Source organism: Lepisosteus oculatus, chromosome 14, assembly GCF_040954835.1.
Source record: "Lepisosteus oculatus isolate fLepOcu1 chromosome 14, fLepOcu1.hap2, whole genome shotgun sequence".
Lineage (NCBI taxonomy): Eukaryota > Metazoa > Chordata > Actinopteri > Semionotiformes > Lepisosteidae > Lepisosteus > Lepisosteus oculatus.
This window is the reverse complement of record NC_090709.1, coordinates 41,113,041-41,182,513: the sequence shown is the minus strand read 5'-3', so window position 1 is coordinate 41,182,513 and position 69,473 is coordinate 41,113,041. Positions and strand designations below refer to the sequence as shown.

Here is a 69,473-nt window from a genome sequence, read left to right as displayed (position 1 = left end):
CCCTTCTAATCCAGTAGAAAACACTGCTCTCCGCCTCCAGACGGGTTTATCCACAAGCACTACTTGTTAACTCTGCGTGCATCACGTTGGAACATCTCTGTGGTGAAATATCTGCTGCACAACCTCTACTTACCTGCTTGTCCACCCCAGGACATTAGTCATCACAGGGACTAGTGAGCAGGAAGGGCCGCCTCACCTCGCAGGTCATGGAATCGAACTGTGACTAACAGCATGGCGACTTACAGTCCTTTTACACGGTTCACGATTTTGTGCTCAATTCAAAATTTATAAAAACTTTACATTCAGTAAAAATGAATTTATTTTCTTACCAAGGTTTGATAACTGAGAAAATGGGATCGCGGTCCCCCATAAGTTTAATTTCTTAAAAAATATATTAAAAACTTTGGGACTGATAATTAAATTTAAATATAAACTTAAATAGTATTTCCTATACTATTTGTTTCTAATTCAGGAGAAACAATACGTAGATAATAAATAATCATTTTGTCATTGAACTTTTATCAGAAATTAAAGAGCTTTGCATCTTGATTGTGTTGTCTTTTCATTTCCTGAAACAAATGAAAGTTCACTGTTGGTTTGCAACACAAGTTATTTTAGTGTAGCCACAGACCAGCACAGCGAGTAGATCCCAGTGCAGTCACAGACCAGCACAGCAAGTAGATCCCAGAGTAATCACAGACCACCACGGTGAACAGATCACAGTGCAGTCACAGACCAGCACAGCGAGTAGATCAGTGCAGTCACAGACCAGCACAGCGAGTAGATCCCAGAGCAGTCACAGACCAGCACAGCGAGTAGATCCCAGAGCAGTCACAGACCAGCACAGCGAGTAGATCCCAGAGCAGTCACAGACCAGCACAGCGAGTAGATCCCAGAGCAGTCACAGACCAGCACAGCGAGTAGATCCCAGAGCAGTCAGACCAGCACAGCGAGTAGATCCCAGAGCAGTCAGACCAGCACAGTGAGTAGATCCCAGAGCAGTCACTGAACATCACCGTGAATAGATCCCAGCGTCATCACAAACATGCACAGCAAATAGATCACAGTGCAGTCACAGACCAGCCCAGTGAGTAGATCACAGTGCAGTCACAGACCAGCCCAGTGAGTAGATCACAGTGCAGTCACAGACCTGCACAGCAAGTAGATCCCAGCGTAATCACAGACATGCACAGCAAATTGATCGTAGTATAGCCACAGATCAGCACAGCAAAAAGAGATCACAGTGCAGTCACAGACAAGCACAGTGAATAGATCGCAGTGCAGTCACAGACCAGCACAGTGAGTAGATCCCAGTACAGTCACAGACCAACAGAGTAAATAGATCCCAGTGCAGTCACAGACCAAGACAGTGAGTAGATCCCAGAGTAGTCACAGACCAGGACAGCCAATAGATTCCAGTGTGGTCACAGATCAGCACAGCGAGTAGATCCCAGAGTAGTCACAGACCAGCACAGCGAGTAGATCCCAGTGCACTAACAGACCAGCACAGTGAGTAGATCCAAGTGTAGTCACAGACCTGCACAGCGAATAGATCCCATCGTAGTCACTGAACATCACCGTGAATAGATCCCAGCGTCATCACAAACATGCACAGCAAATAGATCACAGTGCAGTCACAGACCAGCCCAGTGAGTAGATCACAGTGCAGTCACAGACCAGCACAGTGAGTAGATCCCAGAATAGTCACAGACCTGCACAGCAAGTAGATCCCAGCGTAATCACAGACATGCACAGCAAATTGATCGTAGTATAGCCACAGATCAGCACAGCAAAAAGAGATCACAGTGCAGTCACAGACAAGCACAGTGAATAGATCCCAGTGCAGTCACAGACCAGCACAGCAAGTAGATCCCAGAGTAATCACAGACCACCACGGTGAACAGATCACAGTGCAGTCACAGACCAGCACAGCGAGTAGATCCCAGAGCAGTCACAGACCAGCACAGCGAGTAGATCCCAGAGCAGTCACAGACCAGCCCAGTGAGTAGATCACAGTGCAGTCACAGACCAGCACAGTGAGTAGATCCCAGAATAGTCACAGACCTGCACAGCAAGTAGATCCCAGCGTAATCACAGACATGCACAGCAAATTGATTGTAGTATAGCCACAGATCAGCACAGCAAAAAGAGATCACAGTGCAGTCACAGACAAGCACAGTGAATAGATCCCAGTGCAGTCACAGACCAGCACAGCGAGTAGATCCCAGAGCAGTCACAGACCAGCACAGCGAGTAGATCCCAGAGCAGTCACAGACCAGCACAGCGAGTAGATCCCAGAGCAGTCACAGACCAGCACAGCGAGTAGATCCCAGAGCAGTCACAGACCAGCACAGCGAGTAGATCCCAGAGCAGTCACAGACCAGCACAGCGAGTAGATCCCAGAGCAGTCACAGACCAGCACAGCGAGTAGATCCCAGAGCAGTCACAGACCAGCACAGCGAGTAGATCCCAGAGCAGTCACAGACCAGCACAGCGAGTAGATCCCAGAGCAGTCACAGACCAGCACAGCGAGTAGATCCCAGAGCAGTCACAGACCAGCACAGCGAGTAGATCCCAGAGCAGTCACAGACCAGCACAGTGAGTAGATCCCAGAGCAGTCACAGACCAGCACAGCAAATAGATCACAGTGCAGTCACAGACCAGCCCAGTGAGTAGATCACAGTGCAGTCACAGACCAGCCCAGTGAGTAGATCACAGTGCAGTCACAGACCAGCACAGCGAGTAGATCCCAGAGCAGTCACAGACCAGCCCAGTGAGTAGATCACAGTGCAGTCACAGACCAGCACAGTGAGTAGATCCCAGAATAGTCACAGACCTGCACAGCAAGTAGATCCCAGCGTAATCACAGACATGCACAGCAAATTGATTGTAGTATAGCCACAGATCAGCACAGCAAAAAGAGATCACAGTGCAGTCACAGACAAGCACAGTGAATAGATCCCAGTGCAGTCACAGACCAGCACAGCAAGTAGATCCCAGAGTAATCACAGACCACCACGGTGAACAGATCACAGTGCAGTCACAGACCACCACGGTGAACAGATCACAGTGCAGTCACAGACCAGCACAGCGAGTAGATCAGTGCAGTCACAGACCAGCACAGCGAGTAGATCCCAGAGCAGTCACAGACCAGCACATCGAGTAGATCCCAGAGCAGTCACAGACCAGCACAGCGAGTAGATCCCAGAGCAGTCACAGACCAGCACAGTGAGTAGATCCCAGTGTAGTCACAGACCTGCACAGCGAATAGATCCCATCGTAGTCACTGAACATCACCGTGAATAGATCCCAGCGTCATCACAAACATGCACAGCAAATAGATCACAGTGCAGTCACAGACCAGCCCAGTGAGTAGATCACAGTGCAGTCACAGACCAGCCCAGTGAGTAGATCACAGTGCAGTCACAGACCTGCACAGCAAGTAGATCCCAGCGTAATCACAGACATGCACAGCAAATTGATCGTAGTATAGCCACAGATCAGCACAGCAAAAAGAGATCACAGTGCAGTCACAGACAAGCACAGTGAATAGATCCCAGTGCAGTCACAGACCAGCACAGTGAGTAGATCCCAGTACAGTGACAGACCAACAGAGTAAATAGATCCCAGTGCAGTCACAGACCAAGACAGTGAGTAGATCCCAGAGTAGTCACAGACCAGGACAGCCAATAGATTCCAGTGTGGTCACAGATCAGCACAGCGAGTAGATCCCAGAGTAGTCACAGACCAGCACAGCGAGTAGATCCCAGTGCACTAACAGACCAGCACAGCGAATAGATCCCAGTGTAGTCACAGACCAGCACAGCGAATAGATCCCAGTGTAATCACAGACCAGCACACCAAATAGATCCCAGCGTAGTCACTGAACATCACCGTGAATAGATCCCAGCGTCATCACAAACATGCACAGCAAATAGATCACAGTGCAGTCACAGACCAGCCCAGTGAGTAGATCACAGTGCAGTCACAGACCAGCCCAGTGAGTAGATCACAGTGCAGTCACAGACCAGCACAGCGAGTAGATCACAGTGCAGTCACAGACCAGCACAGCGAGTAGATCCCAGAGCAGTCACAGACCAGCCCAGTGAGTAGATCACAGTGCAGTCACAGACCAGCACAGTGAGTAGATCCCAGAATAGTCACAGACCTGCACAGCAAGTAGATCCCAGCGTAATCACAGACATGCACAGCAAATTGATTGTAGTATAGCCACAGATCAGCACAGCAAAAAGAGATCACAGTGCAGTCACAGACAAGCACAGTGAATAGATCCCAGTGCAGTCACAGACCAGCACAGCAAGTAGATCCCAGAGTAATCACAGACCACCACGGTGAACAGATCACAGTGCAGTCACAGACCAGCACAGCGAGTAGATCAGTGCAGTCACAGACCAGCACAGCGAGTAGATCCCAGAGCAGTCACAGACCAGCACAGCGAGTAGATCCCAGAGCAGTCACAGACCAGCACAGCGAGTAGATCCCAGAGCAGTCACAGACCAGCACAGTGAGTAGATCCCAGTGTAGTCACAGACCTGCACAGCGAATAGATCCCATCGTAGTCACTGAACATCACCGTGAATAGATCCCAGCGTCATCACAAACATGCACAGCAAATAGATCACAGTGCAGTCACAGACCAGCCCAGTGAGTAGATCACAGTGCAGTCACAGACCAGCCCAGTGAGTAGATCACAGTGCAGTCACAGACCTGCACAGCAAGTAGATCCCAGCGTAATCACAGACATGCACAGCAAATTGATCGTAGTATAGCCACAGATCAGCACAGCAAAAAGAGATCACAGTGCAGTCACAGACAAGCACAGTGAATAGATCCCAGTGCAGTCACAGACCAGCACAGCAAGTAGATCCCAGAGTAATCACAGACCACCACGGTGAACAGATCACAGTGCAGTCACAGACCAGCACAGCGAGTAGATCCCAGAGCAGTCACAGACCAGCACAGCGAGTAGATCCCAGAGCAGTCACAGACCAGTCCAGTGAGTAGATCACAGTGCAGTCACAGACCAGCACAGTGAGTAGATCCCAGAATAGTCACAGACCTGCACAGCAAGTAGATCCCAGCGTAATCACAGACATGCACAGCAAATTGATTGTAGTATAGCCACAGATCAGCACAGCAAAAAGAGATCACAGTGCAGTCACAGACAAGCACAGTGAATAGATCCCAGTGCAGTCACAGACCAGCACAGCGAGTAGATCCCAGAGCAGTCACAGACCAGCACAGCGAGTAGATCCCAGAGCAGTCACAGACCAGCACAGCGAGTAGATCCCAGAGCAGTCACAGACCAGCACAGCGAGTAGATCCCAGAGCAGTCACAGACCAGCACAGCGAGTAGATCCCAGAGCAGTCACAGACCAGCACAGCGAGTAGATCCCAGAGCAGTCACAGACCAGCACAGCGAGTAGATCCCAGAGCAGTCACAGACCAGCACAGCGAGTAGATCCCAGAGCAGTCACAGACCAGCACAGCGAGTAGATCCCAGAGCAGTCACAGACCAGCACAGCGAGTAGATCCCAGAGCAGTCACAGACCAGCACAGCGAGTAGATCCCAGAGCAGTCACAGACCAGCACAGCGAGTAGATCCCAGAGCAGTCACAGACCAGCACAGTGAGTAGATCCCAGAGCAGTCACAGACCAGCACAGTGAGTAGATCCCAGTGTAGTCACAGACCAGCACAGCAAATAGATCACAGTGCAGTCACAGACCAGCCCAGTGAGTAGATCACAGTGCAGTCACAGACCAGCCCAGTGAGTAGATCACAGTGCAGTCACAGACCAGCACAGCGAGTAGATCCCAGAGCAGTCACAGACCAGCCCAGTGAGTAGATCACAGTGCAGTCACAGACCAGCACAGTGAGTAGATCCCAGAATAGTCACAGACCTGCACAGCAAGTAGATCCCAGCGTAATCACAGACATGCACAGCAAATTGATTGTAGTATAGCCACAGATCAGCACAGCAAAAAGAGATCACAGTGCAGTCACAGACAAGCACAGTGAATAGATCCCAGTGCAGTCACAGACCAGCACAGCAAGTAGATCCCAGAGTAATCACAGACCACCACGGTGAACAGATCACAGTGCAGTCACAGACCAGCACAGCGAGTAGATCAGTGCAGTCACAGACCAGCACAGCGAGTAGATCCCAGAGCAGTCACAGACCAGCACAGCGAGTAGATCCCAGAGCAGTCACAGACCAGCACAGCGAGTAGATCCCAGAGCAGTCACAGACCAGCACAGTGAGTAGATCCCAGTGTAGTCACAGACCTGCACAGCGAATAGATCCCATCGTAGTCACTGAACATCACCGTGAATAGATCCCAGCGTCATCACAAACATGCACAGCAAATAGATCACAGTGCAGTCACAGACCAGCCCAGTGAGTAGATCACAGTGCAGTCACAGACCAGCCCAGTGAGTAGATCACAGTGCAGTCACAGACCTGCACAGCAAGTAGATCCCAGCGTAATCACAGACATGCACAGCAAATTGATCGTAGTATAGCCACAGATCAGCACAGCAAAAAGAGATCACAGTGCAGTCACAGACAAGCACAGTGAATAGATCCCAGTGCAGTCACAGACCAGCACAGTGAGTAGATCCCAGTACAGTCACAGACCAACAGAGTAAATAGATCCCAGTGCAGTCACAGACCAAGACAGTGAGTAGATCCCAGAGTAGTCACAGACCAGGACAGCCAATAGATTCCAGTGTGGTCACAGATCAGCACAGCGAGTAGATCCCAGAGTAGTCACAGACCAGCACAGCGAGTAGATCCCAGTGCACTAACAGACCAGCACAGCGAATAGATCCCAGTGTAGTCACAGACCAGCACAGCGAATAGATCCCAGTGTAATCACAGACCAGCACACCAAATAGATCCCAGCGTAGTCACTGAACATCACCGTGAATAGATCCCAGCGTCATCACAAACATGCACAGCAAATAGATCACAGTGCAGTCACAGACCAGCCCAGTGAGTAGATCACAGTGCAGTCACAGACCAGCCCAGTGAGTAGATCACAGTGCAGTCACAGACCTGCACAGCAAGTAGATCCCAGCGTAATCACAGACATGCACAGCAAATTGATCGTAGTATAGCCACAGATCAGCACAGCAAAAAGAGATCACAGTGCAGTCACAGACAAGCACAGTGAATAGATCCCAGTGCAGTCACAGACCAGCACAGTGAGTAGATCCCAGAGTAATCACAGACCACCACGGTGAACAGATCACAGTGCAGTCACAGACCAGCACAGCGAGTAGATCCCAGAGCAGTCACAGACCAGCACAGCGAGTAGATCCCAGAGCAGTCACAGACCAGCACAGCGAGTAGATCCCAGAGCAGTCACAGACCAGCACAGCGAGTAGATCCCAGAGCAGTCACAGACCAGCACAGTGAGTAGATCCCAGAGCAGTCACAGACCAGCACAGTGAGTAGATCCCAGTGTAGTCACAGACCTGCACAGCGAATAGATCCCATCGTAGTCACTGAACATCACCGTGAATAGATCCCAGCGTCATCACAAACATGCACAGCAAATAGATCACAGTGCAGTCACAGACCAGCCCAGTGAGTAGATCACAGTGCAGTCACAGACCAGCCCAGTGAGTAGATCACAGTGCAGTCACAGACCTGCACAGCAAGTAGATCCCAGCGTAATCACAGACATGCACAGCAAATTGATCGTAGTATAGCCACAGATCAGCACAGCAAAAAGAGATCACAGTGCAGTCACAGACAAGCACAGTGAATAGATCCCAGTGCAGTCACAGACCAGCACAGTGAGTAGATCCCAGTACAGTCACAGACCAACAGAGTAAATAGATCCCAGTGCAGTCACAGACCAAGACAGTGAGTAGATCCCAGAGTAGTCACAGACCAGGACAGCCAATAGATTCCAGTGTGGTCACAGATCAGCACAGCGAGTAGATCCCAGAGTAGTCACAGACCAGCACAGCGAGTAGATCCCAGTGCACTAACAGACCAGCACAGCGAGTAGATCCCAGAGCAGTCACAGACCAGCACAGTGAGTAGATCCCAGAGCAGTCACAGACCAGCCCAGTGAGTAGATCACAGTGCAGTCACAGACCAGCACAGTGAGTAGATCCCAGAATAGTCACAGACCTGCACAGCAAGTAGATCCCAGCGTAATCACAGACATGCACAGCAAATTGATCGTAGTATAGCCACAGATCAGCACAGCAAAAAGAGATCACAGTGCAGTCACAGACAAGCACAGTGAATAGATCCCAGCGCAGTCACAGACCAGCACAGCAAGTAGATCCCAGAGTAATCACAGACCACCACGGTGAACAGATCACAGTGCAGTCACAGACCAGCACAGCGAGTAGATCAGTGCAGTCACAGACCAGCACAGCGAGTAGATCCCAGAGCAGTCACAGACCAGCACAGCGAGTAGATCCCAGAGCAGTCACAGACCAGCACAGCGAGTAGATCCCAGAGCAGTCACAGACCAGCACAGTGAGTAGATCCCAGTGTAGTCACAGACCTGCACAGCGAATAGATCCCATCGTAGTCACTGAACATCACCGTGAATAGATCCCAGCGTCATCACAAACATGCACAGCAAATAGATCACAGTGCAGTCACAGACCAGCCCAGTGAGTAGATCACAGTGCAGTCACAGACCAGCCCAGTGAGTAGATCACAGTGCAGTCACAGACCTGCACAGCAAGTAGATCCCAGCGTAATCACAGACATGCACAGCAAATTGATCGTAGTATAGCCACAGATCAGCACAGCAAAAAGAGATCACAGTGCAGTCACAGACAAGCACAGTGAATAGATCCCAGTGCAGTCACAGACCAGCACAGTGAGTAGATCCCAGTACAGTCACAGACCAACAGAGTAAATAGATCCCAGTGCAGTCACAGACCAAGACAGTGAGTAGATCCCAGAGTAGTCACAGACCAGGACAGCCAATAGATTCCAGTGTGGTCACAGATCAGCACAGCGAGTAGATCCCAGAGTAGTCACAGACCAGCACAGCGAGTAGATCCCAGTGTAGTCACAGACCAGCACAGCGAATAGATCCCAGTGTAATCACAGACCACCACACCAAATAGATCCCAGCGTAGTCACTGAACATCACCGTGAATAGATCCCAGCGTAATCACAGACATGGATAGCAAATAGATCGTAGTATAGCCACAGACCAGAACAGCAAAAAGAGATCCCAGTGCAGTCACAGACCAGCCCAGTGAGTAGATCCCAGTGCAGTCACAGACCAGCCCAGTGAGTAGATCACAGTGCAGACACAGACCAGCCCAGTGAGTAGATCACAGTGCAGACACAGACCAGCACAGCAAATAGATCCCAGAGCAGTCACAGACCAGCAGAGGGAGTAGATCCCAGAGCAGTCACAGACCAGCAGAGCGAGTAGATCCCAGAGTAGTCACAGACCAGCACAGCAAAAAGAGATCCCAGTGCAGTCACAGACCAGCACAGCGAATAGATCCCAGAGTAGTCAAAGACCAGCACAGCAAAAAGAGATCCCAGTGCAGTCACAGACCAGCCCAGTGAGTAATATCACAGTGCAGTCACAGACCAGCACAGCGAATAGATCACAGTGCAGCCACAGACCAGCACAGTGAGTAGATCACAGTGCAGTCAATGAACATCACTGTGAATAGATCCCATCGTAGTCACTGAACATCACTGTGAATAGATCCCAGTGTAATCACAGACATGGACAGCAAATAGATCGGAGTATAGCCACAGATCAGCACAGCAAATAGATCCCAGTGCAATCACAGAACAGAACAGCAAATAGATCACAGTGTAGTCATAGACCAGCACAGCAAACAGATCCCAGTGCAGTCACAGAGCAGCCCAGTGAGTAGATCCCAGTGCAGTCACAGACCAGCCCAGTGAGTAGATCACAGTGCAGACACAGTCCAGCCCAGTGAGTAGATCACAGTGCAGACACAGACCAGCACAGCAAATAGATCACAGTGCAGACACAGACCAGCACAGTGAGTAGATCACAGTGCAGTCACTGAACATCACCTTGAATAGATCCCATCGTAGTCACTGAACATCACTGTGAATAGATCCCAGTGTAATCACAGACATGGACAGCAAATAGATTGTAGTATAGCCACAGACCAGAACAGCAAAAAGAGATCCCAGTGCAGTCACAGACCAGCCCAGTGAGTAGATCACAGTGCAGTCACAGACCAGCACAGTGAGTAGATCCCAGTGTAGTCACAGACCAGCACAGCAAATAGATCCCAGTGTAGTCACAGACCAGCACAGCAAATAGATCCCAGTGCAGTCACAGACCAGAACAGCAAAAAGAGATCCCAGTGTAGTCACAGACCAGCACAGCAAATAGATCCCAGTGTAATCACAGACCAGCACAGCGAATAGATCCCATCGTAGTCACTGAACATCACTGTGAATAGATCCCAGTGTAATCACAGACATGGATAGCAAATAGATCGTAGTATAGCCACAGATCAGCACAGCAAATAGATCCCAGTGCAGTCACAGAACAGAACAGCAAATAGATCACAGTGTAGTCACAGACCAGAACAGCAAAAAGAGATCACAGTGCAGTCACAGAGCAGCCCAGTGAGTAGATCCCAGTGCAGTCACAGAGCAGCCCAGTGAGTAGATCCCAGTGCAGTCACAGAGCAGCCCAGTGAGTAGATCCCAGTGCAGTCACAGAGCAGCCCAGTGAGTAGATCACAGTGCAGACACAGTCCAGCCCAGTGAGTAGATCACAGTGCAGACACAGACCAGCACAGCAAATAGATCACAGTGCAGTCTCAGACCAGCACAGTGAGTAGATCACAGTGCAGTCACTGAACATCACCTTGAATAGATCCCATCGTAGTCACTGAACATCACTGTGAATAGATCCCAGTGTAATCACAGACATGGACAGCAAATAGATCGTAGTATAGCCACAGATCAGCACAGCAAATAGATCCCAGTGCAGTTACAGACCAGAACAGCAAATAGATCACAGTGTAGCCACATACCAGCACAGCAAATAGATCCCAGTGCAGTCACAGAGCAGCCCAGTGAGTAGATCCCAGTGCAGTCACAGAGCAGCCCAGTGAGTAGATCCCAGTGCAGTCACAGACCAGCCCAGTGAGTAGATCACAGTGCAGACACAGTCCAGCCCAGTGAGTAGATCACAGTGCAGACACAGACCAGCACAGCAAATAGATCACAGTGCAGACACAGACCAGCACAGTGAGTAGATCACAGTGCAGTCACTGAACATCACCTTGAATAGATCCCATCGTAGTCACTGAACATCACTGTGAATAGATCCCAGTGTAATCACAGACATGGACAGCAAATAGATTGTAGTATAGCCACAGACCAGAACAGCAAAAAGAGATCCCAGTGCAGTCACAGACCAGCCCAGTGAGTAGATCACAGTGCAGTCACAGACCAGCACAGTGAGTAGATCCCAGTGTAGTCACAGACCAGCACAGCAAATAGATCCCAGTGTAGTCACAGACCAGCACAGCAAATAGATCCCAGTGTAGTCACAGACCAGAACAGCAAAAAGAGATCCCAGTGTAGTCACAGACCAGCACAGCAAATAGATCCCAGTGTAATCACAGACCAGCACAGCGAATAGATCCCATCGTAGTCACTGAACATCACTGTGAATAGATCCCAGTGTAATCACAGACATGGATAGCAAATAGATCGTAGTATAGCCACAGATCAGCACAGCAAATAGATCCCAGTGCAGTCACAGAACAGAACAGCAAATAGATCACAGTGTAGTCACAGACCAGAACAGCAAAAAGAGATCACAGTGCAGTCACAGAGCAGCCCAGTGAGTAGATCCCAGTGCAGTCACAGAGCAGCCCAGTGAGTAGATCCCAGTGCAGTCACAGACCAGCCCAGTGAGTAGATCCCAGTGCAGTCACAGACCAGCACAGTGAGTAGATCACAGTGCAGTCACTGAACATCACCTTGAATAGATCCCATCGTAGTCACTGAACATCACTGTGAATAGATCCCAGTGTAATCACAGACATGGACAGCAAATAGATTGTAGTATAGCCACAGACCAGAACAGCAAAAAGAGATCCCAGTGCAGTCACAGACCAGCACAGTGAGTAGATCACAGTGCAGTCACTGAACATCACCTTGAATAGATCCCATCGTAGTCACTGAACATCACTGTGAATAGATCCCAGTGTAATCACAGACATGGACAGCAAATAGATCGTAGTATAGCCACAGATCAGCACAGCAAATAGATCCCAGTGCAGTTACAGACCAGAACAGCAAATAGATCACAGTGTAGCCACATACCAGCACAGCAAATAGATCCCAGTGCAGTCACAGAGCAGCCCAGTGAGTAGATCCCAGTGCAGTCACAGAGCAGCCCAGTGAGTAGATCCCAGTGCAGTCACAGAGCAGCCCAGTGAGTAGATCCCAGTGCAGTCACAGAGCAGCCCAGTGAGTAGATCCCAGTGCAGTCACAGACCAGCCCAGTGAGTAGATCACAGTGCAGACACAGTCCAGCCCAGTGAGTAGATCACAGTGCAGACACAGACCAGCACAGCAAATAGATCACAGTGCAGACACAGACCAGCACAGTGAGTAGATCACAGTGCAGTCACTGAACATCACCTTGAATAGATCCCATCGTAGTCACTGAACATCACTGTGAATAGATCCCAGTGTAATCACAGACATGGACAGCAAATAGATCGTAGTATAGCCACAGATCAGCACAGCAAATAGATCCCAGTGCAGTTACAGACCAGAACAGCAAATAGATCACAGTGTAGCCACATACCAGCACAGCAAATAGATCCCAGTGCAGTCACAGAGCAGCCCAGTGAGTAGATCCCAGTGCAGTCACAGAGCAGCCCAGTGAGTAGATCCCAGTGCAGTCACAGAGCAGCCCAGTGAGTAGATCCCAGTGCAGTCACAGACCAGCCCAGTGAGTAGATCACAGTGCAGACACAGTCCAGCCCAGTGAGTAGATCACAGTGCAGACACAGACCAGCACAGCAAATAGATCACAGTGCAGTCTCAGACCAGCACAGTGAGTAGATCACAGTGCAGTCACTGAACATCACCTTGAATAGATCCCATCGTAGTCACTGAACATCACTGTGAATAGATCCCAGTGTAATCACAGACATGGACAGCAAATAGATTGTAGTATAGCCACAGACCAGAACAGCAAAAAGAGATCCCAGTGCAGTCACAGACCAGCACAGTGAGTAGATCACAGTGCAGTCACTGAACATCACCTTGAATAGATCCCATCGTAGTCACTGAACATCACTGTGAATAGATCCCAGTGTAATCACAGACATGGACAGCAAATAGATCGTAGTATAGCCACAGATCAGCACAGCAAATAGATCCCAGTGCAGTTACAGACCAGAACAGCAAATAGATCACAGTGTAGCCACATACCAGCACAGCAAATAGATCCCAGTGCAGTCACAGAGCAGCCCAGTGAGTAGATCCCAGTGCAGTCACAGAGCAGCCCAGTGAGTAGATCCCAGTGCAGTCACAGAGCAGCCCAGTGAGTAGATCCCAGTGCAGTCACAGAGCAGCCCAGTGAGTAGATCCCAGTGCAGTCACAGACCAGCCCAGTGAGTAGATCACAGTGCAGACACAGTCCAGCCCAGTGAGTAGATCACAGTGCAGACACAGACCAGCACAGCAAATAGATCACAGTGCAGACACAGACCAGCACAGTGAGTAGATCACAGTGCAGTCACTGAACATCACCTTGAATAGATCCCATCGTAGTCACTGAACATCACTGTGAATAGATCCCAGTGTAATCACAGACATGGACAGCAAATAGATCGTAGTATAGCCACAGATCAGCACAGCAAATAGATCCCAGTGCAGTTACAGACCAGAACAGCAAATAGATCACAGTGTAGCCACATACCAGCACAGCAAATAGATCCCAGTGCAGTCACAGAGCAGCCCAGTGAGTAGATCCCAGTGCAGTCACAGAGCAGCCCAGTGAGTAGATCCCAGTGCAGTCACAGAGCAGCCCAGTGAGTAGATCCCAGTGCAGTCACAGAGCAGCCCAGTGAGTAGATCCCAGTGCAGTCACAGAGCAGCCCAGTGAGTAGATCCCAGTGCAGTCACAGACCAGCCCAGTGAGTAGATCACAGTGCAGACACAGTCCAGCCCAGTGAGTAGATCACAGTGCAGACACAGACCAGCACAGCAAATAGATCACAGTGCAGACACAGTCCAGCCCAGTGAGTAGATCACAGTGCAGACACAGACCAGCACAGCAAATAGATCACAGTGCAGACACAGACCAGCACAGTGAGTAGATCACAGTGCAGTCACTGAACATCACCTTGAATAGATCCCATCGTAGTCACTGAACATCACTGTGAATAGATCCCAGTGTAATCACAGACATGGACAGCAAATAGATCGTAGTATAGCCACAGATCAGCACAGCAAATAGATCCCAGTGCAGTTACAGACCAGAACAGCAAATAGATCACAGTGTAGCCACATACCAGCACAGCAAATAGATCACAGTGCAGTCACAGACCAGCACAGTGAATAAGCTTCAATCACAGAGGACTACGAGCACCTGATTCCTCAGATTATTCAATCTCCTCAAACATCCAAACACAGTCCTCCGTACACCAGCCTTGACTTACCAGGTCCACAACTCTCACCTCCCTCGGATCTTCTTGGGATTCTCCCAGGCTTTCCCAGATCCCTGGCTACATCGTCCTCTCCATAGGGACACAACTACCATCTCCACCATCTGCAGCGTCCAGTGTGTAAACGTCAGGACCTGTGGGCGTCGTGTCCAGTGGGCTGCTGTCTTATCGAGGCTGTAGTGTCCAGTGTGTGAACGTCAGGACCTGTGGGCGTCGTGTCCAGTGGGCTGCTGTCTTATCGAGGCTGTAGTGTCCAGTCCAGTGTGTGAACGTCAGGACCTGAGGGCGTCGTGTCCAGTGGGCTGCTGTCTAATCGAGGCTGTAGTGTACAGTGTGTGAACGTCAGGACCTGTGGGTGTCGTGTCCAGTGGGCTTCTGTCTTATCGAGGCTGTAGTGTCCAGTGTGTGAACGTCAGGACCTGAGGGCGTCGTGTCCAGTGGGCTGCTGTCTTATCGAGGCTGTAGTGTCCAGTGTGTGAACGTCAGGACCTGTGGGCGTCGTGTCCAGTGGGCTGCTGTCTTATCGAGGCTGTAGTGTCCAGTCCAGTGTGTGAACGTCAGGACCTGTGGGTGTCGTGTCCAGTGGGCTGCTGTCTTATCGAGGCTGTAGTGTCCAGTGTGTGAACGTCAGGACCTGTGGGTGTCGTGTCCAGTGGGCTGCTGTCTTATCGAGGCTGTAGTGTCCAGTCCAGTGTGTGAACGTCAGGACCTGAGGGCGTCGTGTCCAGTGGGCTGCTGTCTTATCGAGGCTGTAGTGTCCAGTGTGTGAACGTCAGGACCTGTGGGTGTCGTGTCCAGTGGGCTGCTGTCTTATCGAGGCTGTAGTGTCCAATCCAGTGTGTGAATGTCAGGACCTGTGGGCGTCGTGTCCAGTGGGTTTCTGTCTTATCGACGCTGTAGTGTCCAGTGTGTGAACGTCAGGACCTGTGGGTGTCATGTCCAGTGGGTTTCTGTCTTATCGAAGCTATAGTGTCCAGTGTGTGAACGTCAGGACCTGTGGGCGTCGTGTCCAGTGGGCTGCTGTCTTATCGAGGCTGTAGTGTCCAGTGTGTGAATGTCAGGACCTGAGGATGTCGTGTCCAGTGGGCTGCTGTCTTATCGAGGCTGTAGTGTCCAATCCAGTGTGTGAACGTCAGGACCTGTGGGCGTCGTGTCCAGTGGGTTTCTGTCTTATCGAGGCTGTAGTGTCCAGTGTGTGAATGTCAGGACCTGTGGGCACTGTGTCCAGTGGGCTGCTGTCTTATCGAGGCTGTAGTGTCCTGTCCATTGTGTGAACGTCAGGACCTGTGGGCGTCGTGTCCAGTGGGCTGCTGTCTTATCGAGGCTGTAGTGTCCAGTCCAGTGTGTGAACGTCAGGACCTGAGGGCGTCGTGTCCAGTGGGCTGCTGTCTTATCGAGGCTGTAGTGTCCAGTGTGTGAACGTCAGGACCTGTGGGTGTCGTGTCCAGTGGGCTGCTGTCTTATCGAGGCTGTAGTGTCCAGTGTGTGAACGTCAGGACCTGTGGGTGTCATGTCCAGTGGGCTGCTGTCTTATCGATGCTGTAGTGTCCAGTGTGTGAACGTCAGGACCTGTGGGTGTCGTGTCCAGTGGGCTGCTGTCTTATCGAGGCTGTAGTGTCCAGTGTGTGAACGTCAGGACCTGTGGGTGTCGTGTCCAGTGGGCTGCTGTCTTATCGAGGCTGTAGTGTCCAGTGTGTGAACGTCAGGACCTGTGGGCGTCGTGTCCAGTGGGCTGCTGTCTTATCGAGGCTGTAGTGTCCAGTCCAGTGTGTGAACGTCAGGACCTGTGGGCGTCATGTCCAGTGGGCTGCTGTCTTATCGAGGCTGTAGTGTCCAGTGTGTGAACGTCAGGACCTGTGGGTGTCGTGTCCAGTGGGCTGCTGTCTTATCAAGGCTGTAGTGTCCAGTGTGTGAACGTCAGGACCTGTGGGCGTCGTGTCCAGTGGGCTGCTGTCTTATCGAGGCTGTAGTGTCCAGTGTGTGAACGTCAGGACCTGTGGGCGTCGTGTCCAGTGGGCTGCTGTCTTATCAAGGCTGTAGTGTCCAGTGTGTGAACGTCAGGACCTGTGGGAGTCGTGTCCAGTGGGCTGCTGTCTTATCGAGGCTGTAGTGTCCAGTCCAGTGTGTGAACGTCAGGACCTGTGGGCGTCGTGTCCAGTGGGCTGCTGTCTTATCAAGGCTGTAGTGTCCAGTGTGTGAACGTCAGGACCTGAGGGCGTCGTGTCCAGTGGGCTGCTGTCTTATCGAGGCTGTAGTGTCCAGTGTGTGAACGTCAGGACCTGTGGGTGTCGTGTCCAGTGGGCTGCTGTCTTATCAAGGCTGTAGTGTCCAGTGTGTGAACGTCAGGACCTGTGGGCGTCGTGTCCAGTGGGCTGCTGTCTTATCAAGGCTGTAGTGTCCAGTGTGTGAACGTCAGGACCTGTGGGTGTCGTGTCCAGTGGGCTGCTGTCTTATCGAGGCTGTAGTGTCCAGTGTGTGAACGTCAGGACCTGTGGGTGTCGTGTCCAGTGGGCTGCTGTCTTATCGAGGCTGTAGTGTCCAGTCCAGTGTGTGAACGTCAGGACCTGTGGGTGTCGTGTCCAGTGGGCTGCTGTCTTATCAAGGCTGTAGTGTCCAGTGTGTGAACGTCAGGACCTGTGGGCGTCGTGTCCAGTGGGCTGCTGTCTTATCGAGGCTGTAGTGTCCAGTGTGTGAACGTCAGGACCTGTGGGTGTCGTGTCCAGTGGGCTGCTGTCTTATCGAGGCTGTAGTGTCCAGTGTGTGAACGACAGGACCTTTAAAAGCGATGTCCCCGGAGTCTCTGTCCTGTGGCGGCCCAGGCCTGAGCTTTCCACAGAGCTGCTCCTGCTGCTTGGACGTCGTGACCGTCTGTGTCCATCGTCTCCTCCGTCCACAGCCGGCTGCTCTCGCTGCGTTTCTCCGCGTTGTTGCTGAACGCGGAAATTTCTGACTCGGCAAAGTCCGCCCCTGACCTGTTAAACCTGGACAAACGTTTTCGTGGCGCGTTGAGACCTCAGGGGAGGTCCCTCCGCCATCTTTTATTAGTTCTCTATAATTTTTTTTAAGCCGCGGGTAAAAAGCGAAACGACACGTCGTCTTTTTTCCGCTGCGGAAACGTTCCTCTCCTACAGCTCCGCTCCCGCCCCTTCCCGCCACCGGCGACACTTCCTGTTTCCGGGGAGGAGCCGGGAAGGGCGTGCGTGCGTGCGCGCGCGACCCCGCGGGGCGGGTTTTGAATTCGGGCGGCCGTTAGAGCTGCGCGCTCCCGGAGGACCGACCCGCCTCAGACACCTTCAGCCGCAAACCCCCCGTCCCCGCATCGGCCTCAGGCCGCAAACTCCGGTCCCGGGCTGGAAACAGCCGCCTTTACCGCGGTTTATCCTTAGTTTTGAGTTCCCCTCGGTCCTCCGACTCCGTCTGGGCTTCGCCATCAACAGCCGCTACACGACCGCCGCCTGACGGCGAAGCGTCTCTTTCGTGAACGGTTACTGGTCAGTTTGCACAATGTCCTTCCCGACAGCCTTCGCGAACGGTGCATTCTGGGACATGTAGTTTTTAGCCGTGCCCACCCGTTCCGCTTTGGAACTACATTCGTCATTGATCCCAGACCACAACATCCTTAACGGACAAAATACACTACCACAGCATCGGATCAGAGTAAGAGACAGCAGAGAGAAACAGGTTCAGTGACCACAGCCTGGCCACAGGAACTGGCCACAGGCAGACCTCGCTGTCCAGAGAGAACTTGTTCCCCACCCCCACCCCCCTCTGTGTACAGAAGAGCCCCCTGTCCTGACTGGAGGAGCTCACCCAGCTGTGTCTGGAGAGAAGCCAGGGTATCGGCTTCAACCACAGGGCTGGGCAACTGTCAATCACAGGACACACACACTCACACACCCTGGACAGGACACCAGTCCATCACAGGACACACACACACACACACACACAGCTGTTGTTGTTGTTGTTGTTGTTGTTGTGAAGCCCTAAAAGCGCTGTAAAGTTTGTCTTCACAGGCCCCAGCGATTCTGAAGACCCAGGGGCGGGTTAGTGCACCTACATCCTCTTGATGTTATTCCAGCAATGTTGACGACTGTCAGGAGTCTCGAACCCCTTTTCCAGTGCAGCAGATACTATGTGGGATCTAGACTGATGGTGGTCTTGTGTGTGTGCGTGTGTGTGTGTGTGTGTGTGTGGGTGTGTGTGTCCTGTGATGGACTGCTGTCCTGTCCAGGGTATGTGAGTGTGTGTCCTGTGATGGACTGCTGTCCTGTCCAGGGTGTGTGAGTGTGTGTGTGTGTGTGTGTGTCCTGTGATGGACTGCTGTCCTGTCCAGGGTGTGTGAGTGTGTGTGTGTGTCCTGTGATGGACTGCTGTCCTGTCCAGGGTGTGTGTGTGAGTGTGTCCTGTGATGGACTGCTGTCCTGTCCAGGGTGTGTGAGTGTGTGTGTCCTGTGATGGACTGCTGTCCTGTCCAGGGTGTGTGAGTGTGTGTGTGTGTGTGTGTGTGTCCTGTGATGGACTGCTGTCCTGTCCAGGGTGTGTGAGTGTGTGTGTGTGTCCTGTGATGGACTGCTGTCCTGTCCAGGGTGTGTGTGTGAGTGTGTCCTGTGATGGACTGCTGTCCTGTCCAGGGTGTGTGAGTGTGTGTGTCCTGTGATGGACTGCTGTCCTGTCCAGGGTGTGTGAGTGTGTAATTGTCCTGTGATGGACTGGTGTCCTGTCCAGAGCGGCATGCCTGCCACAGTGCCTGCCCTGGGTCATCCACGTGTCTATGACCTCCATCTTCTTCATCCTGGTCACCCCCCTGCTGTACGAGGCGCACAGAGGTGGGTCCAACCCACGCACACGCGCTGATACACACGCACACACACTCATGATCTACACGCGCTGATACACACGCACACACACTCATGATCTACACACGCTGATACACACTCATAAACCACACACCGACACAGGCTGACACACGCACACATCACACACACACCGACACACACACACACTCATAAACCACACACACGCTGACACACGCACACACACTCATAAACCACACACACGCTGACACACGCACACACACTCATAAACCACACACACCGACACACGCACACACACTCATAAACCACACACACATCACACACACTGACACACTCAAAAACCACACACACCGGCACGCCAACACACACACGCTGACACGCACACATCATACCGGGGTGGTGACTGTCCTCTGTGATGGCCAGAATTCTACCACGGCAGCGGTCCTCATAGAGCTGTTTAATCTCGGTGAGACCGCAGCCGATGATCTTCTGGGCCATATTGACCATTCTCTGCAGTGCCTTTCTTTCTCGGGAAGAGGTGTTGCCGTACCCCACGGTGATCCCGTTGGTGAGGACGCTCTCGATAGTGCAGCGGTAGAAGTTCACCAACACAGGTACTGGCATCCCCCATCGCTTGAGGCACCTCAAGAAATAAAGGCGCTGCTGAGCCTTCTTCATGATAGAGTCAGTGTTCACAGTCCAGGTTAGGTCTTTAGAGACGTGAATTCCCAAAAACCTAAAGCCGGTGACTGTGACTGAACTGCGCTCGCAGACACTCCTGAAGCAGACATGTTCGTGTGCGTTTGTTTTTAATCCAAGTGTTTCAGAGAAAGGTCACATAAGGGCTTAAGACAGATCTGAAACGATTTCACATCGAGGGGTTAAACACTAGATCTAGGCGTGACACTCGTTCCTGGTTTTTGCTCCGTTTGCTCAGAAATCCCATGAGGAACGAGCACACGGTTCCCAGTCTGGCTGTACGCCACATCCCAGTTTTGCGGAAGACCCGCTGAAAAGACATGTGGAAGAATAATCAACTTTATTTTATATAGCGCCTTTAAAGGTGGCTTCTCACAGCGCTTGACAGGACGAAAACAACAATAAATAAGAAGAATCCACCGGATCAAACGCAATGACAATATATAGAGGGCACATACATCTGAAGCACTAATGGAGCTACAGAAGGAAATAACTTTTTTTAAAAAACTTGTCAACACGATGTGACGCATCTATTGGCCATCTGAACGGGAGACGTCGCGAATATATCGTAAGTAAGAAAAAACACGCAGAGCAAAATGCCGCCTGAATTATCGACAAATTCGTTTCGTAAATGCGGCCGTTCGTTGTTTCTGCGGCGAGGCTACAGGACTCCGCCCGGCTCGGACCCGCAGCAGACGAAGGGCAGGCGGGTGGCGCAGCACTCGCTGGCCAGGGCGAACCCGCCTCCTCCCCCGGCGGCGGCGCACATCCCGGCGCCCTCCCGGCGCGGCTGCCCGGGAGCCCAGCCGGCGATGTCCGCCCCCGCCGGCCCGCCGGCCCAGACCCAGCGGGAGGGCAGCGCGGCCCAGCGCAGGCCGATCCAGAACCGGCCCGGCCCCGCCGTCTGGTTGCCGAGGAAGCGGGCCAGGCGCTGCTGGGACGGGGGGTCCGGCGCGGCCGCCAGCCCCCCGCCGAGCCGCCGCTCGCAGTAGAGGCGCGCCTGCGCCCAGGGCAGCCCCGGCGTCACCAGGTACAGCGCCCCCTGGCGGGCCGGGGTGGTACTGCCGCTGCCTGCTGAGAGACAGAGAGGGGGGCATCAGTCCTCTGTCCCAGCAAGCAACAGGCACAAGGCAGGGCTCACCCTGGACAGGACAGCAGTCCATCACAGGACACACACACACACACACACACACACACACACACACACACACCTGGACAGGACACCAGTCCATCACAGGACACACACACACACACACACCCTGGACAGGACACCAGTCCATCACAGGACACACACACACACACACACACACCCTGGACAGGACACCAGTCCATCACAGGACACACACACACTCACACACCCTGGACAGGACAGCAGTCCATCACAGGACACACACACACACTCACACACCCTGGACAGGACAGCAGTCCATCACAGGACACACACACACACACTCACACACCCTGGACAGGACACCAGTCCATCACAGGACACACACACACACACCAGAGCAAGTTCACCCAGAAGCCAATTAACCCACCAGCCTGTCTCTGGACTGTGGGAGGAAACCCATACGAACGCAGGGAGAACATGCAGACTCCACACAGACAGCACCCCAGGAACTGAACTGAGGGCCCCAGCGCTGTGAGGCAGCAGGGCCTTCAAGCTCGAGGACGCTGGGACAGGGTACTGGAGGACAGAGAGTTTGGGCCCAGCAGTGGTCCTACCTGTGGGAGTGGTGGTGGGTTCGGTGGGTTCAGTGGGTTCGGTGAGCTCGGCACTGGAGGACATCACCTCTGTAGAGGAAGTCGGAATCACATCTGTGTACACACACACACACACACACACACACACACACACACACACACACACACACACACACACACACACAGGGTTATACAGGAGTGAACAGGTGCATGTAGGGAATATTTTGGCACTCAGTGTGCCAGCAAGTAAATCAATGTGTCAGTGTGTCCGAGGTTCGGAGAGTCAGTGAGTCAGTGAGCCTGGGGTTCGGAGAGTCAGTGAGTCAGTGAGCCTGGGGTTCGGAGAGTCAGTGAGTCAGTGAGCCTGGGGTTCGGAGAGTCAGTGAGAAAGTGAGTCTGGGGTTCGGAGAGTCAGTGAGTCAGTGAGTCTGGGGTTCGGAGAGTCAGTGAGTCAGTGAGCCTGGGGTTCGGAGAGTCAGTGAGTCAGTGAGTCTGGGGTTCGGAGAGTCAGTGAGAAAGTGAGTCTGGGGTTCGGAGAGTCAGTGAGTCTGGGGTTCGGAGAGTCAGTGAGCCTGGGGTTCAGAGAGTCAGTGAGTCAGTGAGCCTGGGGTTCGGAGAGTCAGTGAGTCAGTGAGCCTGGGGTTCGGAGAGTCAGTGAGAAAGTGAGTCTGGGGTTCAGAGAGTCAGTGAGTCTGGGGTTCAGAGAGTCAGTGAGTCAGTGAGTCAGTGAGCCTGGGGTTCGGAGAGTCAGTGAGTCAGTGAGCCTGGGGTTCGGAGAGTCAGTGAGTCAGTGAGCCTGGGGTTCAGAGAGTCAGTGAGCCTGGGGTTCAGAGAGTCAGTGAGCCTGGGGTTCAGAGAGTCAGTGAGTCTGGGGTTCGGAGAGTCAGTGAGTCTGGGGTTCAGAGAGTCAGTGAGTCAGTGAGTCTGGGGTTCGGAGAGTCAGTGAGTCAGTGAGCCTGGGGTTCGGAGAGTCAGTGAGTCAGTGAGCCTGGGGTTCGGAGAGTCAGTGAGAAAGTGAGTCTGGGGTTCAGAGAGTCAGTGAGTCTGGGGTTCAGAGAGTCAGTGAGTCTGGGGTTCAGAGAGTCAGTGAGTCTGGGGTTCAGAGAGTCAGTGAGTCAGTGAGTCTGGGGTTCGGAGAGTCAGTGAGTCAGTGAGCCTGGGGTTCGGAGAGTCAGTGAGTCAGTGAGCCTGGGGTTCGGAGAGTCAGTGAGTCAGTGAGCCTGGGGTTCGGAGAGTCAGTGAGTCAGTGAGCCTGGGGTTCGGAGAGTCAGTGAGAAAGTGAGTCTGGGGTTCAGAGAGTCAGTGAGTCTGGGGTTCGGAGAGTCTGGGGTTCGGAGAGTTAGTGAGTCTGGGGTTCGGAGAGTCTGGGGTTCGGAGAGTCAGTGAGTCTGGGGTTCGGAGAGTCAGTGAATCAGTGAGTCTGGGGTTCGGAGAGTCAGTGAGTCTGGAGTTCGGAGAGTCTGGGGTTCAGTGAGTCAGTGAGTCTGGGGTCCGGGGGTCCGCACCTCTCCTGCACAGCGCCGCTCTCTCCTCCTTGCAGCTCAGTGTCCCCCAGGCTCCGGCCCGCGAGCCCCCCAGCAGCACCTCCGCGCAGCGGGGCGTCCCCGCCAGGCCCCGGGGCTCCCCCTCGCTCCAGTTCCGGTACGGCGCCGGGCTGCCGTCGCCCCACGCCCACTCCCACTCCAGCGCCGCGCCGCTGCTCCAGGCCAGGCCGGTCCACGCGCCCGCCGCGCCCGCGAAGGAGCGCAGCACGAACTCGTTCTCCCCCACGCTCCGGAGGGAGGCCAGGGCCGACCCCTCCTCCCGGCAGGCCTTCGCGGCTCTCTCCTGGGTCACGGCCTCCGGGAGCAGCACCCACGCCGTGTAGCCTGGGGGGGGGGGCACGGGGACACAAGACAGGTCACAAGCGAGAGGAGGCACGCCTGCCCCGATGGGGCGGTCAGGAGCTCTTTTCGACGACATGGCTGGGCGGCTTGTTCCACTCCCCCACCACCCCTTGTGTGAAGAAGAGCCTCCTGTCCTGACTCCCTCCAGACTAAAGGGACTCAGTTCCTCCAGCCTGTCAGTGTTGGACGCTCCCTTCAGACAAAAGAGACTCAGTTCCTCCAGCCTGTCAGTGTTGGACGCTCCCTTCAGACAAAAGAGACTCAGTTCCTCCAGCCTGTCAGTGCGGGATGCTCCCTTCAGACTGAAGAGACTCAGTTCCTGTAGCCTGTCAGTGCGGGACGCCCCTTTCAGACTAAAGAGACTCAGTTCCTCCAGCCTGTCAGTGCGGGACACTCCCTTCAGACTAAAGAGACTCAGTTCCTCCAGCCTGTCGGTGCGGGACACTCCCTTCAGACTAAAGAGACTCAGTTTCTGCAGCCTGTCAGTGCGGGACGCCCCTTTCAGACTAAAGAGACTCAGTTCCTCCAGCCTGTCAGTGTGGGACCCTCCCTTCAGACTGAAGAGACTCAGTTCCTCCAGCCTGTCAGTGTGGGACCCTCCCTTCAGACTGAAGAGACTCAGTACCACAGGTACAATGTACTGTACTAGACACACACACACCACACAGGTCAGGCCCGGGCTCCTCGCCGCCCTCTAGTGGACTGAGCGGTTATGGACCGTGACCTGCAGCCCGGGCCTCGGGCCCGCGTCCAGCTCGGTACGGCGGGCCGCTCACCTCTCCCAGCGCCGCCGGGCGTGGCCGCCGTTGTCGTGGCGACAGACGAGAGCTGAGAGCGCATAGCCACCCCAGTGAGGCAGGCGGCAGCTGGGGACAGACACGATGACAACGCAAGAATGAGAATAGTAACGATAACGCTGCCTTACTGGCCCCATACAATGTCTCGCATGAGGAACGTGTCTTCTCTCAGACCCCAGCTGGCTCTCCAGGAGACACACAGGCAGGGGGAGAGAAGCTGGGGGTCAGAGCGCAGGGTCGGCCATTTATACGGCGCCCCCTGGAGCAGCTAGGGTGAAGGGGTCTTGCCACAGGATTTGAACCGGCAACCTCCCAGCCACAGGCGCAGAACCTGAGCCACAGAGCCGCCACTCTGCCCCCCAGTCAGCAACATCGGCGACGTCACTCAGAGCCTCACGCACGGACTCACCTCTCCTCTTCTGTACTGTCTCCTCTCTCTCGCTGTGTCTCCTGTCCTGTTGCGTGTGTTCATGACTGAGGGACATTCTCTGTGATCTCCTCTCACTTTGTCCTGTTGTGTGTGTTTATAACTGAGGGACATTCTCTGTGATCTCCTCTCTCTCGCTGTGTCTCCTGTCCTGTAGTGTGTGTTTATACTGAGGGATATTCTCTGTGATCTCCTCTCTCTCGCTGTGTCTCCTGTCCTGTAGTGTCTGTTTTCCCTGCTGCGTGTGCTCAGGAGTTAAAAGAAGGTTAGACACGTCCGTATATCACGCAGGAAAGGTAAACACGCAGTTCCCTGAGATCACAAAGCTTGAACAAACCCCACTAGCGGCCATCGATACCTCGGGCCATTTGCTTACGAAGCGAGAGACAGCCGCCGTCCCTGGACAAACAGGATTTGAATAGAGCAGGTGCGTTTCCACCCGCAGGGCCTGACGTGCACGCTCGGGGCGAGGGCAGGAAGAGACAGACGGGCGCGATGCAGGGGGACTCGGAGGAGGATGGACAGGGACGGAGCGAGAGGGAGACGCAGACGGGCAGGCGGGCGGAGAGCAGGGCAGCCCTGACGATTCGGTTTGGCCCAACAAATTTCACAGACGTTTTCGGGACTCAGGGAAGGCCGAAGCCAGACTCAGGAGAAGCCAGACTCGGGACAGCACAGTGCTATTAGACTTGCACGCTGTGGAGGTCATATCCCGCTTCGGTTTGCCTCGAAAAAATCATTTTCCCTCCCCTTCGGAACTAACTGGGAAAGCCGATCTCTGTGAAATTCCCTGTGACTCGACAGGAAGAGAAGGAGCAGGTCAGAAATTCATCCCCCACCCCACCCCCAGTGAGAATTGACTCACCCAGCAGAGAAACGAACATCTTTTCTCCTCGTCTGGCAAACTGCACGCTTCCCACCTGCAAAACAGATTCATCCAAGCACAGTCAAGACAGTATTCTTACAGATCTGAGGAGGAGGAGGAGTGTGAGGGTGAAGCTGGAGGTGATCAGACTGAGTGTCTCTCCAGTCCTGTACAGATCTGAGGAGGAGGAGGAGGAGTGTGAGGGTGAAGCTGGAGGTGATCAGACTGAGTGTCTCTCCAGTCCTGTACAGATCTGAGGAGGAGGAGTGTGAGGGTGAAGCTGGAGGTGATCAGACTGAGTGTCTCTCCAGTCCTGTACAGATCTGAGGAGGAGGAGTGTGAGGGTGAAGCTGGAGGTGATCAGACTGAGTGTCTCTCCAGTCCTGTACAGATCTGAGGAGGAGGAGGAGTGTGAGGGTGAAGCTGGAGGCGATCAGACTGAGTGTCTCTCCAGTCCTGTACAGATCTGAGGAGGAGGAGGAGTGTGAGGGTGAGGCTGGAGGTGATCAGACTGAGTGTCTCTCCAGTCCTGTACAGATCTGAGGAGGAGGAGTGTGAGGGTGAAGCTGGAGGTGATCAGACTGAGTGTCTCTCCAGTCCTGTACGGATCTGAGGAGGAGGAGGAGTGTGAGGGTGAAGCTGGAGGTGATCAGACTGAGTGTCTCTCCAGTCCTGTACAGATCTGAGGAGGAGGAAGAGTGTGAGGGTGAAGCTGGAGGTGATCAGACTGAGTGTCTCTCCAGTCCTGTACAGATCTGAGGAGGAGGAGGAGTGTGAGGGTGAAGCTGGAGGTGATCAGACTGAGTGTCTCTCCAGTCCTGTACAGATCTGAGGAGGAGGAGGAGTGTGAGGGTGAAGCTGGAGACGATCAGACTGAGTGTCTCTCCAGTCCTGTACAGATCTGAGGAGGAGGAGTGTGAGGGTGAAGCTGGAGGCGATCAGACTGAGTGTCTCTCCAGTCCTGTACAGATCTGAGGAGGAGGAGTGTGAGGGTGAAGCTGGAGGTGATCAGACTGAGTGTCTCTCCAGTCCTGTACGGATCTGAGGAGGAGGAGGAGTGTGAGGGTGAAGCTGGAGGTGATCAGACTGAGTGTCTCTCCAGTCCTGTACAGATCTGAGGAGGAGGAAGAGTGTGAGGGTGAAGCTGGAGGTGATCAGACTGAGTGTCTCTCCAGTCCTGTACAGATCTGAGGAGGAGGAGGAGTGTGAGGGTGAAGCTGGAGGTGATCAGACTGAGTGTCTCTCCAGTCCTGTACAGATCTGAGGAGGAGGAGGAGTGTGAGGGTGAAGCTGGAGGTGATCAGACTGAGTGTCTCTCCAGTCCTGTACAGATCTGAGGAGGAGGAGATGAAAAAAAAGTCTGGTCTTACCTGCTGGGATCGCTTCACCGGTGAGGATGACGAGTGTCTCCACAGGGGACAGAGGAAGAGTCGGACCTGCAGAGCGCGGAGCCAGAGGGCATCTGGGAAACGAAAGAATAACGACACAGTAAAGTATCCAGAGAGACAGGAGGAGGGGATGGTCTGGGCGTCTCTCGTACAGGCAAATAAGAGACTGATTTTCATACTGCGGAGCAAAGGGGGGAGTGGATGCATAATTAAAAGAGGGGTGGGGGTGGGCGAGGGACACTGGAGTTAGTCGGGTGGGAGGGAGTTGCACCTTGCCTGAGCCGAGCCCCAGCCCCTGTAGGACAGCCCCTGTAGCCTCATTCTTGGTGCAAAGACATAGTAGCCCTCAATCCACCCATCTTCTGACAGCTGAATCTGGTCCAGGGTCACAGACTGGGGCAGCTGGAGTCTGTCCCAGCAAGCAACAGGCACAAGGCAGGGTTCACCCTGGACAGGACAGCAGTCCATCACAGGACACACACACACTCACACACCCTGGACAGGACACCAGTCCATCACAGGACACACTCACACACACCCTGGACAGGACACCAGTCCATCACAGGACACACACACACACTCACACACCCTGGACAGGACACCAGTCCATCACAGCACACACTCACACACACTCACACACCCTGGACAGGACACCAGTCCATCACAGGACACACACACACACACCCTGGACAGGACACCAGTCCATCACAGGACACACACACACCCTCACACACCCTGGACAGGACAGCTGTCCATCACAGGACACATACACACTCACACACCCTGGACAGGACAGCAGTCCATCACAGGACACACAAACACCCTGGACAGGACACCAGTCCATCACAGGACACACACACTCACACACCTTGAACAGGACACCAGTCCATCACAGGACACACACTCACACACCCTGGACAGGACACCAGTCCATCACAGGACACACACACTCACACACCCTGGACAGGACAGCAGTCCATCACAGGACACACACCCTCACACACCCTGGACAGGACACCAGTCCATCACAGGACACACACACACACACTCACACACCCTGGACAGGACACCAGTCCATCACAGGACACACACACACTCACACACCCTGGACAGGACACCAGTCCATCACAGGACACACACACACCCTGGACAGGACACCAGTCCATCACAGGACACAACACAAGTACCTGAATCCCACGAGGCGTCACCTCCTCCTGCCTCTCTTGACGCATGGTGAGAAGCAGGAGCATACCCGCTGTCCGCTATTAGAAGCACTGGACTGGGGTCCCCAGCACCAGGCTGGGAAAGCTTGATTCCGTCACGGACAACACGAGACAGGAGATCGCCCAGCCCATCTGGCAGAAGTGAACCGCTCCCAGGCTGGGCAGCTTGTTCCCCACCCCCACCCCCCTCTGTGTACAGTAGAGCCTCCTGTCCTGACTGGAGGAGCTCACCCAGCTGTGTCTGGAGAGGAGCCAGGGTATCGGCTTCAACCACAGGGCTGGGCAGCTTGTTCCCCACCCCCACCCCCATCTGTGTAAATCCTATCCTCAGTTTGCCTGTTCTCGAAGTTTCCTCTTGTGGGCCCTGCTTCATGTCTCCAGGCTGAGGCTGAAGAAGCCCATTTTTTTTGACACTGTGAATTCGTTTGAAGCTCCTGGGGAACTCCTCCCCTCTCCCTCCCCCCTCGAGGACTGGGTCAGTGTAAAAAACAAACAAACAAAACAACAAAACTTGAACCCCAGGGCTGCGTCTGCTCACTCCTGGCAGGACTGCTCGTTTTGGACGGATCTTTCCTTTATTTAAACCCTCTTAAGTCTCTTGTAATGACACCATCCTCCCCCGTGGAGACGACCGCTTGCAGTTGCGCGCTGTCGCCGCCAGGCGCCGCCATCGTGCCGTCACGGTCTGAAAAAAGCGCCCCACGCCCCTGCGAGGTACTGAAAACGTGCTGTCCGAACGCAGAAGGCAGGAGGTGAAATCATTTATTTAAACCACAACAGAACAAGGTAAGTCATTACCAGGGTATTCCTGCTGAACCAGCACCACAACCAAGAACCACCCCCCACCACCGAAGCCCGCCTCTGCCACTCTCGGCGTACAGAAGAGCGCGCCGGGCTGCGCAGGCCGCCGTCTTCGTCCCTCTCCTGCCGGCTGTCCCCCCCCCGCCCTCCCCAATCAGCTCTTCGCCAACGACTCTGGCGTGTTCGTCCCTGGCCCCCGAAGCCCGCCTCTACCACTCTCGGCGTACAGAAGAGAGCGCCGGGCTCGAACCCGCTCCTGCGCAGGCCGCCGTCTTCGTCCCTCTCCTGCCGACTGCCCCCCCCCCAATCAGCTCTTCGCTGACGACTCTGGCGTGTTCGTCCCTGGCCCCCCGAAGCCCGCCTCTACCACTCTCGGCGTCCAGAAGAGAGCGCCCGGGCTCGAACCCGCTCCCACGCTCGGCGTCCCTCGCAGTCTCCCCCAGCCAGCTCTTCGCCGACGACTCCGGCGTGTTCATCACAGCCCCCCCCAGACGAGACAGTGTCCGGCCGGCCAGCGGTCAGCAGCTGGACAGGCCCGTCTCCGAGGGGTGCCGGCCCCATCTTCCGCGTGCTCTCCTCGGGCACGTGTCCCGGTCGGCCTGGCGGGCCCGCGCCAGGGGCGGTACCGGTCGGGCCGGTCCCAAACCCGGGAGAATCCGTCCGGAAAGCGGGACCGGGGTCGGCGCCGGTCCCTCGTCTCCACCGCCCTCTCCGGTCCTCCGCTAGGGCTGCTGGTCCTCCCCGGCGCTGCTGGTCCTGCAGGGAGAGGGAGAGGAATGAGTGGACCGGACCGGACCGGACCGGACCGGACCGGCGGCTTCACACGACCCATCGGTGTGAGCCAGGAGGTCAGTCGTGTGACAGCCTGGGGGGAAGACCCCGTCTCTGAATCTGGGGGTTCGTGTCTGTCTGCTCCTGTGACGCTCCCCGGAGAAGAGAGAGACCCCAGGGTGACTGGTATCCCCATCGATAGTCCCGGCCTTCCAGTCAGACAGCGAGCTGTAAATATGTCAGCGACCGAGGGGGCGCTGTACCCCAGTGACGGACTGGGCCGACCCGATCACCCCCATAACGCCTTCCAGTCCGACAGCGAGCTGTAAATATGTCAGCGACAGAGGGGGGCTGTACCCCAGTGACGGACTGGGCCGACCCGATCACCCCCATAACGCCTTCCAGTCCGACAGCGAGCTGTAAATATGTCAGCGACAGAGGGGGGCTGTACCCCAGTGACGGACTGGGCCGACCCGATCACCCCCATAACGCCTTCCAGTCAGACAGCGAGCTGTAAATATGTCAGCGACAGAGGGGGGCTGTACCCCAGTGACGGACTGGACCGACCCGATCACCCCCATAACGCCTTCCTGAGAAAGTGAGCTGAAAATTTGTCAGCGACAGAGGGGGCACTGTACCCCAGTGACGGACTGGACCGACCCGATCACCCCCATAACGCCTTCCTGAGACAGCGAGCTGTAAATATGTCAGCGACCGAGGGGGCGCTGTACCCCAGTGACGGACTGGACCGACCTGATCACCCCCATAACGCCTTCCTGAGACAGCGAGCTGTAAATATGTCAGCGACAGAGGGGGGCTGTACCCCAGTGACGGACTGGGCCGACCCGATCACCCCCATAACGCCTTCCAGTCAGACAGCGAGATGTAAATATGTCAGCGACAGAGGGGGGCTGTACCCCAGTGACGGACCGGGCCGACCCGATCACCACCCATAACGCCTTCCAGTCAGACAGCGAGCTGTAAATATGTCAGCGACAGAGGGGGGCTGTACCCCAGTGACGGACTGGACCGACCTGATCACCCCCATAACGCCTTCCAGTCAGACAGCGAGCTGTAAATATGTCAGCGACAGAGGGGGGCTGTACCCCAGTGACGGACTGGACCGACACGATCACCCCCATAACGCCTTCTGCCTGCTGTATATGTAAGGTGTGGTTTTGCTTCACTGTCCCCTGTGAGGTGACATCTGGGGCTGCATGACTCCAGCTGAGCTGTTCCTCGGTATCCGTCAATCCCGAAGCAGTGGATCAGTATTGCCGTCGGGGACGATGATCTTTTCCGGCCTCTGCCGGCGGCATTGAACCTCTCTTGTACACGGAGGTATGTACCTAGAAATCACACCCGTTGCACCCAAACCCTGAAAATTCAATTTGCTTTCCAGCTGCTCCATCACGGATGTCTGGCGTCACACGGCGTGCCGATCGGGACAGCACAGCGGAGATCGGCTTTGCTCTGTCCGCTGCGAAGAGGCGACCAGAAACCGAATTCGTTCTGGAAGGTTTCGCCGTCAAATTGAGATTTCACACGTCTGGATCGGTCTGGGTTTTGGAGCCCGTTAAATGAGCTCTGCGCCACTCGTAAGCTACAAAGATTCAAGAGGTCAATTTCTTTGAACAGACACGCCTACTGAACTGAAAGGAAACTAATTTATACTCCTAATTATAGGAACAATTTCTAATTGCTGTGGAGCAGCTTTTGCCAGGAGCTCGGTTTTCTAGTTTCACCTAAAGCTCAAGACACCAGAAGAACCACTTGCTCGCCTCTTCATTCTATTTCAATGAGTCAGTGGCACAGCCCGGACGTGAACCCAGAACCACCCAGTTACCACCCAGACTCTGCATTTAAAGGAACACAGACTCGTAACCGGAAAGGCGACGAAGGGACTTCCTACAACCCAACACAAACCTCAAAAGCCAACAAGAAGAAAGTACAGGGGCGCGCGTTCAACACCCAGGACAGGGGGCTCTTCTGTACACAGAGGGGCGTGGGGGTGGGGAACAAGCCGCCCAGCCCTGTGGCTGAAGCCGATACCCTGGCTTCTCTCCAGACGCAGCTGGGTGAGCTCCTCCAGTCAGGACAGGAGGCTCCACTGTACACAGAGGGGGGTGGGGGTGGGGAACAAGCTGCCCAGCCCTGTGGTTGAAGCCGATACCCTGGCTCCTCTCCAGACACAGCTGGGTGAGCTCCTCCAGTCAGGACAGGGGGCTCTTCTGTACACAGAGGGGGGTGGGGGTGGGGAACAAGCCGCCCAGCCCGTGTGGTTGAAGCCGATACCCCGGCTTCTCTCCAGACACAGCTGGGTGAGCTCCTCCAGTCAGGACAGGGGGGCTCTTCTGTACACAGAGGGGGGCGGGGGTGGGGAACAAGCTGTGTCTAGAGATGAAGCCAGGATATCGGCTTCAACGCAAGTATGTTGCCAAAGCAAAGACGAACTCTCGCTCACCCGGGCCTGCCCTCCAGATCTCCGCCGGGCCCCTCCTCCGTGTCCAGGTACACCTCCTCCTCCTCCTCCTCCTCGTCCTCCTCGCCCCTCTCCCGCCGCAGGCTGACGGAGATGACGAGCGCCTGCAGCGCGCCGTAGGCCAGGGCGAAGTGGGGCAGGTAGGCCTGCAGCAGCCCCAGCAGCAGCGTCAGGCCCGCCGCGGCGGCCAGGAAGAGCGCCATGCCGTGGGCCCAGAGCCGCGGGGCGCCGGCGGGCACGCCCAGCAGGTCCAGCGCCGCCCGCGCCGGGGGCCCCGCGGCCCGCAGCAGGGCCGCCAGGGCCAGGTCGGAGAGGTGGCGCAGGAGGTTGGGGCAGATCTCGTAGTGCTCGGGCCGCAGCGAGCCCCGCCAGGAGCGCCACAGGCCCCGGAGCTGGGGAGCCCCGGGCGCCCCCACCCTCGCCACCTCCTCCTCCTCCTCAGGGTTCCCCGCCTCCTGCCGGGGCCGGAGCCAGGAGGCGGGAGAGAGCGCCGCTCTCCACCTCCGCCACCAGGGGGCGCCCTCACACTCCACCTCCTCCTCCTCCTCCTCCTCTTCCTCTTCTTCCCCGGTCGCCCCCAGCTCGTCGACCCCCCCTTCCGCCCCCGCGACCTTTACCCTCCGCCAGCCCCAACCCCATCCTCCCCAGCCCCCTCCCGCCCTCTTCACCTGCGCCTCACACTTCATCCCCTCCTCCTCCTCCTCCTCCTCTTCCTCCTTCGCCCCCCAGGGCCGGTAGGAGAACACAGGACTCACCCACCCCCAGCCTCGGCCCCACACCGCCATCTCTACCCCCCCAACAGTGGTCCCCAACTCCCCTCGGTCGGGGGGCGCTGTCTCTTTAAACCCCCCAAGCCGGGGCTTCGGCCTGGCCCAATTAAGCAATTAGCAAGTCCAATTAAGCAATTAAGGGCTCGAACAGAATCCCTCCGTCAGCAGGGGGTGAACTATTTACCAGGCCTGGGAAACAGTCTGTTCGCACAGTGCGCCCCACCCGGTTTTGGGGGGGAACCCCACAACGAAAGGTACTAAGAAAGAAAAACTCTCTAAAAAAAAAGTGCCACACAAAGTGTGTGTGTGTGTGTACAGGTTTTCCCCTCAAAAAGGAGCCTTCCCTTCCACTAGTGGGGCTCTCGGCAGGGGAAAATGACAGATGGTTCGCGAGGGGGGAAAAATGAATAAAGTCAAAATAAAGTCCGTCTCCAGGCGTCGGCCCCGCGGGCGCATCTCCGGCCCGTCCCGTCAGGTTACAGGTCTCTTAACCCGCGAGGGACGGACGTTTTCGGGCACAAGAACTCGGTTCTCCACCGCCTTGGGTCGAAACACACCTCGGTATTGATCCGGACTAGCCCCCCGCCTCTACCCTGTGTTTCGCGAACGACGGAGAAGAGGAGAGGGAGAGGAGCTGGGAGCGCAGGAGAACAAAGATGGCGGCCCGCCCGGTTACCTGCGCGCACGGCCGGCCGCTGGCCCAGGTGGCGGAGAAGTTGGCGTCGTGGTGGTTTACGCGACAAAAAGTTGCGCCCCCTGGACTTTCTGTCGTAAAAAAAAAAACCCCAAAAAAGTCTGTCGGGGGGTGTCGTTTCGGAGGACGCAAAGCCCGAAAAGCCCGACAGAGAGAACTCAGAAACACGGCAGTTCCGCAGGAGTTAAAAAAAGGTGATGTCAAACCCCCCCAAACGACAAAAAGAAACCCGTGCGTTTTGGAGAATAAACTCGCTACAAACTACCGAGGCACGGAACGGACCCGAGTTAGACTCGCTTTGGACAACAACAAAAAACGACAAAACAAAAAACGACAAAAGCCACAAACCTTCAGCTCTCAAATCTTTCGAGTCGTGTTATTTAGTCCCCGGAAATATATATATATATGTTGTTGTTGTTGTTCCCTCAAACATAAATTTCGCCCCACAGGAAAAAAAAAAACAACAACAACTAAAAAGCGTCCGACTGATGTAAATTCGTGGTTTTGTTTTGATTTTTTTTTTAAATATATTGTCCCAGAGAACGAGGTGTGTTCGAACACGGCGGGGCTGGGCTCCAGTTCCTTTGAGAGAGAGACCAAGCGGCCGCACTGTGAAGGGGGAGTCGTTTCGCTCACCAAAACCGGTCAATAACTCCTGTTGTGTGTGTGTGTGTGTTTTCTTTCTTTCTCCCTCTCTGGGAAGCCTCGGCCCGAGGTTTCGCTTCAAGGGGAGCCCGAGTTCGGGACGACTCCCCGTGGGCCGTCCTGTCCCGGGGAGCCACGCGATACCCCGCGGCCGGGCAGGTGTGTGTATATGTGTGTGTGTGTGTCACAGACCGGACTGAATCTCTTCCCTCCTGCCCTCTCAGACGACACAGGCCCTCCTAGGATCGCACAGCACGGCCGTCCCGACAGCTTGGTTCTGTTTAACACAATAGGGGCCGGCGACCACGGAGTTTGATCATTCAAAGGAACCGAAATGCCCAATCGATTGATCAATCGGTCCCCCACTTCCTCCTCGCTAAACTTGCCCTCCTCCCCCCACGAGGGTATTTCCGAACCGCCTGCTCACTTGGGCTTGGGCTCGGTTCGACTCCGGCCCGCCCTCACCGCAAATGGGGGGAGGTTTTATTTATTTTATTTTTTTGGTGGGGTAACAACCCGACCCGCTCGGGTCCTGCTAACGCGAAGTATCTCCCGGCTCCAGCGGGGCGGGCGGGCGGGGGTTGTTTCCGCCGTGCCTGTCCTTATTAAGGAATATGGGATAAAAGCGCCGACTCCTCCTTCTCCCCCACACACACACACAAACAGCTGCCTGCGCGTCACCTCCCGGAGCACAGAGAGGAGAAAATTCCCCCGACAGCGCGTTTACACCCAGAAACTCGCCACGACTCGCGGGAGTGCGGCCGTGGGTCTGCACCCCACCCCAGCTTGGTCTGTTCTGGCCGAAGGGGGTGCTGTGTTGTCTTTTCGGGGAGGTCCAAGGTCTGGTTTTCCTTCTCCACGTCCTCTGATCGAGCTGCCGGCCCTTTATCGATTTCCGTTGTGTTCAATAGTGTAAAACTCCATTTCAACGTCGCAAAGCGGGCCCGCCCTCTCTCTCTCTCTCTCTCCTTCTCTGCCTGCGAAAAGTCCGGTCCAGCTCGGTTCCGGGTCGGGCTGAGCTGCTGGGCTGCGGGGTCAGGAGCCACCAGCTCCCCGCTCCTCCCCTTCACGCGTGGGGGGGCCCAGGAAGACCTCCTCCGTGACTCTCCCCCCCCGGTCCCACACCCACACACACTTCCTCGCCGTCTCCCGAATTCCTTTCCACCGAGCCGGCAACACTGGGCTGTCGGGCGCCGAGAAACCCCCTTAAAAACGACTTAATCCGACTTGACAGGGGACCAGTCCCGGGTCCAAAACTCTCCCGTCCCCACAGCGCTCAAAGTCCGGCCAAAGTTCGACCGCGATTCCCAAAAACCCAGAGAAGTTGGACCCTCCTTCCTTAAAAAATTAAAGGGTTAATTCCACGACACGGGAGACGAAGCAGACTCCTGCAAGAAAGAACCAAAAAAAAATAAATCCTTCTCTTCCCCCTCCAGAGCCGAACCCGAGAGAAACACCGGCTGGTTCTTCGCTACCAATACACTCGCGTTGCGCCCCTGCCCGCCTCTATTTAAACCAAGAAAAAAAAAAACACCACCAACAACAACGTTTAAAAGGAGTTAGATCGAGTCGACCCTCCCCTCCAAAAAAACACCGCCGTTTAACCCAGAGAGCGCAGAAAAAAAAAACAACTTAAAAGTTTTAGTCGGAAGTTCCTCGTTCTCTGGCATGTCTCAAATCCAGGGAGGAGGAGGAGGAGTGTCCCGCAGAAAGCTGTCGCTCGTTATTGTCCCTTTCTGCAGAGGTGGCAGGCGACGGGCCTCTGTAATGTTGGAGGGGGAGAGGGTCTGCTCCCGACCTGCCTCCCGTCTCCCAGTTTTCTCCCCGTTCCCAGTCGCTGCTTGTTGGGAAGTCGTCCAGCTCTCTCTGTGTGCGTCTCTCTCTCTCTCACACGCTCACAGCAGGCGAGACTGCTGCAGCAGCAGCCAGCCAGCGCCGGGACGGAAGCCGGAAGCAGCCGAGCGGACTACAACTACGGCGGCTCGGAGGGGCCCCGTCACCGGACGCGCGCCTGGCTTGGCGATTGAGCCCGTAGCAATAACAACAACAACAACAACAATAATAATAATAAAATTGCTTACACTTATATAGCGCCTTAGAAGATGTCTTTGTTTATTTCTTTGTACACACAACAGGGACAGCCGTGCTGCCCTCTGGCATGGAGACCTGCATCTTTCTGAGCTTGGATGTGAGCGTTTTCCTGGCGGTGGTGAAAGATGGAGACCGCTTAAAAAGCGATCGCCTTTTTTTGTAGCCCTCTGACGAGCGAAAAGGTGTCGCTTCATATTTCAGAAGTGGAAAATCTACTCGCGTCCCCCAGTTTGAGGTTTTACCCTGTAGCGCTAGACTACAGGGGGGGGGGTCGGAAGATATTCAGTATCTTTGCCAAATAAAGTCTGCCTGGTTTATTTGTAGTTTCGCTTACACGAATTTCCCTCTCATCCTTTGGATGAGACGTAAAACCTGACTCTCTGTCCTCATTAACAATCCCAGGGTGTCTCTCGAAAAGAGTAGGGGTGTAACCCCAGTGTCCTGGCCACATTTCCCATCGGCCCTTACCAATCATTTTTTTTTTTAAATTATCCAGTTTCACATTCTCTGATCAGCAATTTTACAGCAATCTCATGTCAGCAGTCCTTTTAAATCCAACAGTTCAGCCACTGTCAATACTTATTTAACACCAAGCCCCCCAAAAAATACAATTGCACTTAACTACTTCAAACAGGATATAGATAGAATCAGCATTTTTCAAAAAAAGTCTAAACATTAACTTATACAGATTACTTAATTGCACAAAATGCATATTTATTAATTACACAAAAGTACAAAAATACTTGTACTACTTTTGTTCAAATATACTCCAAACGGCTGTCTGATATTTTGGCAAGACCAGGTTTTGTCAAATGAAGATGCATTCATATTGTCTGTAGAAGCTGGGTCATTGAAGTAGTTGCCCATCCTGGACACGTTTGACTGTCGATATTGTAAAAGAAAAAAACCCAGTGCATAAGTTGTCCACATTGAACCTATCGTGGCCTCCTAATAACCCCCTCTCTGAACATCACTCTGCTCTCCTCCCCACTGAGAGCTGGTGTGTGGGGAGAGGACTGGCACACTATGGCCCCAGGTGGGGGCTGCACACTGGTGGTGGTGGAGGGGATCCCCATTACCTGTAAAGCGCTTTGAGTGGAGTGTCCAGAAAAGCGCTATATAAGTGTCAGCAATTATTATTATCATCAAGAGGCGTTCTCTTGCTGCGATGGACGTCTCCGCCGTCCTATGGGAGTTGACTTTCCGGTATGGCCTGCTGGGGCTGTGATTGGTCGGTGGCAACCGAGGGGGCGGGATGAGATGTGTGTGCCGGGGGGGTTTTGGGGGGGGTCACGCGGGGCGGGACGGCACCTTACTTTCAGGTGGGAAGAGCTTTTGAGTTTTCTGTCCAGAAAAGCGCTAGGACAAGTGTAAGGATGATTATTCTAACACTTTGCGCACCAACAAGATGGACAAGTGCGCTGCCGAGAGCCGCCCACGGTTGTTGTCTTCACCAAGAGCGTGAGGAATCGTCAGCGCAGGGCCCTGGGAAACGGGATAAGCGACCTTCGTGAAGAGTTGCAAGGCGATGCCGAGACGCTCGGTAGGGGCCGTGCTCCAGCGTTTCTCTGGCACGCAGAAGCGTTTCGGTCTGTTAATGCCCTTTTTTTTTGCTGACTCCAGCTGAAACACACCCTCTCCTCGGAGCAGCCTGCAGCACATTCCAGCTGTCCCACAGGATCTATCTTTAGCCTCCCGCCCCAGCTGGGCGGACCGGTACCGCCGCCCTCTCTCCCCTGTGTGGGTGTGTATGGGCGGAGGGTAACACCGCCACCTAGTGGCAGAACCGACGAAGCACAGGGGCCCAACACGAACAGAAACGGAAGATTCGTCTTCATCATCGAGCAGAACCGCGCTCAGGCCCTGCAGATGAACCGCTGTAACGATCGATCCCCACAGCTCCCAGCAGACCTTTTTTGTCCGCTCGCCCTTCACAAATCGGTCTGCAACCGAGAACGAAACCCACCCGAGACCAGGAGGGGGTCCAGTCTTAACAGGACAGAGGCGTTTGTCAAGTTTCAGGACATGTACAGAATGGGACACTCTCCCTCCTCTGGTAAAGAGCAGTCCCACCTTGGAGAGGCGCAGTGATCGTTCTTGCCAGTGACCCCCGAGCTGGGAGACGCACAGCAATCGTTCTGCACCAGTAAGGCCCACCTGAGAGACGCACGGCAATCATTCTGCACCAGTAAGGCCCACCTGAGAGACGCACGGCAATCATTCTGCACCAGTAAGGCCCACCTGAGAGACACACGGCAATCATTCTGCACCAGTAAGGCCCACAGCAATCATTCTGCACCAGTAAGGCCCACCTGAGAGACGCACGGCAAGCGTTCTGCACCAGTAAGGCCCACCTGAGAGACGCACAGCAATCATTCTGCACCAGCAAGGCCCACCTGAGAGACGCACAGCAATCATTCTGCACCAGTGGCCCCACCTGAGAGACGCACAGCAATCATTCTGCACCAGTAAGGCCCACCTGAGAGACGCACGGCAATCATCCTGCACCAGTAAGGCCCACAGCAATCATTCTGCACCAGTAAGGCCCACCTGAGAGACGCACAGCAATTATTCTGCACCAGTAAGGCCCACCTGAGACGCACAGCAATTATTCTGCACCAGCAAGGCCCACCTGAGAGACGCACAGCAATTATTCTGCACCAGCAAGGCCCACCTGAGAGACGCACAGCAAACGTTCTGCACCAGTAAGGCCCACCTGAGAGACGCACAGCAAGCGTTCTGCACCAGTAAGGCCCACCTGAGAGGCCCACAGCAAGCGTTCTGCACCAGTAAGGCCCACCTGAGAGACGCACAGCAAGCGTTCTGCACCAGTAAGGCCCACCTGAGAGACGCACAGCAAGCGTTCTGCACCAGTAAGGCCCACCTGAGAGACGCACAGCAAGCGTTCTGCACCAGTGGCCCCACTGCACAGCCGACCAGGAAAGAGAACCCACTCGGTTACCGACAGAACCGAAACTACCCACGCCATCCCACCCCAGGAATCAAGCAGGACTCGAAGGAGACCGTTTCCAAACGTTTAATTACAAAAATAAAGAAAAGGAGCAGACGGAATGGACAGCATCCACAAAGCTCAAGCGCTCGTCCAGTCCCTGGACTTCCTGCTCCTCCCCCGACGTCTTCACTCCCTGCATAAACAAGGGGACAGAGTTAGAAGGGCACCCCTCCTCCAACAGGAGATGGTAGAGTCCACCGCAAAACACCGAGGTCCAGGAAAGGGGCACCTGGACCGAACCACTGCTTAAGAACAGGTTGCCCTGAACATGCCATCAAAATAAGCTAGTTCCTGTTCTAGGTCTGGACAAACAGAAGCTTGAGCTGCTTGTCTGGGTACTAAGTGAAAAAGAGGCATGAAAATCTGGCACTGGGTACGCACAAGACCCAGTAATCTAGACGGACGCAACTACTTCCTGCCAGATTAAAAGGTTCACCTCCCCCCTCCCACCATGCAGAGGGCGCTGTGGCGCACACAGCGAAGAGGGTCTCAGTGCGCTGCGGGTTTATCATCACGACAGAAGTCAGTGAACCGAATTAAAGCACTCATCACCGACGCCTCCGGGGCAAGAAACTGTCGCGCGGCGGCCGCCATTTTGGCTCAGGGCTCCAACGCTGCACTCCCCGCGTCCCACCCACCCCGGAGCCAAGATGGAGTCCGGCGCCTGGCTCGCCTCACCAGGCGCAGCTCGGGAAGCTGCAGATACAGCTGCAGTGCAGGATGGGTAATTCATCGCCCCAGTTAAGGTGTGGACGAACCGTCCGAGCACCACTGCTGTCCAGGTCAGGGGTGGTCAAGTTCCCTAAAACTGGAGTTTCTATCCATGCAGAAGAGAGGAAAATGAATTACCTCAACAGGGAACATCCCAGTCTTGTTCACCCACAAAAGTCCTAGTCTTCCTCAGCAGGGCTCCTCCACGCCTAGGAGACGAGACAAGCGGGACACATCAGATGGAGAGATGATATACACACGAATAATAATTCCCCACACTTGTATAGCGTCTTTCTAGACCACTCCACTCAAGAGGTCTTCACAGGTAAAAGCTGTGATGAGTGGGTCAGCGCACAGGGTATTCAGTGTGATTTCTTAGTTGTATAGTGCCTGGCCGGACCCCTCCACTCAGAGCTCTTCCCAGGTCAGGGGGATCCCCTCCAGCCCCCCCTAGTGTGCAGCCCCCACCTGGATGATGCTCCAGTCCACTCAGCACACAGCAGCTCTCAGTGGGGAGGAGAGCAGAGGGATGGAGCCAGTTCAGAGAGGGGGGTGATTAGGAGGCCATGATGGGTCAAGACCAGGGGGGGGGGGGGGGGGGTCTACTTGGCTATGCACCCCACAGAAGCTCGGGGGCGCCCCACAGCAGGGCCGGGGACCCCAGACTCACCTACAAACGGGTCGGTCCCCCTCCTCGTCCTCGATCTGGGCTCCCCCCCATCACCTCGGGGGGTCAGACTTCGAGCCCCACCTGTGAACCCGAGACAGAGAGAGAGAGTGAGTGAGTTCACGAAAAGCCAGTTCAGACACCGAAGGGAAAAAAAAAAAGACAAATCGAACCCGTGCCTACAGGTCTCCGTAGCGGGGAGCGCGCTCAGTGCACTGTGAAAGAGCTTCATGAGGTCATCAGAGACTCTAGTCTGCTGGCTCATCATCGCGCACGCCCCCCCGCCCGGCCCGGAAGTGAACTGCTCCCGGGCTGGGCAGCTTGTTCCCCACCCCCGCCACTCTCTGTGTACAGTAGAGCCTCCTGTCCTGACTGGAGGAGCTCACCCAGCTGTGTCTGGAGAGGAGCCAGGGTATCGGCTTCAACCACAGGGCTGGGCAGCTTGTTCCCCACCCCCGCCCCACTGTGTACAGCAGAGCCTCCTGTCCTGACTGGAGGAGCTCACCCAGCTGTGTCTGGAGAGAAGCCAGGGTATCGGCTTCAACCACAGGGCTGGGCAGCTTGTTCCACACCCCCACCACCCTCTGTGTACAGTAGAGCCTCCTGGCCTGACTGGAGGAGCTCACCCAGCTGTGTCTGGAGAGAAGCCAGGGTATCGGCTTCAACCACAGGGCTGGGCAGCTTGTTCCCCACCCCCACCCCCCTCTGTGTACAGAAGAGCCTCCTGTCCTGACTGGAGGAGCTCACCCAGCTGTATCTGGAGAGGAGCCGGGGTATCGGCTTCAACCACAGGGCTGGGCAGCTTGTTCCCCACCCCCACCCCCCTCTGTGTACAGAAGAGCCCCCTGTCCTGACTGGAGGAGCTCACCCAGCTGTGTCTGGAGAGAAGCCCGGGTATCGGCTTCAGCCACACGGACTGGGCAGCTTGTTCCCCACCCCTACCACTGTCGGTGTAAGGATGCACCTCCTACCCCCACCACCCCAATTTCAAATGCACTTCAAAGGCTCACCTTGAGGTCCAACCGTCCAGGCTCCCAGCACCCGGTCAAACGCTACATCACCCCCTGGAAGGAAGGAAGGAATGAAGAAAGGTCAGTGCCTGGACACCACCACACCGGTGCCCACACGTCCACCCCGCCTGACCCACAGGCACACACTCCAGAGCCAGTTCTCCCAGACCCCAACCCGTTAACTTGCTGGTCTGTGGGATGAAGCCCACCCGACCGCAGGGAGAACGTGCAGACTCCACATGGACAGCACTACAGCAGAAGCCCCTCCCCTCCCCTGCAAACCGATTTTGGGGGTGCAGCAACACGCCCCTTAGACGCCAACCCAACAGTCCCGGCGGTCCCACAGCTCCGCTTTCGCGACTCCAAACCGGCCGGAAAACGGGACCGAGGAAGCTCTTCCAACGACCCGGAAGAGACCAACGCAGCCGGAAGAGAAACCCGCAGCGTCACGTACCCGAAGTCTCCTCCTCCCGCCTCTCTGCGTGTAGTCCGGGATCTCCACCGCCACCCGGGACGGCTCGTCTCCCGAACCCTGGGAACGCGCGCACGCATTAATACACGCCCCGTTACAGATGCTCACCCCACCCAACACGCGTGAAAGCGAGCGAGATTCCCCACCCAACACACACACACACACAGACGCACATGGTCTCCGTGGCGGGGAGCGCGCTCAGTGCACTGTGAAAGAGCTTCATGACGTCATCAGAGACTCTAGTCTGCTGGCTCATCCCCGCGCGCGTCCCCGCCAGGCGCGTCCCCGCGCTCCCGAATTACATCCAACTTCTGGCGTCTTATTTTGTCCAAAAACCACATTATCAAGGCCCAGCTGCTACAAATGACAAGTCATTTCAGAAGAACACAGGCCGGTCCGGTCACCCTGCCCGGTTCCGATGCAAGGTCCAACGCACATGTAAAACAATCCTCAAGTTGAGACGTGGACTGCAGCCTAAGCGGTATTTCTGAACACCTAGGACCCCTCAGACTGCTTGTGCTAATAATAATAATAATAAAATAATAATAATAATAATAATAATATCCCGTTAAGACCCCAGGACAACCGCCTCACCTCCGCCATGCCTGCAGAACCAGCGACGAGAAGGAAGCGAGACTCACGTGCAGCCCGTCTTATACACGCGCACGGGGGGGGGGGGAGGCGGGGTCCTCCGCGCCGTCTTTGGCGGCCGACGCGCTGCCTGACTCAAAAACAAAGCCGGCCACAGCGCCGCCCTGTGGGCACCTGGCGCGACTGAACATCACCATCAAACGACACGAGCAAAGGAGACGCCGTCTGAAAAACAGAAGGACGAACAAAAACAAAAAAACAGAAAGTCGCTGGAGATAATTACAAATCTTTTCGCCTTGGTGTTTTTTTTTTAATTAAAAATGGAGTTTAAGTAGACGTGCATTTCCATCTCCTTCGCCTTAAAAAAAAAAAGGTGACGGCTTCTGCTGAAAACAACTCAAATTTCATTCGCGGTTACAAGCTGGGGACAATCTATTCACCAATAAAGACTAATTAGTGGACGTTTCTTGTTTTATTCATTCTTGGGGTGGTCCTGTGCACCAGGACAGTGGGAGGCAGATTATAAATCGGGTCCATGTGAACGGAAGATCAATGAAGATCAGGAAGAATCGATCACCTGTTGGTTTTTAACTGATCGGAAGTTTAATAGCACTGTGCATTTTGTGACTGGAAATCAAACACCATTTATAAACGTTATTTGTTTTTCTGCTGGGTCATAAATGAACGGTACTCAGTTTCACCAATGTGTAACATTGCATAGTTAATGAACTCTGGACAGTATTCATCCCCCTGTCTTTGACATCAGGAGTATTGATCAGAGCACAATCATCCATATCTGGCAAAATCACAAAACCTTTAGATGTGGAAATTCCCCACCAGACATTTCTGGAGACCTCTTGAAGCCCTGCTTTAAAGACCCCTGGAGACTCTGCACACACACACTGACCCCTCCAGGACCAGGACTGGACAGCCCTGCTTTAAAGACCCCTGGAGACTCTGCACACACACACTGACCCCTCCAGGACCAGGACTGGACAGCCCTGCTTTAAAGACCCCTGGAGACTCTGCAGACACACACACACTGACCCCTCCAGGACCAGGACTGGACAGCCCTGCTTTAAAGACTCCTGGAGACTCTGCAGACACACACACACTGACCCCTCCAGGACCAGGACTGGACAGCCCTGATTTAAAGACCCCTGGAGACTCTGCAGACACACACACACTGACCCCTCCAGGACCAGGACTGGACAGCCCTGCTTTAAAGACCCCTGGAGACTCTGCAGACACACACACACACACACTGACCCCTCCAGGATCAGGACTGGACAGCCCTGCTTTAAAGACCCCTGGAGACTCTGCAGACACACACACTGACCTCTCCAGGACCAGGACTGGACAGTCCTGCTTTAAAGACCCCTGGAGACTCTGCAGACACACACACACACACTGACCCCTCCAGGACCAGGACTGGACAGCCCTGCTTTAAAGACCCCTGGAGACTCTGCAGACACACACACACACTGACCCCTCCAGGACCAGGACTGGACAGCCCTGCTTTAAAGACCCCTGGAGACTCTGCAGACACACACACACTGACCCCTCCAGGACCAGGACTGGACAGCCCTGCTTTAAAGACCCCTGGAGACTCTGCAGACACACACACACACTGACCCCTCCAGGACCAGGACTGGACAGCCCTGCTTTAAAGACCCCTGGAGACTCTGCAGACACACACACACACTGACCCCTCCAGGACCAGGACTGGACAGCCCTGCTTTAAAGACCCCTGGAGACTCTGCAGACACACACACACACTGACCCCTCCAGGACCAGGACTGGACAGCCCTGCTTTAAAGACCCCTGGAGACTCTGCAGACACACACACACACTGACCCCTCCAGGACCAGGACTGGACAGCCCTGCTTTAAAGACCCCTGGAGACTCTGCAGACACACACACACACTGACCCCTCCAGGACCAGGACTGGACAGCCCTGCTTTAAAGACCCCTGGAGACTCTGCAGACACACACACACACTGACCCCTCCAGGACCAGGACTGGACAGCCCTGCTTTAAAGATTGTTTGTATCACAATCCAAGACTTTTTTTTTTCCCATCTGGCTCCGATTCCCAGTTCGGAAAAAAAAAGTCTAATCTGTGCCAGTCCTGTCTGAAGCCAGGCGCGCTTTTAAAAACAAATCTCTCCTGGGCTGTCCCAGCTTGTCTGGATGTGCCCCGTCTCCTTCCAGGTGGAGCGAATGTCTCATTGGCGTTCGTGCTTCTGCAAGTTTCATTCCCCGGAGTGAAAGCCGGAGACGAGGACGCTCGGCGCTTGCAGGACAGCCGGATCGGGACAGCCGGCGCAGAGGCGACGCCACACCGCGGCGATGGAGCTCCCGGCGATATTCGCCGTTCTGCTCACGGGAGAAGTCGTTGCTGCAGGTAGGTTTCACCTTCTTCTTTTCCCAGCCCAGCTGTTCGGTCTGGCGTTGTTTCGGGAAGGACTATAATAACAATCATGTGTGGGATGCTCCCTTCAGACTGAAGAGACTCAGTTCCTCCAGCCTGTCAGTGTGGGACACTCCCTTCAGACTGAAGAGACTCAGTTCCTCCAGCCTGTCAGTGCGGGACACTCCCTTCAGACTAAAGAGACTCAGTTCCTCCAGCCTGTCAGTGCGGGACACTCCCTTCAGACTGAAGAGACTCAGTTCCTCCAGCCTGTCAGTGCGGGATGCTCCCTTCAGACTAAAGAGACTCAGTTCCTCCAGCCTGTCAGTGTGGGACACTCCCTCCAGACTGAAGAGACTCAGTTCCTGCAGCCTGTCAGTGTGAGGCACTCCCTTCAGACTAAAGAGACTCAGTTCCTCCGGCCTGTCAGTGTGGGGCACTCCCTTCAGACTGAAGAGACTCAGTTCCTGCAGCCTGTCAGTGTGGGACGCTCCCTTCAGACTAAAGAGACTCAGTTCCTCCAGCCTGTCAGTGTGGGACACTCCCTTCAGACTGAAGGGACTCAGTTCCTCCAGCCCGTCGGTGCGGGACGCTCCCTTCAGACTGAAGAGACTCAGTTCCTCCAGCCTGTCAGTGTTGGACGCTCCCCTCAGACTGAAGAGACTCAGTTCCTCCAGCCTGTCAGTGTGGGACACTCCCTTCAGACTGAAGAGACTCAGTTCCTCCAGCCTGTCAGTGTTGGACGCTCCCTTCAGACTGAAGAGACTCAGTTCCTCCAGCCTGTCAGTGTGGGACACTCCCTTCAGACTGAAGAGACTCAGTTCCTTCAGTCTGTCAATATGTTTTCTACAACCTAGTGATTAAAAGTCTACACAGCTTTGTAAATGAGGCCCTCCTACTGCATAATACAGTTAACCCGAAAGACCCCTGGCTCTGAATTCAAGACCTTTAACTCTCTATCCCAGCATTCTGTCTGTCTTGTTGCTCTCGAGACGATCTCCCCCCTGTTGTAAAATTTGCCCGGGGGGGGGGCTGGAGGAGACGGGAGAGTCTTTTTTGATCTTCCTCCACAACAGAAGCGGACGGAAAAACTTGCTTGCAGGTTTCGGAAAACCGGGGCGTCTGTGCTTGGTTCAGGGGGTTTAGGACCGAGCACCACTGGGACAAGACTCTTGTCTTTCAATTCCAGGGACGCTGTGGGATGTCCATTGTGGGCTCTCGGGGGGGTCTGTCTCTGTCTCTGATGCACCGCTAGAAAACAAACCCACCTTTTTTCGGCAAAGGGCTTGAACAAAACCCAGCCGCCCTCTGCTGCAGTGTTGCTGCAGTCGGAAGGCAGAAGGCAGGTTTTAATTGTCTCTCTGCGAGTCCGGACCGAAAAAGTCCTGGAATCGTCGTGTCGCTCGATAACCCGGGGGTCTGGCTGAGGCCGTGTGAAAAAACTTGCTCGCCGGCTTCCGACGGGGAGATGAAAAGACAGAAAATCAGATCCCAGGAGGACAGGCAGGAGCTTGTGTTGGGACACAGGGGCTCGGCTGCCTCTGGCGTCCACAGCCTTTAAGGTTGGACGTCGAAAAGGTGTGCCCTGCTTTTTCGATGTCGGAGCTTCGTGCCCGAACCAGTCTCGGGCTCCGATTGGATCCGACGGGAGGTTCTGGCTGTGTTTGTATCTATTTCAGACGAGGTTCAGATACAGAACCTTGACAAACTGCAAAGATACAGGACAGGAGGGTTTAACAAGGGGAAAAAAAACAGATCGCATTTTAAATTAAGATCCGTCTGACACTGTAGGACGAGGCGATTTTCCCAATCTTTCGGAATATCCAGGCTGGGGTGCCGTCTGTGGGGAGTTTGCATGTTCTCCATGGCTTGGCTGGTACTCTGTCTTCTTAATGGGCTTCTGGGAAAACTGGCCCTGGTGTGTGTGTGTGTGTCCTGTGATGGACTGGTGTCTTGTCCAGGGTGTGTGTGAGTGTGTGTGTGTGTCCTGTGACGGACTGGTGTCCTGTCCAGGGTGTGTGAGTGTGTGTGTGTGTGTCCTGTGATGGACTGGTGTCCTGTCCAGGGTGTGTGAGTGTGTGTGTGTCCTGTGATGGACTGGTGTCCTGTCCAGGGTGTGTGTGTGTGTCCTGTGATGGACTGGTGTCCTGTCCAGGGTGTGTGAGTGTGTGTGTGTGTCCTGTGATGGACTGGTGTCCTGTCCAGGGTGTGTGAGTGTGTGTCCTGTGATGGACTGGTGTCCTGTCCAGGGTGTGTGTGAGTGTGTGTGTGTGTCCTGTGATGGACTGGTGTCCTGTCCAGGGTGTGTGAGTGTGTGTGTGTGTCCTGTGATGGAGGATTGGAGGTATATTCACAAGAGAAGCTCCATTTCGCACATCAGAGATATCTCAGATCTAGAATATTTTCACTGGAGAGGAAAATCAGACACACCCGAGTTCTCGTCCTGCGAGGGTCAGCAAGCTGAGGCTGCGCTGGGCTTGGAAATCCGAGCCAGTGCTGATAGGCCCGACGATTCCTGGCACACAGCTTCCCTGGAAACCTGGGATTTCTCTCTGCCACTCCAGGCACCCACTCCATGTCCTGGTCCTTCACGCTGACCCCAGGAGCCCAGTGGGTCCCCAAGTTCGCAGTCGTGGGGTATCTGGATGGCCTGCCCATGGAGTACTACGACAGCACCCACGAGAGGGTCGTGTCTCGACGGCACTGGCGCCCGGACCCGGCCCCCGCGGAGAACGAGGAGGAAAAGAAAGGGGCAGCCGAACACACTTACATATCCATGTTTGAAAAACTGCAGCTCGCGATGAAGCACTTTAACCACAGCGGAGGTGAGTGACCAGACATTGGTATGTCCCCCATTATGCATTCACGCAGTTTTTTTTCCAGAAGCAGAATTATATATCGATGGGTCACCAATGAGAGCGGGCCATTTAGTCCTGCTTGGTAGTTATTTAATCCCAGGATCCCTGGCTTCTCTCCAGACACAGCTGGGCAGCTTGTTCCCCACCCCCACCCCCCTCTGTGTACAGTAGAGCCCCCTGTCCTGACTGGAGGAGATCACCCAGCTGTGTCTGGAGAGAAGCCAGGGTATCGGCTTCAACAATGGGCTGGGCAGCTTGTTCCCCTCCCCCACCCCCCTCTGTGTACAGAAGAGCCCCCTGTCCTGACTGGAGGAGCTCACCCAGCTGTGTCTGGAGAGAAGCCAGGGTATCGGCTTCAACAACAGGGCTGGACAGCTTGTTCCCCTCCCCCACCCCCCCTGTGTACAGAAGAGCCCCCTGTCCTGACTGGAGGAGCTCACCCAGCTGTGTCTGGAGAGAAGCCAGGGTATCGGCTTCAACCACAGGACTGGGCAGCTTGTTCCCCACCCCCACCACTCTCTGTGTACAGGGGAGCCTCCTGTTCTCAGTTTTAACACAACTTCCCTGCAGTTTCCACTTGTGCTCTCTGGTTCCTGTTTCACACATTCCCGGACCTCAGGGATATCCGGCCCTGACAGGGTGAAGGAACTGGAGCTGTTTTAAGAACTGGAGGGGACTTTAGACGCATATTCAACATTTTGAAAAAAGGCATCGACAAAGTCAGAGAAGAGAAATTCTCGAGATTAACACTGAACCACAAGGCACAAGTGTTTAATGCATGGAAGTATTTAAATCTGACACCAGGTGGTGTTTCTTTACACAGAGGGTGGTGGGAGTGTGGAACAAGCTTGTTTCAGGACATGCCTGGACTAGATACTCAAATGAATTGGCGTTTGCGTGTTTCTTGACAGTGGATGTGGAACTAATGCCTTCGCCAAAGAAGGGGGAGGGGTTCTCTGGGAGAGACACAGACTAACACTAAATGAGAAGCAGGGAGTATAGGACTTAGAAAAACAACTGTCACATGCACATGTATAGAACATAAAAAAGCCCCTTTAGGCCAAACAACACAGAAAGGCAGATCGGGACAGCTCAAGAATAATTAGCTCTTTCGTCAGTGAAAGAGTGAAGAGCTTCACTCATATAGCGCCTTGCTGGACCCTCCACTCAGAGCTCTTCCCAGGTCATGGGGATCCCTTCTAGCCCCACCAGTGTGCAGCCCCCACCAAAGACTGGGGGGAGGAATCAGGCCAGGACACTGGGGTAACACCCCTACTCTTCTCCAGAGACACCCCGGGATTGTTAATGAGCACAGAGAGTCAGGACCTCGGTTTTACATCTCGTCTGAAGGACGGCGCCTGTTTACAGTCCAGTGTCCCCCGTCACTATACTGGGGCATCAGGACCCACACAGACCGCAGGGTGAGAGCGCCCCCTGCTGGCCCCACTCACACCTCTCCCAGCAGCAGCCTCAGCTCTCCCAGGAGTCTCCCCTCCAGGTACTGGCCCGGCTCACACCTGCTGGGCTCCAGTGGGGGGGCTGCCCATCGTGAGTTGCAGGGTGGTATGGCCGATCTGTGTTTATCTATGTGTGTGTGTGTGACAGGTTTGCACACTTACCAGAGACAGGCTGGCTGTGAGCTCAGCGACGATGGCACACAGCTGTTTCACGCCCGGGATGCCTACGATGGTCAAGATCTCCTCCAATACAATATGGACCACCTCCGCTGGGATCCTCTGGTGCCCGAACTAAAGAACGACAAGGCTCTGATGCACTCTGATGACATAGAGCAAAATAACACCTACCAGCCACTGTGCATCCAGGTCCTGAAGAGCTACCTGGAGCAGGAGAAGGACAGACCCGTGATGAGAGGTACTTAGAATGACAGACTGTGTCTGTTCTCCATCAGACACAGGGGGCAATTTCCCATCTACATCACCCCATAGTGCCGATTAGCTGTGTCCTTTTCCCTGGCAAGACTTCATGTAGCTACAGCGAAAAGCTAAAGGACTAGTACAGTGGAGTCCATCCATTTATCGGCTATCCACTTTATCCAGTACAGGGTCACAGGGCAGGGCAGAGCAATCCATCACAGAAACACCCTCTCTCACACCAGAAGCCCATAAGCCCGTTAACCCACCAGCGTGTCTCTGGACTGTGGGAGGAAACCAGAGCCCTCAGAGGAACGCAGGGAGAACACGCAAACTCCACCCAGACAGCACCCTGTTCAGACGTTCAGACTTGACATTCACTCTATAGCCCTCAGCCAGAGTCAGTCTGCTGTCCCAGCGCAGTCAGCCTCTGATCGATTGATGATTTTCCTATGCTGCAGACAGCAAAGTGGACCAGATACACTCTTTACTGCCCGGCACAGGTGTGGTCACACCCAGCAGTCAGCGGGATCAGGGCGTTAATGATGTGTAAGGGATGTGAGGTGTTTCTGTAGGCTAGACACAGCCAGGAAATTCAGAATGTTGTAGCTCAGCATCCAGGTCTGAAACATAACCAGTAACAGATACAGTGTAGCAAGAGCAGGAGTCATATGATGGCAAAACTAGTAGGTTGTCACATTGAAGTGTGACACCTGCAGGTGGGATTGATCTCCTGCCTGATGTTGTTGTCACGCCAGTGGCCTGAGTGATGGGTCTGTCACTGGGTGTGGTGTTTCTGTTGTGGTTACCCATACTACAGCATGAGCAGGCTTGATGTGACACAAGCAAGGCATTGCAGTCGGCACTGCCTGCTGGCATAAAAGATTGACTTTCTACACAAACGAACTCTCTAATCCCCCACACTACAGTCAAGCCCAGGGTCCAGGTCTTCCAGAAGACATCTGCCCTCTCTGGGGGGACGGAGGTGACCTGCCTGGCCACCGGCTTCTACCCCCGGGCCCTGGAGCTGACCCTGCTGAGAGACGGGCGTCCCGTCCCGGAGCAGGAGCTGACAGGGGGGGAGGTGCTGCCCAACGGAGACGGGACCTACCAGCTGAGGAAGACCCTGGCGCTCAGCGAGGAAGAGGAGGAGCGCCGAGAGAGACATCGCTACACCTGCAGGGTCCAGCACAGCGGTCTGGACAACATGCTGGAGGTGGCCCGAGGTGAGAGAGAGAGATTCTCTCCAGCTGGAGCAGGGCTTCAGGGCAGAACAGACATCCGGCTGTTTGGCTCAGCTCTGCAGGTTCCTCGTGGACATTGTGACACATAGTCGTGTGAATCTAAACCACTAGACTCTAGACTGTGGACAGGAAACAGAGCATATTCAATCACACCCCAGAAACAGTCACAGACACACATTCCCAACTAGAGCTCATGGAGTCGGGCTCATTCTTCCCTCTGCTGTGTTGACAGAACCGGAACCCGACCTGGACACTGGGCTCATCGCTGGGGTGGTGATCGGGGTCCTGATTGTGGCTCTGGTGCTGCCCGTCGCCGCCTGTGTCCTCTGGAGGAAGAAAGGACGAGGTGAGAGAGAGAGAGAGAGGTGTGGAGATCAGTGTGTACAGCAGGAGAAAACCTCATGACCTTCTGCAGGAGTCACTCAGTCTGCAGGGAATCAGAGCTGCTCTCTGTGAATGTACACAGGTGGTAATTCACCTGACAGCCCTTTAGACACAGCACAGCTCAGAGCAGAGCAGAGCGCCGCTGTCTCACTGACGCCGATCTGTGTTTTTACATCCTAGGAGCCTGTAGGAGGTCTGACATCAAGTACATTGAGGCCCAGGGTGAGTGTGAGATCAACTGACTGGAGGGATGTGAAGAAATATAAGTTATCTGGTGTGGTACTCGTCTTGACAGTTTATGTTTATCACAGTAAGATAAACACAAAGAGTGGTGGGGGTGTGGAACAAGCCGCCCAGCCAGGCTGTTGAACCCGATGCTCTCTGACCTCTCTGTGACCTCTGACCTCTCCCTCTGGTGTCTTCCAGGACAAGAACAGAGTGGCCCGTCATCAAACAGCTCTGGTCCCTAGAGAGGCCGTACGGACCGAGAGAGGAGCTCTGCAGAGTGTGGACAGAGATCTCGCAGGGCCTGAATCACTTATAACAGAATTCATCGCTGTGGGGCTGGGTTTCTTTGGTCATTTGTATCAGCTACATTGCATAGATTTGATCATCAAAAAAAAAATGAAATCACATCTTAATAAAGTGAATAACTAATAACGAAATTTTTTTGTGCCGCAATACTGGAAGTGAGGATAACATCTGCACCTCCAAGGTTGTAAATAATAATAAAAATCTAAATCCTTGTTGGCCTGTCAGTATGTGGCTTTATTGTTGATTCTGGATATTTAATAATGTTGTATGAATGCACCTTGACGTGTTTCAGGTGCCTTTTCCTGTAGCAGTGGTTCATGCTGTTGATTCAAAACTGTTAACCTGACAGTACTGTATGACAGCATATGCAGAGATACAGGAGGGTCTCCGGAGACCAGATATTTTTCCCTACAGTGGCCACCAGGGGGAGCTGATGTACGGTTTTTTCCTGTGTTTATTGCTTGAGCACAGCGCTTCGTTGAGGGGGTCTCTGTGAGTTTTGTACCCACCTTTCCTGAAGCTGCAGTATTTTATAAGGTGGACATTCAGAACTGATGTGAACCGGACTGGAGGGCCGCTGGGCACGATGGCTACTATGTCATTCTGTGCGACGACGTTCAGTAACCAACCGGGCTAAAGACGTCCAGGCGGGCATCTGCGTCAGCAGGCGCAGGCTGCAAAGGAACAAGTAAGAGAAGAGAGAAAACAAAACGTTTCGGCCTCACACCTGAAGAAGGCTCCACGGCCGAAATGTTGTGTCACACACACAGCCTGGACAGGACACCAGTCCATCACAGGACACACACACACTCACACACCCTGGAGGGGACACCAGTCCATCACAGGACACACACACACACACCCTGGACAGGACACCAGTCCATTACAGGACACACACACACTCACACACCCTGGACAGGACACCAGTCCATCACAGGACACACACACACTCACGCACCCTGGACAGGACACCAGTCCATCACAGGACACACACACTCACACACCCTGGAGGGGACACCAGTCCATCACAGGACACACACACACACACCCAGGAGAGGACACCTGTCCATCTATTAGTGTTCAAGCAGAAAAGTGTGACCAAATGCACAAACATCGGGCAAAACACTGAAGCCCTAGAAACAGCGTCACAGCACATAAATCCCGGAAAACTACCAAAAACGATGACGAAAACGAATGCAAGTTCATTGTCCACTGTTCACATCCGCTGGCCAGTTCCTGTGCCTCTCTCCGATCGACACACCCCTCCCTCTGACCTGTTAATCTGGCAACGATTCTAAGAGCATCGCCCAGCACAAACCCGGGGCCAGCGGGAATTGCGTATAACTGGACCGAGCCGTTTCCCGCTGCGGATCGGTGCCAGTGGGGCTCTCCGAAGACCGTCTAGTCAGCCCTGGCCGCACTAGCAGAAAGATGACGCCGAGCAGGACGCCTTCTTCAGACAGGAAGAAGACCTGCCAGATCTCCAGATCCTCAAAAGCCAAGAATATCGGCTAAGCAGGTGGTTCTCATTGAGAATCGGACCGGCCCTTTTGTGAGACCTCTCCAAGCACCGACGGAATCCGACACCGGATTTTTCAGATTCGACGCGTAGGCCACAGCAGGGATCATCTCTTAGTCTGCTTTCAAATTTTAAAAAACGAGATATATATATATAAATTTTAGCATTAAAACGATGAACTTTCGCCTGCTTTTGCAAATTCTGCCTCGGAGGGCCAGACTTTCCGAGCAGGACGCCTTCTTCAGACAGGAAGAAGACCTGCCAGATCTCCAGATCCTCAAAAGCCAAGAATATCGGCTAAGCAGGTGGTTCTCATTGAGAATCGGACCGGCCCTTTTGTGAGACCTCTCCAAGCACCGACGGAATCCGACACCGGATTTTTCAGATTCGACGCGTAGGCCACAGCAGGGATCATCTCTTAGTCTGCTTTCAAATTTAAAAAAACGAGATATATATATATAAATTTTAGCATTAAAACGATGAACTTTCGCCTGCTTTTGCAAATTCTGCCTCGGAGGGCCAGACTTTCCCTGGCCTTTTGAACACTCGCTCGGGGCTCTCACACTCCGGTGTGCGACCTCCTGAAAAATCTGTTCGGAAGGAGGTCGTAAATCGGAGTGAAAACTCCAGTTACTGTATTTCTTGAGGGGAAAAGTTCAACCCCGTTCTGAACCGACCTCAAGTGCGCTCAGGAACAGCCGCCCTGGACGCATCTCACCACACAGACCCAACGCAGGTCCCTGTGTCCGCTCCACCGAGCCGGCTGCAGCGCTCGAAACATCAGGAACAACAGAACAGGTCCGTTTCCCGGTTCTGCGTAAAAGACATCGCTTTGTTGTCGGCTACTGCGCTGAAGAAATCGACAAGAAATATGAAAAAAAAAACAAACAAACTACTCAGGATTAAATCACATATGTTTTAGGGCCCAGAACGAACAGCTCTATCTCGGCCAAAGTCACGAAGTTCGGACTCGCGAAATTAGCGTTCCGAACAACCGATTACCGGGTCCGGCTTGTTCGTGGTTCGGATGATTCGGTTCGGTTTCCAGCGGGGTCCTGCTCTCCGGATCTCGTGTCGCGGTCCGGCACGGCACGTGTTTTTAATCCATCTGGAGAAGCTCGGAGAAGTTACGCCCCCCCGGGAATGACACACGGAGAGCCAGCTGGGCTTTCGGAAATGCTTCGAGCTCTAAAGATGTTAGGGAAAAAATGATCCCGTTTTCACCGGCTTCCAGGAATGTTCTGGAAATCTGCACTTTGTAGCAACAAAAGGCCATCATCTGGTGCTCTTACTGAGATGGGCAAACAAAAAGTGCTGGTCTTTAAGCTGAAAAATTGCTTAGCTCTTAAAATATGGGGTTTTTGTATTGATTTATTATTACCGCTGTAATTATTACAGAGCAAAACAGTACATTCTGTTTCTTTTACCTTGTTCAAGGTCATGCCTTTTCAAGCTTGCAGGGAATTGTGATTTATACCTATTATTTTTGATACCACAATGGCTGGTGCATCTCCTCACGGTCCGACACGCCATTCCTTCCCTGTGCTCGTCTGCAGGACACAGCAGGCAGCAAGCCTGACTGTTCACGCCTCCGGTCCACCGAGTGAACAGCAGGATCAGATCGCTGTGACACACGGACAGGGAGAGAGAAGCTGAGGGTCAGCTTAAAAGGAGAGCAGAGGGAAGAAAACAATTCATAGCTGGCCATGATTGGGAAGGGCCACGGGGGGAAATTTGGCCAGGGCCACCAGGGTGACACCCCTACTCTTCTCCAGAGACACCCCGGGATTGTTAATGAGCCCAGAGAGTCAGGACCTCGGTTTGACGTCTCATCCGAAGGACGGCGCCTGTTTACAGTCCAGTGTCCCCCGTCACTAGACAGCAGCAAAGGTTCAAAGCGATTGAAGACACTCGCGTTTTATCATGCTTTAATGCCGACACACACACACACACACACCCTGCGCTCGCTCGCTGACGCGCCAGATACAGTTCGCGCCCCGCGGCAGAAACACGCGTGGGCCACGGGCACTGAGACACCTTCTCAGAAAGGGAGAGGGGTGAAATACAGCTGCCCAAAGCTAAAAACTATGCACGCAGAATTTCTCACTTCGACAAGACGCAAACTGCACGGTGCACCGCTCACGCTGCACGCAAGTTGCGTGCTGTGCAGTTTGTTTCGCAAACCATAATACATCAGGGTGCACTGCTGCAGGATCAAACGACAGCGCCGCAAAACCGAGGCAGAAAGTGGGCTAAAAAAAACAAGTAATTGCGTGTTAATCTTAATTAGTCCGTCTCCAGATTTGTCGGTTTTTTTAACGTGTCTTTCTCAACTTTCCTATCTCCGCGAACTGCGCTTTTACAAGTAACTGTCTAGTAATTATTAGTAGTCTGACTTTTCCCATACAGGCGTGTGCTCCCCGGACAGTCGATCAATGACTTAATTGTCTTCATTCCCAGGATTTTAACTGGCGAGCAACCTGGGTCACGTGCTGGCTGGACAAGCCCAGAGAGACCTTGACTGCCCAGTAAAACGTGGCGCGGTCTGCCCCCCAAATCCCAGTTCGCTCCAGTCCTCGGCTCTTCGTGTCTCGCAGGACGATGATCGATATTCTCTTGGCGGCGTGGGTCGTCGTGGCCGTCGCCGGAGTAGCCGAGGGCGGACGTGAGTAATTGAGAGACATATATATATATATCGCTCGGCGAAACCGCAGATGAACCGCAACACTTTTTCCAACACTTGACTCAAAGCTTATGTACTGTTTAAGGGTTTCTGACTTTTTTTTTAAATCTATATAAGAATCACCTTGGGGGGACCTATATTGTGGACCTGTGTTTTTATGCAATACATTTATTCTATGTATCAGGGGTGTGCAAGCATTAATATCTCATGGCTTGTGTATTATATATAACCAGCGTTGTATGGGTTCTGTATCTCATGGCTTGTGTATTATATATAACCAGCGTTGTATGGGTTCTGTATCTCATGGCTTGTGTATTATATATAACCAGCGTTGTATGGGTTCTGTATCTCATGGCTTGTGTATTATATATAACCAGCGTTGTATGGGTTCTGTATCTCATGGCTTGTGTATTATATATAACCAGCGTTGTATGGGTTCTGTATCTCATGGCTTGTGTATTATATATAACCAGGGTTGTATGGGTTCTGTATCACATTGGCTCGTATGTAATATGTAATCAGGGTGCTATGGGATCTATATCACATTGGCTTGTATGTAATATGTAATGAGGGTGCTATGAGATCTATATCACATTGGCTCATATGTTATATATAATCTAGGTCTTGTGGGATCTATATCACATTGGCTCGTATGTTATATATAATCTAGGTCTTGTGGGCTCTATATCACATTGGCTTGTGTGTAATATGTAATCAGGGTGCTATGCGATCTATATCACATTGGTTTGTATGTAATATGTAATCAGGGTGCTATGAGATCTATATCACATTGGTAATGTATATTATATATACAGTAATAAGGGTCATATGAGATCTATAGCACTTTGGTGTGTATATTATATATCGTCGGCTTTGTATGCGATACACATCCCATTGACTTGTATATTATGTATAATCAGAGTCATACGCTCTTTGCTCTGTCTCTCGTCTCTGCTGCTCGTGCTCAGATCCTCAGGAATCCTGCAAATGTCAGACACCCAACATCCTGTGTCTCCCATTGGACTCCTCTGCTCCAGTGATTGTGCGCTTCGACCCCAGAGGTGGAGGGAGGTCAGAGGACATGTGCGTGGTGGAGAACTACGCACTGCACAACTGCAATGATCCCGGGTACAAGTGTCGCATCCTGGTGCAGGGTTCGAGACTCTGTGTGATCCTGGCCGGGGAGGAGGGTAAATTCTCCACTGTGAGCCAGTTTACCAGAAAGACGATCTCTACTGCTCGAACCCCAAAGAGAGGTGAGCGCTTGATCTCATGATCTACCGAATTTGTTCTCTCTAGGTCTCCCTTCATCAGCCTGTCCTCACCCTGTCTGATTGTCTCCACCCATCTTTCTAGCACTCTGATTGATCAGTGATTGCTGGTTATTGATCAGTCAGTGTGAATGAGGCTGGGCTCACTGCTGCTGTATCAGTGTTGTGACTCTGTACTGTCACTCTGATTGATCAGTCAGTGTGATTGGGGCTGGGCTCACTGCTGCTGTATCAGTGTTGTGACTCTGTACTGTCACTCTGATTGATCAGTCAGTGTGATTGGGGCTGGGCTCACTGCTGCTGTATCAGTGTTGTGACTCTGTACTGTCACTCTGATTGATCAGTCAGTGTGATTCAGACTGGGCTCACTGCTGCTGTATCAGTGTTGTGACTCTGTACTGTCACTCTGATTGATCAGTCAGTGTGATTGAGGCTGGGCTCACTGCTGCTGTATCAGTGTTGTGACTCTGTACTGTCACTCTGATTGATCAGTCAGTGTGATTCAGACTGGGCTCACTGCTGCTGTATCAGTGTTGTGACTCTGTACTGTCACTCTGATTGATCAGTCAGTGTGATTGGGGCTGGGCTCACTGCTGCTGTATCAGTGTTGTGACTCTGTACTGTCACTCTGATTGATCAGTCAGTGTGAATGAGGCTGGGCTCACTGCTGCTGTATCAGTGTTGTGACTCTGTACTGTCACTGTGATTGATCAGTCAGTGTGATTGAGGCTGGGCTCACTGCTGCTGTATCAGTGTTGTGACTCTGTACTGTCACTCTGATTGATCAGTCAGTGTGATTCAGGCTGGGCTCACTGCTGCTGTATCAGTGTTGTGACTCTGTACTGTCACTCTGATTGATCAGTCAGTGTGATTGAGGCTGGGCTCACTGCTGCTGTATCAGTGTTGTGACTCTGTACTGTCACTCTGATTGATCAGTCAGTGTGATTCAGACTGGGCTCACTGCTGCTGTATCAGTGTTGTGACTCTGTACTGTCACTGTGATTGATCAGTCAGTGTGATTCAGGCTGGGCTCACTGCTGCTGTATCAGTGTTGTGACTCTGTACTGCCAGTCTGATTGATCAGTCAGTGTGATTGAGGCTGGCCTCACTGCTGCTGTATCAGTGTTGTGACTCTGTACTGTCACTCTGATTGATCAGTCAGTGTGAATGAGGCTGGGCTCACTGCTGCTGTATCAGTGTTGTGACTCTGTACTGTCACTGTGATTGCTCAGTCAGTGTGATTGGGGCTGGGCTCACTGCTGCTGTATCAGTGTTGTGACTCTGTACTGTCACTGTGATTGATCAGTCAGTGTGATTCAGGCTGGCCTCACTGCTGCTGTATCAGTGTTGTGACAGTACTGCAGCTCGTACCTCTGGCCTGGCTGGGTAATTGTTGTTCTTGGATGAGGAGGGAGGCAGGAATGTGCTGCTCCAGCCAGCAGATGTCCTACAGATATATTTTGAAGCTGTGTGTGTGAGGGTGGTGACTTTGTGTGTGAGCTGTGATTCTCTGTGTGTTGTCTGGTAGCTGAGATGATTCTGTGTGGGTTGTGTGTGATGTGTGTGATTTATTTCTCTGTCCTACACAACCCTGGACTGTGACTAGAGTCTTCTTCTCTCTCCTAATCTACCACACTGACGGCAGTGAACCAGACCTGTGTGTGCGAGCTGTGACCCTGTGTGTTGAGTGTGTGTGTGCGTAACTCTGAAAGTTACACATTCCTCCTGCCTGTCCTATAACCCATTCTGTTTCATTCTGTTTTTCTCTCTCTCTCGTTAACCACAACACTAACCACCCAGACCAGACCTGCAGTGAGCCAGACCCGGGCCTCTTCTGGAGCTGCTGCACTGGCCAGCCAGAACCGAAACCCGGACCTGAGCCGAGGGGAAAGACCGGAATCTGGAGTACTCCAAGCTCCGGCAGAGACCCAGAACCAGACCCGGAGCACAGCTGGCCTGGACCAGAATGAGGCTTTCTAATAAGCTGAGACTGTGGTGTTGCTACACCGGCAGGGGGCGCCGGTGTCCGGTCCTTAATGAACCCATTCCTGCAGTTCTCGCGGGGTCTCAGTCTCGGTCCCATCAGCGGTACCGGTACCGGGCCCTGGGTCTTCATCTCCCACAATTCCTCGGGGTTGAGTCAGATTCAGGACACCTGCAGCTCTTGCATCACCACCAACTCTCATAAGGGAGGGGGGTGTAGGAGTGTAGTATGTTTTTCCCCACATATCCTCTCCGAGTGGGAAAACACACGGAGTCAACAAAGCAAATTATGTTGGATAATCTCCGGATCTGGTCTCCAGAATCTGGGATTGGAAATTTTGCATCCCCTAATTCCCATTCCTAGGCATCTTAATCCCTGTGTTCAGGCCTGATGAGACCCTAGCCGATCCTGCAGGACTGAGTCTGTGGAGGACCAAGGTTAGCAACAGCACTCTCAGCGGAAAGTGTATCTTCAGCTGAAACGCTCGAATCCTGCTGTAGATTCGATAGACATATACACATTGTATCCTACAGAATACTGCATTATACAGCATTTACTGCACTGCTAAATATGTACTACTATATATCTTACAGATGTGCTGCATGTGGAAAGTGCATCTTAAGCTAATGTGTATCCTGCTCTAGATGGGTGTATTTTATAGACGATTATATCCTATAGCTCTCCTGTACTCTATATACGAACTGCATTCTATACATGTATCCTGTAGATGAACTGCAGTTCAACTGTATCCTGTAGATGCTCTACAGTTCAGCTGTATCCTGTAGATGTACTGTAGTTCAACTGTATCCTGTAGATGCTCTACAGTTCAGCTGTATCCTGTAGATGTACTGCAGTTCAACTGTATCCTGTAGATGCTCTACAGTTCAGCTGTATCCTGTAGATGTACTGTAGTTCAACTGTATCCTATAGATGCTCTACAGTTCAGCTGTATCCTGTAGATGTACTGTAGTTCAACTGTATCCTGTAGATGCTCTACAGTTCAACTGTATCCTGTAGATGTACTGTAGTTCAACTGTATCCTATAGATGCTCTACAGTTCAACTGTATCCTGTAGATGAACTGCAGTTCAACTGTATCCTGTAGATGTACTGTAGTTCAACTGTATCCTGTAGATGAACTACAGTTCAACTGTATCCTGTAAATGTACTGTAGTTCAACTGTATCCTGTAGATGAACTGCAGTTCAACTGTATCCTATAGATGCTCTACAGTTCAACTGTATCCTGTAGATGAACTGCAGTTCAACTATATCCTGTAGATGTACTGTAGTTCAACTGTATCCTGTAGATGCTCTACAGTTCAACTGTATCCTGTAGATGTACTGTAGTTCAACTGTATCCTATAGATGCTCTACAGTTCAACTGTATCCTGTAGATGAACTGCAGTTCAACTGTATCCTGTAGATGAACTACAGTTCAACTGTATCCTGTAGATGTACTGTAGTTCAACTGTATCCTATAGATGCTCTACAGTTCAACTGTATCCTGTAGATGTACTGTAGTTCAACTGTAACCTGTAGATGCTCTACAGTTCAACTGTATCCTGTAGATGCTCTACAGTTCAACTGTATCCTGTAGATGTACTGTAGTTCAAAGTGTCTGACACATAAGCTCTTGTCACAGCCCAGGTGCTGTAGGACTGGATTCTCACTGGAGACACAGTACTGAGAGATCAGCCTGTTTCCCCATGAGCCTCTGGGACGCTCAGGTGGCAGATCTTCCCCAGAGTCGCACTACAGATCCCTCTGTCATGTCAGCCCAGTAAAGCACAGGACTAATCGACAGGACAGCCGATCACTGGAGAGGGAAGGCCTTCAGCCTGAGTGTGTCTCCACTGTGGGTGCTGAATTAGAAACACGAACGAGACTTGACACTTGAAGCCCTGATTGTCTTGAAACCAATACTCTCCTGACAGGTCACCTCGACACGCCCTTAAGTTTTAAAAGAAGCGCGAAACCCCTTTTTCAACGCGGTCTCTTAAGATGTTTCGGCTCACGAAAGCGATTCCACGGCGCTCTGTTTCGGAAAGCCAATAAAAGCTCTGAACGTGCACAACCCTCTGCGTGCGTCTTCGTGCTGAAGTGGGAGGGTGGGGAGGCTGAAACCTGATCGATCGATCGATCTGATGGGCAGATCAATACAGCTGATCGGGAGGCAGTGAAAACGCGTCGTCTGAAAACGAGAGAGGTAGAACAGGAGGGATAAACAGGTTCACATCACAGGGCTCGTCAGGCCCAGGTAATCGCATGTGAGGAGTCCGAAAGTGCGCTCTCCCGCCCGGCCAGTGCGGCGCGTTACCGCCACCTAGTGTCTGGGAGGGGACAGTGCAACTAGGCCCGTGTCCGCAGGATCAAACGTCGAGAAATGTCCGATTACAGAAAGGAAGACGTGGAAGTCGGTTTTTTTTTTTTGAACGTTTGGAAAGGCTCGTATTTCGGCTGAAACACACTCTGTCTACGTCTCCGCGGTAGTGGTTCTCCTACTTACAACGTCGGGTTTTTCGTTTTACAAGTGGCGCACGGCGAGGCCTCCTCATCCGAGTACGTGGGGAAACCAAAAAAAAATGCAATTAAACGGAAAGCAGGGCAGGGGGGTTGCATTATTCGCCCAGCAATGAAAAATGGATTCCGTGTGTACGAATCGGAGCTAAAAACGAGTACTTCTTCAGACACCGCCCTGTGAGCCGAGCCCCGGTTGTTCTGCTGCAGTCAGATCTGCCTCCCCTTCAGCTGTGTGATGCCGGAAGATCGCTGGCGGAGGAGGAGGTTTATAAAGCGCTTTTTTGTGTGCCCCAGCTCCCGAGTTCCCAGTCTCTCTCCTGGTTTTAGTGTCGCCGAGCTGGTATCCGCCCCCGCTAGGGCGGAGCGGTGGCTCTGTGGCTCAGGATCTGCGCCTGTGACTGGAAGGTTGCCGGTTCAAATCCCACGGCCGGCAGAGGAATCCTACTCCGTTGGGCCCCTGAGCGAGGCCCTCAACCCCAACTGCTCCAGGGGCGCCGTACAATGGCAGACCCTGCGCTCTGACCCCCAGCTTCTCTCCCTGTCTGTGTGTCTGTGTCTCCATGAGAAAAAAGCTGGGGTATGCGAAAAGACGAATTCCTAATGCAAGAAATTGTATAGGGCTAATAAAGAAACATTACATTAACATTATTCATAACTTGAATAATGTTAATGGTACGAAACAGGCAAGAGACGATTCCCAGCTGATGTGCAGAAAGCGCTCGTATTTTTATTTTATTTATTTATTTTTTTTACGATGTCAAGTCGGGTTGTTGAAGAGACGGTCTGGGATGGGCCGGTACTGCCCAGTCTGGATGGACCGCCGCTGCCCGGACCGACGGAAAACACCTGGATCTCTGAGAATCCCAGCAAATCCCAGAATCCCAGCGAATCCCATCCAAAGAGGCGGCCGACACGAGGGTTCAAGCGCACGAATGAGCTCAATTCTAAATTCTAAATTCTAATTCTGAATTCCAGAAGAAGGGGGGGACATCTGTCACGCCGAGGGGTTCGCGGGTGGGGGACGATTTTCCACGACAGGTCTCAAAACCCGACCGAGCCCGCGACGCCGGGGCGACTCGACCAGAAATTAATTTTTCCGTCCGCACGCATTTTACCCGGCTGGTCTTTTTTTTCTTTTAATCGTGACTCAGACACCCTGTAACACCGCAGGGGCGGGTGGGGCGGGGGCCGAGACTGTGTCATTTGTGCTGCTTCTGTACCAGAAAACCTGTAAAACAACAGGCGTTATCTACTCGATATGAGCCCCCCACGCAGTCACTAAATAAATCGCCCATAAATCAGGAGAGGCTCTCTCATCACGGGACTGGGTCGATCGATATCTCATAAGGCGTGGGACAACAGAATTCCTCCTTTCGTATATCGAGGGGTGAATCCGATCGGGTGTGGAATTAAGGTCATTCCTCATTTCATATTGATTGATTATTCTGAATGAGCGGTGGGATAAGGGAATCCCCCGTTTCGTATCGATGGATGAATCGGATCGGGTGTTTAATGAAGGAGAACGCAGTCGTACACGGAATTATTGTGCGGGGTTTTGGAGAGAATCAGCGAAACCCCTCCGAGAGAAAACGAACCCTAATAAAACATTCAAACGGCCGATGCAAATCTCCGATCCCCGCAAACCGTCGATGTGCAACTGGGGCTCTAACGATGTGCCCGTAGTCAGACCCCATGTACGCGTCGTGACCGGTGCCGGTACCATCCGAATGGCTCAGTAGGACCACCGAGTCCGGATTCCAGCACAACGTGGGTTCAACGCGCGCGCCGATGCCTCTCCCATACGTGAAATGCCTTTTGCCGTCACAGAAAGCGACGATTCCGCCTTGCGTGGGCCCGACACCACGCCGTCGTTCTTCGCTGTCGTACTTAATACAGACGCATGCAAATGGAGACGCCGTAAAATAACAACGCCCGAACACCGCATTTCTGTCGGATGCGATCAAAAACGATCACCCCCCGACGGTCTTCATCGCCGGGTCGGCAGCGCCTGACGCGCCCTTCCTCGATTGGCCCGGAATATCGTCACGCACGCAAGGCGCGGCCCCCCCCCCCCGTCTTTAAACGCGCCTGCAAGCGCCTGCTCCGCTCGGCTCGGCTGGTGTCGGAGAAGCTGCAGAGACGATCATGCGCCTGGCGTGCGCGCTGGGCCTCCTCTGCCTGCGGGGCGCGCTCTCGGCCGGTAAGCGCGCCGCCGCCGGTGTCTGTCTGCTTGCGCCGGGTCGCTCCCCACCTCCCGTGAAGCCCGTCCTTTCCACGGGCGCCCTCCCTTCTTAACGACCGGATCCCACTTTCCCAACCCTGGGGGTGCTGTCTGTGTGGAGTCTGCATGGTCTCGCTGTGTCAGTGGGGGTGTCCTTTCGGCTGCTCCGGTTTTCCTGCTACAGTCCAGAGACGGGCAGGTGGGTTAAAGGGGTGTTTCTGGGAAAACTGGCCCTGGTGTGAGTGTGTGTCCTGTCCAGGGTGTGTGTGTGTGTCCTGTGATGGACTGGTGTCCTGTCCAGGGTGTGTGTGTGTGTCCTGTGATGGACTGGTGTCCTGTCCAGGGTGTGAGAGTGTGTGTGTGTCCTGTGATGGACTGGTGTCCTGTCCAGGGTGTGTGTGTGTGTCCTGTGATGGACTGGTGTCCTGTCCAGGGTGTGAGAGTGTGTGTGTGTGTGTCCTGTGATGTACTGGTGTCCTGTCCAGTGTGTGTGTGTGTGTGTGTGTGTGTGTGTGTCCTGTGATGGACTGGTGTCCTGTCCAGGGTGTGTGTGTGTGTGTGTGTGTGTGTCCTGTGATGGACTGCTGTCCTGTCTACGGTGTGTGTGTGTGTGTGTGTGTGTGTGTGTGTGTGTCCTGTGATGGACTGGTGTCCTGTCCAGGGTGTGTGTGAGTGTGTGTGTGTGTGTCCTGTGATGGACTGCTGTCCTGTCCAGGCTGTGTGTGTGTGTGTCCTGTGATGGACTGGTGTCCTGTCCAGGGTGTGTGTGTGTGTGTGTGTGTGTGTGTGTGTGTGTGTGTGTGTCCCCTGTGATGGACTGGTGTTTTGTCCAGGGTGTGTGTGAGTGTGTCTGTGTCCTGTGATGGACTGCTGTCCTGTCCAGGGTGTGTGAGTGTGTGTGTGTCCTGTGATGGACTGCTGTCCTGTCCAGGGCGAACCCTGCCTTGTGCCTGTTGCTTGCTGGGACAGACGACTGGATACTTTAATTCAGCAGAATGCTTGAAATCGGACTGGAGGTTTGTCTTCCGTTCATACGCTCAGGTTCACAGAATTAAGAGAGATGGACACTTTATTGATCCCGTGAGGGAAACTGCAGGACAACAGCAGCTTTAAACAGACAACACAGCCACAGTGTAACGAATGATACAATAATAATAACACAATACAATCAGTACAGTGAGGGGGTGGCACTAACAGAGTTACTCACAGTCCAGGACACACAGAGAAACTAGAACAGAACAGCACGCAGAAAAATCGCATTGCACACATGAATGTAGATATAGATATAAAATAGAAATATAAATGTATTGCACGGGTACAATATTACGGCTGTAAACAGGAAAAGAAAAAGAACAGATGTAGCAATTCAAGAATGAATACAAGGATGGATATATATTTAAATGTTCTTATATAGAGGGGTATATGAGAAAAATACGAGTGTATATGTATCGAACTGCTATCGGCGTGACAACAGAATAGCCTCTGTAATTCATCGTTTTCGGACGACGGCAGAAGTGACGTCCCCAGCGCGACTTGTGCGCCCGGTCCGACAGCCCTGGAAGACGGGCTGAAGGAGCTGGGGGGCAGACCGGGGGGGGAGGTGGGTAAGGGAAGAGGGAACCGAAACGGGGCTCTCGCAAGAGGCGTCTGCAAAACTCTTGGGTTTTTTCTGTCGCGTTGGCAAAACCGCGGGTGACGTTATCGGGGTGTGACGTCGAGCCGTCGGCGGCTCCCTTTGATCGCACGTGTGCCCCCTTAACGGGCTCGCGGGCACACCTGCGGGGGCTCCTAACGGCCTCGCGCCGGACGCAGCCCCGGAAGCACAAAGCACACCTGGCGGCGCCCCGGCCGCGAGGCGCCCACCGAGCTGGCAGCGAGGCGCGCGGAGGCGTGATAGAATCGTTCGATGAAAAAGCTGAGCGCAGCTGCGGCGTGAAAACAGACCCCCCCCCCCAAAACAAAAAAAAAAAACGCCTTTTCAGCGTTTCTGTTCTCTGAGTGAAACTGCGAATCTGTATTTCCTAATAAACTCGACATGCTGATCCATCTAACCACTTCCTCTAATTCATGGTTGTCAAGGAGCCAGAATCAGTGCGGGTCCCTCCCTTCAGACTAAAGAGACTCAGTTCCTCCGGCCTGTCAGTGCGGGACCCTCCCTTCAGACTGAAGAGACTCAGTTCCTCCAGCCTGTCAGTGCGGGACGCTCCCTTCAGACTAAAGAGACTCAGTTCCTCCGGCCTGTCAGTGCGGGACCCTCCCTTCAGACTGAAGAGACTCAGTTCCTGCAGCCTGTCAGTGTGGGACGCTCCCTTCAGACTGAAGAGACTCAGTTCCTCCAGCCTGTCAGTGCGGGACCCTCCCTTCAGACTGAAGAGACTCAGTTCCTCCAGCCTGTCAGTGTGGGACACTCCCTTCAGACTAAAGAGACTCAGTTCCTCCGGCCTGTCAGTGCAGGACCCTCCCTTCAGACTAAAGAGACTCAGTTCCTGCAGCCTGTCAGTGTGGGACGCTCCCTTCAGACTGAAGAGACTCAGTTCCTCAAGCCTGTCAGTGCGGGACCCTCCCTTCAGACTGAAGAGACTCAGTTCCTCCAGCCTGTCAGTGCGGGACACTCCCTTCAGACTAAAGAGACTCAGTTCCTCCAGCCTGTCAGTGCGGGACACTCCCTTCAGACTGAAGAGACTCAGTTCCTCCAGCCTGTCAGTGCGGGATGCTCCCTTCAGACTAAAGAGACTCAGTTCCTGCAGCCTGTCAGTGTGGGACGCTCCCTTCAGACTGAAGAGACTCAGTTCCTCCAGCCTGTCAGTGCGGGACGCTCCCTTCAGACTAAAGAGACTCAGTTCCTGCAGCCTGTCAGTGTGGGACGCTCCCTTCAGACTGAAGAGACTCAGTTCCTCCAGCCTGTCAGTGCGGGACGCTCCCTTCAGACTAAAGAGACTCAGTTCCTGCAGCCTGTCAGTGCGGGACCCTCCCTTCAGACTAAAGAGCCTCAGTCCCTCTGATGCTTCCTTCAGACTAAAGAGACTCAGTTCCTCTGATGCTCCCTTCAGACTAAAGAGCCTCAGTTCCTCTGATGCTCCCTTCAGACTCAAGAGACTCAGTTCCTCTGATGCTTCCTTCAGACTCAAGAGACTCAGTTCCTCTGATGCTCCCTTCAGACTAAAGAGCCTCAGTTCCTCCAGCGTGACACTTCTCCCCAGACGCCATGAGGAGATGTAGGGACCCAGAATCCCGTCTGTTTTCCAGGCAGGCACTACCTGTGGTACCTCGGCACGCTGGTGGTGGGGAGCCCCGAGCTCCCCGAGCTGTCGGGGGTGGGCGTGGTGGACGGCGTGCAGGTGGAGTACTACAACAGCGCCGCGGGGGAGCTGGTGTCGCGGCGGGACTGGCGCCCGGGCGGGGGCGCCTTCGACGACGCCGAGGACAGGGAAGCGATCGTCCGCGACTTCCAGCGGGACATGAGGCGGAAGCTGGCGTACGTGATGGGGCGCTTCAACCACAGCGCTGGTGGGTTACTTCTCCCGGACTGGTGATGGACTGGTGTCCTGTCCAGGGTGTGTGAGTGTGTGTCCTGTGATGGACTGGTGTCCTGTCCAGGGTGTGTGAGTGTGTGTCCTGTGATGGACTGGTGTCCTGTCCAGGGTGTGTGAGTGTGTGTCCTGTGATGGACTGCTGTCCTGTCCAGGGTGTGTGAGTGTGTGTGTGTCCTGTGATGGACTGGTGTCCTGTCCAGGGTGTGTGAGTGTGTGTGTCCTGTGATGGACTGGTGTCCTGTCCAGGGTGTGAGTGTGTGTGTGTCCTGTGATGGACTGGTGTCCTGTCCAGGGTGTGTGAGTGAGTGTGTGTGTGTGTGTGTGTGTGTGTGTGTGTGTGTGTGTGTCCTGTGATGGACTGGTGTCCTGTCCAGGGTGTGTGTGTGAGTGTGTGTGTGTCCTGTGATGGACTGGTGTCCTGTCCAGGGTGTGTGAGTGTGTGTGTGTCCTGTGATGGACTGGTGTCCTGTCCAGGGTGTGTGACTGTGTGTGTTCTGTGATGGACTGGTGTCCTGTCCAGGGTGTGTGAGTGTGTGTGTGTGTCCTGTGATGGACTGCTGTCCTGTCCAGGGTGAGCCCTGCCTTGTGCCTGTTCCTTGCTGGGACAGACCCCAGCTGCCCCAGTCTGTGGCCCACTACACGAATCAAAGAGCTCATCCCAGCCTACGCTGCGGGACAGAAGTTGTCCGTGTGTCCCCCCAGGCGTCCACACGTACCAGAGGATCAGCGGCTGTGAGCTGGACGAGGGCGGGGCCGCCCGCTTCAGGACGGCCGATGCCTACGACGGCCAGGGGTTGCTGACCTACGACATGGAGAGATTCAGTTACAGCCCCCTCGACCCCGGCGCCATCTACGACAAGCTCTTCCTGGAGGGCTATAAGATCGCGGTCATCAACGTCTACCAGCCCATGTGCCTGAAGCTGCTGAAGAGATACCTGGAGCAGGACGGGCACGTCCTGATGAGGAGAGGTGTGTCACAGTGGGCTCCCCCAGCTGCGTCTGGAGAGCCACAGGGCTGGGCGGCTTGTTCCCCACCCCCGCCCCCCTCTGTGTACAGTAGAGCCTCCTGTCCTGACTGGAGGAGCTCACCCAGCTGTGTCTGGAGAGGAGCCAGGGCATCGGCTTCAACCACAGGGCTGGGCAGCTTGTTCCCCACCCCCGCCCCCTCTCTGTACAGTAGAGCCTCCTGTCCTGACTGGAGG

General features: G+C 53.8%; 5 protein-coding genes and 1 long non-coding RNA gene across 7 annotated transcripts in view; 3 read left to right on the top strand and 3 right to left on the bottom strand.

The window, feature by feature from the left end:
- LOC138242437 (macrophage mannose receptor 1-like) overlaps window positions 1-576 on the top strand; it is an 11,171-nt gene extending 10,595 nt beyond the window's left edge. The window contains exon 7 of the mRNA XM_069197933.1: window positions 1-576. This exon is cut by the window's left edge and continues 635 nt beyond it. The gene's annotated coding sequence lies outside the window, so the exon portion shown is untranslated.
- A 19,358-nt stretch (window positions 577-19,934) lies between these two features.
- Window positions 19,935-29,175, bottom strand: LOC138242439 (uncharacterized). Its single transcript, XM_069197950.1, has 7 exons — window positions 28,484-29,175; window positions 27,279-27,370; window positions 25,909-25,963; window positions 24,596-24,685; window positions 23,439-23,801; window positions 21,955-22,047; window positions 19,935-21,303 (listed from the first exon to the last, which is right to left on the bottom strand). Exons 1-7 carry the CDS (start codon window positions 28,890-28,892, stop codon window positions 20,891-20,893), a joined length of 1,515 nt encoding a protein of 504 aa, XP_069054051.1. The 5' UTR covers window positions 28,893-29,175; the 3' UTR covers window positions 19,935-20,890.
- Window positions 29,176-29,264: 89 nt separating this feature from the next.
- Window positions 29,265-36,632, bottom strand: c14h6orf47 (chromosome 14 C6orf47 homolog). The gene is made up of 2 exons (XM_069197974.1): window positions 32,556-36,632; window positions 29,265-30,076 (listed from the first exon to the last, which is right to left on the bottom strand). Exons 1-2 carry the CDS (start codon window positions 33,356-33,358, stop codon window positions 30,043-30,045), a joined length of 837 nt encoding a protein of 278 aa, XP_069054075.1. The 5' UTR covers window positions 33,359-36,632; the 3' UTR covers window positions 29,265-30,042.
- A 3,162-nt stretch (window positions 36,633-39,794) lies between these two features.
- On the bottom strand, window positions 39,795-43,321 carry LOC107076248 (uncharacterized). 2 transcript variants are annotated; one of them, XR_011191974.1, is made up of 6 exons: window positions 43,241-43,321; window positions 42,629-42,706; window positions 42,175-42,228; window positions 41,168-41,248; window positions 40,636-40,706; window positions 39,795-39,919 (listed from the first exon to the last, which is right to left on the bottom strand). It is a non-coding gene; the product is annotated as an uncharacterized lncRNA (long non-coding RNA). The 2 variants fall into 2 exon arrangements; XR_011191975.1 differs by lacking the exon at window positions 42,629-42,706 and having other exon boundaries at window positions 43,241-43,263.
- A 2,169-nt stretch (window positions 43,322-45,490) lies between these two features.
- LOC102698996 (major histocompatibility complex class I-related gene protein-like) lies at window positions 45,491-52,476 on the top strand. Its single transcript, XM_069198170.1, has 7 exons — window positions 45,491-45,643; window positions 48,214-48,474; window positions 50,113-50,379; window positions 51,308-51,604; window positions 51,855-51,968; window positions 52,187-52,228; window positions 52,433-52,476. Exons 1-7 carry the CDS (start codon window positions 45,589-45,591, stop codon window positions 52,474-52,476), a joined length of 1,080 nt encoding a protein of 359 aa, XP_069054271.1. The 5' UTR covers window positions 45,491-45,588.
- A 12,110-nt stretch (window positions 52,477-64,586) lies between these two features.
- Window positions 64,587-69,473, top strand: part of LOC138243100 (class I histocompatibility antigen, F10 alpha chain-like) — a 7,304-nt gene continuing 2,417 nt past the window's right edge. Inside the window, exons 1-3 of the mRNA XM_069198605.1 lie at window positions 64,587-64,717; window positions 67,985-68,245; window positions 68,974-69,240. Coding sequence (XP_069054706.1) covers window positions 64,663-64,717; window positions 67,985-68,245; window positions 68,974-69,240 — 583 coding nt within the window. The 5' untranslated portion in view covers window positions 64,587-64,662. The remainder of the gene's footprint in view (window positions 64,718-67,984; window positions 68,246-68,973; window positions 69,241-69,473) is intronic.

Bases quoted from the DNA above. Each gene is read 5' to 3' on its own strand.
- LOC138242439 (XM_069197950.1), bottom strand. From the start codon at position 28,892: ATGAAGCAGGGCCCACAAGAGGAAACTTCGAGAACAGGCAAACTGAGG. The intron at 22,048-23,438 runs GTGCGGACCCCC...GTGTGTACACAG, and splicing joins AGCGGCGCTGTGCAGGAGAG to ATGTGATTCCGACTTCCTCT. The intron at 21,304-21,954 runs GTAGGACCACTG...TCTGTCTCTCAG, and splicing joins ACCCACCACCACTCCCACAG to CAGGCAGCGGCAGTACCACC.
- c14h6orf47 (XM_069197974.1), bottom strand. From the start codon at position 33,358: ATGGCGGTGTGGGGCCGAGGCTGGGGGTGGGTGAGTCCTGTGTTCTCC. The intron at 30,077-32,555 runs GTGAGCGAGAGT...CTCTCCCTGCAG, and splicing joins GATCTGGAGGGCAGGCCCGG to GACCAGCAGCGCCGGGGAGG.
- LOC102698996 (XM_069198170.1), top strand. From the start codon at position 45,589: ATGGAGCTCCCGGCGATATTCGCCGTTCTGCTCACGGGAGAAGTCGTT. The intron at 45,644-48,213 runs GTAGGTTTCACC...CTGCCACTCCAG, and splicing joins GGGAGAAGTCGTTGCTGCAG to GCACCCACTCCATGTCCTGG. The intron at 50,380-51,307 runs GTACTTAGAATG...CCCACACTACAG, and splicing joins GGACAGACCCGTGATGAGAG to TCAAGCCCAGGGTCCAGGTC.